The 60,948-nt window shown below is 40.3% G+C and overlaps 2 protein-coding genes and 1 long non-coding RNA gene across 11 annotated transcripts; 1 reads left to right on the forward strand and 2 right to left on the reverse strand.

The window, feature by feature from the left end:
* Nucleotides 1-6,491: 6,491 nt before the first annotated feature.
* On the reverse strand, nucleotides 6,492-16,364 carry LOC116050645. Of its 3 annotated transcripts, none has more exons than XM_031300870.2 (8): nucleotides 16,146-16,364; nucleotides 13,589-13,752; nucleotides 12,835-12,994; nucleotides 10,834-10,912; nucleotides 9,954-10,072; nucleotides 8,403-8,481; nucleotides 7,922-8,305; nucleotides 6,492-6,760 (listed from the first exon to the last, which is right to left on the reverse strand). In XM_031300870.2, exons 2-8 carry the CDS (start codon nucleotides 13,746-13,748, stop codon nucleotides 6,524-6,526), a joined length of 1,218 nt encoding a protein of 405 aa, XP_031156730.1. In that variant the 5' UTR covers nucleotides 13,749-13,752; nucleotides 16,146-16,364; the 3' UTR covers nucleotides 6,492-6,523. The 3 variants fall into 3 exon arrangements, with proteins under 3 accessions (XP_031156730.1, XP_031156729.1, XP_031156732.1); XM_031300869.2 differs by having other exon boundaries at nucleotides 12,835-13,021; XM_031300872.2 differs by lacking the exons at nucleotides 9,954-10,072; nucleotides 10,834-10,912 and having other exon boundaries at nucleotides 12,835-13,021.
* Nucleotides 16,365-16,496: 132 nt separating this feature from the next.
* Nucleotides 16,497-60,662, reverse strand: fkbp15b (FKBP prolyl isomerase 15b). 7 transcript variants are annotated; one of them, XM_031300862.2, is made up of 29 exons: nucleotides 60,469-60,662; nucleotides 55,273-55,376; nucleotides 55,106-55,184; nucleotides 54,650-54,719; nucleotides 54,491-54,565; nucleotides 51,373-51,471; nucleotides 50,492-50,641; nucleotides 49,830-49,898; nucleotides 48,115-48,258; nucleotides 45,423-45,577; nucleotides 45,272-45,320; nucleotides 43,782-43,898; nucleotides 42,425-42,509; nucleotides 42,163-42,263; nucleotides 41,989-42,076; nucleotides 41,460-41,569; nucleotides 41,270-41,368; nucleotides 39,481-39,575; nucleotides 35,598-35,700; nucleotides 33,474-33,645; nucleotides 30,256-30,392; nucleotides 29,155-29,310; nucleotides 28,812-28,964; nucleotides 24,189-24,281; nucleotides 23,764-23,877; nucleotides 22,122-22,229; nucleotides 20,401-21,032; nucleotides 17,239-17,347; nucleotides 16,497-17,049 (listed from the first exon to the last, which is right to left on the reverse strand). In XM_031300862.2, the coding sequence occupies exons 1-29, from the start codon at nucleotides 60,516-60,518 to the stop codon at nucleotides 16,972-16,974; spliced, it is 3,594 nt and encodes a 1,197-aa protein (XP_031156722.1). In that variant the 5' UTR covers nucleotides 60,519-60,662; the 3' UTR covers nucleotides 16,497-16,971. The 7 variants fall into 7 exon arrangements, with proteins under 7 accessions (XP_031156722.1, XP_035854391.1, XP_035854379.1 ...); XM_035998498.1 differs by having other exon boundaries at nucleotides 54,643-54,719; nucleotides 60,469-60,534; XM_035998486.1 differs by lacking the exon at nucleotides 60,469-60,662 and adding an exon at nucleotides 58,814-59,092 and having other exon boundaries at nucleotides 45,272-45,321; nucleotides 45,433-45,577.
* LOC116050649 lies at nucleotides 51,932-60,187 on the forward strand. Its single transcript, XR_004105120.1, has 3 exons — nucleotides 51,932-52,079; nucleotides 54,142-54,146; nucleotides 60,178-60,187. It is a non-coding gene; the product is annotated as an uncharacterized LOC116050649 (long non-coding RNA).
* Nucleotides 60,663-60,948: the final 286 nt, after the last annotated feature.

Genomic DNA, 60,948 nt, shown 5'->3' on the forward strand with positions numbered 1-60,948 from the left:
CTCACGTCTGGTCTGAACTTGTGTACGCAAGTTTTCGAGTCAGTGTGGACAGGAGAAGGAGAAGTCATCAGTTGATCACTTATCAGCAATGACAGATCTGGCGCTTTTAGAGGACCTCTATGCGCTGGTACAACAGTGCACACGTACGCGCAAGGGCCACGGTGGAGCGCTCCATCGGATTGATTAAGGGCAGATGACTCTGTCTTGCATCAGTATATACACGGCTGAAAAGTCTGCAACATTGTTTTAGCCTGTGGGGTTCTGCACAACATCGCGCAGGAAAACAGGGTGCCATAAATGTAGTGATGGAGCCAGATGACCCGATGCCCACAGAGCAGTGTCCAGCACAGCCCAACTGGGGCTATACGTAGGAGACAGGATATTATTCCTCGCTTTTAAAAGGTATAGTGTTATGTTTGAGAATGATACTCAATACAGGAAACATGACGATGCACAACATTTTTATTTATACTTCAAGTTTTCGTTTCTCTTTTAAAGTATCGTTAATGGTCACAAGCGAACGATTTATTTCTGCCATCGACCGACATATTTCGGCTTGTTTTTCCAGCCCCTCTGCTGTCAGGAGACAGGGTCGAGGTGGTAGTCCAGCACGGGGGGTGGAGGACACGCGCTCTCCCTCACAGTTGTTGCCTGGCTGACTCATGAAAAAAACACGAGTAAAATAAAAGACACTGCATAAACTCCGCTACTGTGTGTTTATTTAAATATAGTTAGGTGTAGGCCTAAGAGATTGCAATATAAGCCTGTATATTACTATTAGGACTATAGCTCACATACATCAAGGATGTATACATTAAATAAACTTCAGCCGGAGTCCGATTTACTACGGCAACACTGTTGACTGCATCAGTGATCTCTTTCCATTCCGCATTCTTTCTACAGCCTTTAATACCAGTTTTCAGGCTGACAAATAGTACACACGTTAGTGCAAATGAACCTGAGATATCAGGGTTTCAATCTCCACCTCTGAAAAGTACCGCTTCTTAGCCGGATTACGTCTCGCCATGTCGTAAATTGTAGGGGCGAGGCCTCAAAACCGAGAATATAATGGGGCGTGATATTTAAATTATGATCGTTCAATGTACGACCATTCTTACGATTGGTGTGATACGAACTTTTCATGAATCACACGTGAAGCCTGTCGTAAGATGATTTCTGAACTCATATCTGCGCTGGTTTCTACGTTAGGTTGATAAATGAGGGCCACCGTGTGTTTTCACTTCATCAAAGTTAATTGGAACATTTGGTCGCCTAAAAATGTCTTTTTCAGCGTTATGCCAATCAAGCTAGCTATCTAGCGTTAGCTGATTTTCTGTACTGCCGTACATGCAGATGAAAGGCGGCAGTAGCCGGAGGTCCACGATTAACCAGTAAATTTTCCACTGGATGACTTGCTTCAGAAGGGTTGAAAATCTGCAACTTTCCCCTTTTAGCGATTAGTTTAGCGCAGCGCCATTGCAACCATTAACAACACTGGCTTGGCTGCGTCATCCTTCCCAGCTCCTCCCTCTAGTCCAAAAATCGTCACATTCAGTTGGAGAAAAAAACAACAATATGGCAACGCCCGTATCGCTGAACTCGAGGCTTCAAAACGGCAGACCATAAAACAATGGTTGACGTAACACTCTCCGCCCACCTAGAGGCAGGTTCTGTTTGAGGTTTCGGCTTGTTAAAAGGAAGTTTTTCCTTGCCGCCGTCGCACCAAATGCTCTTGGGGGAATTGTTGGGTGTCTCTAAATTATAGAGTGGGGTCTAGACCTACTCTATCTGGAAAGTGTCCTGCAATAACGCCTGTTATGATTTGACAATATAAATAAAATTGAAATTGAAATAGAGCAACTTTAAGAAAAAATGACCATATTGTTTGTAATGTCCCTTATAGAATGCTGAAAGGATGTCATGAAACCTGGAGGTTGGATTTACCGGCCTTTACCATCTAGGCTGTAGCTGGAGCCATAAAATTGAAAACTGTGGGACATAAAGTGGAATCTGTAAGTGTTTAGATATTCACACTCATAGCTTTTACCAACAATAAATGCCAACATTATACTTTTGTACAACAATAAATAAACGTTTCATCACTATATTTTACAGACAATCGAGGATTGTGTGGTCCAGTAGACCCATGTTTGTCTGACAACATGTATTATGTATTAGCACTTCTAGTTGAGTAGGAGTTGAGTAGCTTGGTAGTGTGTGCATTTTAGAAAACAGAGCAGAGAACAATGTATACAGTAAGTTAATTCAGTTATAACTGACTGCAAAAGGCCTAACAACAAAGTAATCTGAGTTTTGCAAATAAAAAGATGGGCATTGGGTGGAGTCACCCTCAATGACCTCCCAGATTAAAAATGAAGATACAATAAGCCAAAAAGTAAAACAGTGTTAGGAGATACTGTACCAATTAAGTACAATTGAAGAAACAGCATGAATTAGCTCAAACTTTCAGAGGCCAGAGCAATCAACACAGACTCTGCCTTTCCCTCCAGTCAATCTGAGGTTTCTTAAACTGCACACTGCATTTAGTACACAAAAATAAACAAACTGGTATTGCAAAGGGACTTTAGTGTGGGAGCCGGTGGTGTAGCCAACTGACAGAGAGTGTCCTGTTAGTGGGCAGGGGAAAGGTGGCACCACTACACAGCGCTGCCTGTGATTCAGAGGGGAAAATGTTATCACAGTAAACCGGTAAACAGAAAATGTTCCAGGGCTCCCCTACGGGAACTGGGACACAAACACATAAAGCTCACTGAGTCTGAGGCTGCTGGAAAACCAATATCCAGTAAATGGAAATGAAGTCACTTTGGATCAAGAAATGACAGCACAGAACGTATTGTATGTGTGAGTAAGAAACAGGCCTGGCTACACTCAACCTTAATGTAGCTCATTGCAAAAATGTGCTTCCTTCAGCAAACTAGCGAGATCATTTGTTTGCTCAGCAGCTAGCAGCATGCACTAATACCCAATGACAAATATTCAGTGTTACTGGCGTCTAAAATTAGGCAGGAGTGTTTGCGCTAATATTCAACTGGATTGAGGTCATATATTCAAAGGGCTCTTTGAAATTCTTACAGGTTTGGGGTGTGAAAATTCTTGGAGGGCCTTGAGGGCCCTCAAAGTGAAAGAAAGTAACCAACCTGGACAGACAATATGCTTTAAAGCTGCTGCTGAACTTTAGACTTTACCAGCATCTAAATAGCACATACTGTATACTTAAAGTCCAGTCATGTTCCTGAGGAAACACATTTCTAAAGAAAGAGAAGCTGAAACCTCTCTGGCTACTTGAAGCAAATTACTGAAGTCGTGGGATATTTATAGCACTGAATAGGAGGCGACTGGACTGTTTTTAGTCTAAGGGCCCTGACACACCAACCCGATTATCGGCCGTCAGACAGTCTGACGAGGTCAGTGACTCGAGTCTGTTCGGAGTGTTCTGTGCCGTCGTCCGTCCGAGGAGCTATCGGCCTTTATTTTGGCCGACCCAACATGCTCAGTCGAAGACAGGGCAGTCGGGACTCACCCGGAAATGGCAAGCGGATGAGCCTCTCAAAATCTGACGAAAATCTTTTAAACTGATCTGAAATGAAGACAGATTCAGCAACTGCATGGCCTATTTCTCGCTTAAAAGTTTTTCAGAAACACGTTTTGGTGAACTATTTTAGTACAATATGAGATCGTATTCTGAACAAGCCGCCATGACAGTCTGGCTGTGAATTTCCGAAGAAAAAAGACCCACGTGACGCGTTCGTCCAATCAGCTGCCGGTTTTCATTTTCTGGGAAACAATACAGAGAAGCGCCGCCTGCTGCTATGGAGACATATTAAGTTTCGCGCACCCACAGAGCGTACGCTCAAGTCGGTGTCGCCTCAGTGTGTTTTGAGGCATTTTTTTGGACCTCGGGGACCCGACTGATCAGTCCGACTGCCTTTTCTGCCGACGGTCGGTCGTCTGGTTGGTGTGTAACAGCTCTAAGGGTGCTTTCACACCTATAGGTCGGTGGACTCGGTGCGATTCAGGGGTGAAGTTGCAAGATTGTTGCATTTTTCATTTGGTTTGGGTTAGCTTTCACACTGCACTTTGTGAAATCTGAACAGCTGATAGACGGCGAGTGATGATGATGTGTTGTCACACAGACAACCAGCGATGTGTGCTCAGAATAGCTTATGGATTTGAATGTTATCATCTCTTAAATCATACTATTAGTGCATGAATTGTGTGCAAGATTGAAATTGCAGGCTAGTAAATGCAGTGTTTTTGGTTCACTTCCTGTATTTGGGTCAGATTGCGTTCTCACCTAAAGTCAACCAAACTCTAGTTCACCTGTAAGCGAACTGAGACCCACCGTTTTTAAGCGGACCAGAGTTCTTTTTTTTTTTGTCGCCCCTAGGTCACATCTGCAGCTTGTTCAAGTTACAGTGAGTCAGGCCAATGCCGATAAAGCGGTCGCAAGTGTGGTTACACTTTTCAGAATTCTTCGCAGACAACGTTCACTGTAATATAATACAAACCCCAATTCCAATGAAGTTGGGACGTTGTGTAAAACGTAAGTAAAAATAGAATACAATGATTTGCAAATCCTTTTCGACCTATATTCAATTAGATACACTAGAAAGACAAGATATTTAATGTTCAAACTGATAAACTTAATTGTTTCTTTACTAAATATTCACTCATTTTAAATCTTGATGCCTGCAACACGTTCCAAAAAAGCTGGGACAGGGGCATGTTTACCACTGTGTTACATCACCTTTTCTCTTAACAGCACTCAATAAGCATTTGGGAACTGAGGACACTAATTGTTGAAGCTTTGTAAGTGGAATTCTTTCCCATTCTTGTCTGATGTACGACTTCAACAGTCTGGGGTCCATCCATCCATCCATCCTCTTCCGCTTATCCGGTAACGGGTCGCGGGGGTAGCAGCTCCAGCAGGGGACCCCAAACTTCCCTTTCCCGAGCCACATTAACCAGCTCCGACTGGGGGATCCCGAGGCGTTCCCAGGCCAGGTTGGAGATATAATCCCTCCACCTAGTCCTGGGTCTTCTCCGAGGCCTCCTCCCAGCTGGACGTGCCTGGAAAACCTCCCTAGGGAGGCGCCCAGGGGGCATCCTTACCAGATGCCCGAACCACCTCAAATGGCTCCTTTCGACGCGAAGGAGCAGCAGCTCTACTCCGAGCTCCTCACGGATGACTGGGCTTCTCACCCTATCTCTAAGGGAGACGCCAGCCACCCTCCTGAGGAAACCCATTTCGGCCGCTTGTACCCTGGATCTCGTTCTTTCGGTCATGACCCAGCCTTCATGACCATAGGTGAGGGTAGGAACGAAAACTGACCGGTAGATTGAGAGCTTTGCCTTCTGGCTCAGCTCTCTTTTCGTCACAACGGTGCGATAAATTGAGTGTAATACCGCACCCGCTGCGCCTATTCTCCGACCAATCTCCCGCTCCATTGTTCCCTCACTCGCGAACAAGACTCCAAGGTACTTGAACTCCTTCACTTGGGGTAAAGACTGTCTGGGGTCTCCATTGTCAAATATTGCGCTTCATAATGCGCCCAACATTTTCAATGGGAGACAGGTCTGGACTGCAGGCAGGCCAGTCTAGTACCTGCACTATTTTACTACGAAGCCACGCTGTTGTATGATGATGAGACACTTATACAGTCCTTTATTTACGGTGCTATCTTGCGCTACATCGTTGATAAAGACAGTAAAACATTTCTTCGGCCGGTAGCCTACAACGACTGTGTGCTTCCTGAATGATAGCTGTCAATCAAGGTAAACTAAGGAGGTCCATGGATGGGATCACCTTCAAAGTGACCAATCATAGGTGCCTCCCTTGGTTTCCGCCCCAAAATGTCAAAAGTCAGTTTCATCCGTGCGAGCAGAAATCAGGTTCGCGAGGAGAGTTTACCTGCGAGAGCGTGTATGCCCTCCACCGCTCGCACAGCAGACACTCGCGGGGCGCGTGGTGGCTGCTCTGTGCGCGTGCTGCTTAGTTTTATATGCGCAGGTGCAATTCTTTCCTTCTGCCTATGTTGTGTTTCACGCTCGCAGCTGCCTTTACAACTCTCGATTGATGAATTGGTCCGCGGAGTAATATCTGCGTGTGTGAAATGATATAATTAGCTATATTAGCTAATTAAACTATATCCTGACAGTATTACATGAAACAGATAATCAAATAATCAAAAAATAATAATAATTATGTTCCTCTGCCTCCTCCTAGTGCGCCTAATGGCATTTACAAGATTCCACCGCAACCGAAGGAAAACAGCCAATCAGAGCAGAGGAGTCTTTAACACAGTCAATCACTGCTCGTGAGTGGCGATCGAACTGTTAAACTAGGCAGCGATGATCAAATGAGTCTACCGCATTTCCTATTTCACGCCTCAAATTATTTCAGAAACATATTTTACTGTGGGTGGTGCTTGGTTTTGGCTCAACTGTTCAACATGACAGCCAGGTCACAAAAAAAAACATTTTATTTCTATGATATGGACTTTCAGTTAGCCCCCCATACAACACTCAATGATCTGCAGTTACCGGTTTTTGAAGAGCTTTTTGACTGGTAGTGTGAGCTTGGTATGGGGATTGGGTGGAGTCTGTACGGTACATAATCTGCCTTGTCCTCTGAAGATGAAGGCCTCCCACACTCAGACATAACAAGCTGAGCGTGCCTCCTCCACAGGCATGTTTGTCTCTTTAGGGTCTCCCAACAATCAATCCCATCGATTCCAGTCTGGGTTCACAATATAGAGAAAAAAGATTTAGTGTCTGTACAGTAGCTATGAATCAAATACTATCTCATCCCACTCAATGTGGGTTGGAATACTTAGAAAACAATATACTAGCTACATTTGAATCAACTGCAGTTTTGTCAGCAAAAATGATCAAGTTTAAAGAATTTTAGCTTTGTAACGTTTAAAGAACGGCAGTATCTGTATGAGTTTTCAAAAGTAAGGGAGGTTGACATACAATAATTGTATTCACTGACAGCAAAATAGATTTATGACAACAGTTTGCCACTTTACAAGCTGTGCACACCCATGGCACACCTACATTTAGCTTTAGTTCATACAAGTTAAAATTATCTAATTAATTTGTTTATGAGCAGCTGAGAAGGAATTCATTTCAGCCTTCCTGTACTGAGGCCTGGGTAATCAGGGAAGTACGTGACCAGCAGCCAGTCTCTACATGGGATGTTGAAAACACAAAATAAACCCAGTAGAAAAGTGTTGCGTTTCTGATGGCTATCAGAGTTGGCATCTTTGGAAGCCTGAACCCACTCTCATTTTGCACTTTCTTTTACGCAATCTCAGGGAGTGTTATTGATGTAGAAACACACACATGTACTGTAGACTTGTGTTATCATGACCAACTGAGTGAGTGACAATCCTCAGATGTCAGCACTTTCAATTACAAGAGTTTCAAATCACTATAAGAGAACTGAGGTTGACTGGACTTTGGCCAGAGAGATACTAAGGCCAGAGAGTGATACTGAAGTGATGCTAATGAAGACTAGCACTGAACATGACACTACAGATACACCACAATGAGCAAACCTGCAACAACTCTCATTTCTCTATTTTCTCATTTATAGCTATCGTTAATGTGTACAAATAAAATGCCAAAAATCCAAAGTCCAATAGGATTCAAATCAAATCCCTGCCATAAAACATACCGTTTTTTCTCCCTCTGAACTAGCCACCCTGGAGTCTGTAAGAGTCTCCAAAACCTCAGTGCATGAAAGAGTATTTGGTACACTGGGATGTTAGAGTAAGAAATAATCTTGTCTTTCTTCATTTTTGATACTATGTTATTTAAAGAGTTGAAGAACCTGCAGTCTCTGATGTACAGACCAAACCAACAACCACAACCAAAAGGGAGAAAAATGTCTAACCTTCTGGTCCAGTTTATATTTGGAGGTATGGTGTTCCTCTTGGGTGTGCTTCCTCTGTATCCTCTCCCAGAGAGGCTCAAAGACCATCGGTTTGTTCCTGAGCAGGAGGGTCTGGGCTGACCTGGGTGGCTGCTGGTCATCTTTGGCCTCAGGGGCAGCAGCCAGAGTTTGACCCACAGGAACAAGACGGGGGACCTGAGAAGGGGCAGAGGCCTTCTTCACCTGGTGGTCACTGTCTGAGCCCGTCCTGGGGAAACCAGGATCTGATAGGTCAGTATCTCCCTCCGACTTCAGGGAGCCCTTCCCTTCCTGGTTCAACGGAGACTTCACAAAAGTTTGCTTCAGCAGAGCCCTCTTCCTTGACTTGTCCTGTTTGAGTTTTTTCTAAACCACAGAACACATTATATGGTTTAACTCATCTGCACAAATTCACTTCACAAGTTACACACTGTCTCATTGTAGGGTAACTCATTTATTTTACCTTGCTAACAACAGATTTGTCCATCTCAGCAGGGGGGAGGAAAATCACTTCCTTGACAGCCAGTTGAGGAGACTTAGTGCTGTGGTCAAAAAGACAAATGGGTACAATGTAGTAGATGAAAATGGCTTAAATGATTAAAAAAACACACTAAATCACAACAAGAGATGACATAAACTAACAGTTTAAAGAAAGATGAAGTGCTAAAACAAAGCTTTGTACAAACAAAAAATACACTATAGGCGTTTTCGGACCGGAGGAACTTTTTCATAGTTCTTAGAACCCAGTCTAAGAACCCCCATTTTATTGTGTCGTGACCGCAAGAACTACGAATGATAGTAGTTCTCAAAAAGCTGTTTTATAGGGACGTTTTTAGCTCCTATTCCAGAGTAGATACTCTTCCAGCACAAAAGGAACTTTGTACAGTGTAATGTTAAGTAATTTTATTTCGACAGGGGCAGTGCACAATTAAACATTAACCTTGTATAAAAACGAGGAGAGATGCATTGTACCAGGTTTTAGCACAATTGCTATGTTATGCCCATAGTCCCTGGGCAGGTAGGTAAGTGTCCAAACATAAGTGTACGTCGATAATTGATCGATCCCATGAACCAATTCAGCACCGGCAACCGGCATTTTTAACTGCAAGCTAACTAGCCAGCCAGCTGCTAAAAGAGTAGAATTTACCAACTTAATGCTTCATTTACACACTCTTTTCACAGCGTAGAAAGCACATTGCTATCGCCAGATGTGACAACTTTGTTCGGCTTATTTTCTGTAACCAGTGTAGCATGAAAGCCGTTAGCAATTAGGCATTAGCTAGCCAGCCGTCTGCTATTTAGCCTGCTAATTCCGCCATAGTTTCATTCTACCCCGGTTACAGAAAACTGTTTTTATGGATTCCACTGCAGTTCTAGGCAAGACCCGCCCTACGAAGCAGCCCAGTCAGGATAGCTGATTGGTCAGGAGATGGGACCTGAACAAATCGGGTTCCGTTACCTTGCCCAAGCATGGGCGCCTGGCCAATGGTAGCGCATAAATGCTAATGAAGGGTGGGTCTTGCCTAGAACTGCAGTGGGTTCCATAATAACACGTCCCTCCACTGTACTCCCTGCCATTAGGAGACTATTTTGCTGAGAGGACAGTTAGCTAGCCAGCTGTAGTACTTTGCTAGCAGCGGGGAGTGAGGCGGAAGGACTGGCCTGCTTACGTCACTTCAGCATTCCTTTTACCGGTGCAAATGCAAACAGAAGAAAGCCTTTGAAAGTATGTAGTTCTCGGGGGAGCTCCCCAGTTTGTAGTTCCTCTCAGGGAATCCCTAGGACTCTTTGGTCCGAAAACGCCTTGTGAATCTCTGATTGTTGTTACATTGTGTGAGTATGACATGTTAAGTCACATAACATCATGTGTTAATTAATGCTGTAGAGTGTTTCTTCCATTAGGGTGCGTTACATTATGTTGTTGCTATATGTCATGGCATGTAAAGTGTGTTTTCTACCATATTGTCAAGTCATATTACTCCAGTCTCAGCATTGCAGAAGGACTGTCCATCACCTGTGTTGGGAGTCATGAGGTGGAAGGGAACAAGAACTGGGAACCCATATCACTACAGGCTCTGAGTACTGGGACGTACTGGTGTAACTGGTCAATGGGCTGATGCGAGCGGTCTTTAGCTGCAATAACAGTCAAAGCATCAATAACAGCGATTTTACAGATTACATGATTTTGATATATGTTGTGACACAATTTCTAGGAATTCAAATGAGAAACTATTTATTAATAATAAAATCGCATAGGAATGTCTATTTTTGGCTAAGCTAGTGAATTAAACATCTGACAAATCAAGACACTTGTAAATCCAATATTGCCGAAAAGTAGGCCTGCTTTTAACTTTAACAACAAATCATCTTGGCTCTCTATTTCTACTTTTCTCTCTCTCGGTAAAGCATTTTCTCATTTTTTGAAAACTGCTACAGGTGGGTGACAAATGAAAGGAAAACAACATCAAGTGTCTTAATAAGGCGTTGTTCCATCATGCGCAGCGTCAGCACATCTTGTCATAGATTCTCCAAGTGTGTAGAACTCTACTGGAGGGCTGAACAGCATTCTTCCAAAAGATTAGGTGTTTATTGATGGTGGTGGAGAGCACTGTCTGACATGTTGCTCCAAAGTCTTGGGTTGACATCTTTCATACTCATCAAACCATTCAGGGAACACTTACGTTTTGATTGGAGGCATTTCTTAATTTTCTAAAGTCAATTATTGACATCTTTCCTTCAATTTGTCTCCAGTCTGTATATTTAGAATAGTTACCTACTTACTTGGATGTTACTTTGTACATCTTCACACATCAGTGACTATAGATATGTGGGGGAGTCTCTCCATTTTTGCTCCCCATATTACTGTGCAACCCTCAGTGACACGCAGAACCAACCTTAACTGTCTTGTTTTCTTTGTGTGTTTCTAGATGAGTAGTCGCGGCTGAGCTGGAAGTGGGAATTTGGACATTTTCCCTGCAGCAAAAGATAATTTGCGTCATCAATTTACACCTGTACTTCACACATAATCAACTTTATGTAACTGGGTTGTAGGTCAAGAGATAGCTCTACCAGATCTTAGTACAAGCTTCATCCAAATAATTCACACAGTAGGGCTGCACAATATATCGTTTTGCGCACATTGCGGAAGATACTCTACTATATATTAAGTGGTGCCTTTTTTATTCAATTCAATGTCAATTTGTTCAATAAAAGAGTGTTAGAAATTATTTCCTTTTTTTTTTTTTTTTTTAATTCAACAAGCAATTTGTTATATTTTAGCAGAATACTGAAAGCAGCAGAAATGAGTACACTTTAATATGTTTGTTTTTATCATTGTCGCGATATTCAACAGCGTTATTGCATATTTTCCCCATATCGTGCAGCCCTAACACACAGTGAGTATCAGTTCACTATAAAACACAGGTTATCCCACAAATAAATACAGACATATGCAGGTACAAATACAAAAGAAGATTGTGTTTATTTTCTCAATAAAGTTTTAAAAACACAATTCTCTTTAATATTATTCAATCTCTTAAAATACAGAAGTCATAAACACATTTTACAACATCCTTGATGAAGGTTCCCAAAGGACAATGCTACTGTCCACTACTGCGTCTTACCTTGAGAACAATAAATTATAATATTTATTATTATTAAATAACTACTCAAAAGAAATTGCATTTCAAATACAAGTAACATACAGCCCATCACTGATTGTTACCCTTTTAAATATTGCAAAGAAAAACTCCTGCACACTGTCTAACTTGCAAAACGTTTCAGTACTGGGCCTGAAGATGGCGTTTTTCTTTGCAACTCTTGACCTACTTGTCCCTCCTACGCACCTGTCTCACGTTGTAGATGTGCGAAGTATTTTTCTGAACCCTTTTAAATATGAAATAATAGTTGTCACGCCATTTTGAATTTCAGGATTTTCTCTCTCTTTTGTATGTCAAAGAGGATACCTTTAGGGGTACGATAAAAGTGAAATAGCTTTTGTTGAAATTTGTTTGAGGTCAAGTTACATTATTACTGGACTAGTAAGCTACTAAAGAGGAGCCGAAGCAGCTAAAGGCAGAGGCAAGACAAGACAGCAGTGGCAATGTTGAGTCGCGGCTGTCTGTTACCTCCGACAACCGGTGAAGCAGCAGGGGATATCTCTGAACTGGCATTGCCAGACCCTCCTCCGCACCGCTGTGGAGGAAGGTCTGGCAATGCCAGTTCAGAGATATCCCAGACCTTCCTCCACAGCGGTGCGGAGGAGGGCCTGGCTAGTCCACACAGCATTCTGGGATGGGAGAAAAATGTGCTTATTGGCATTTCTTTAAACCAATCACAATCATCTCAGGTGCCGAATAGCCTCGGGAAGGAACTTGTTTTGGTGGAACATTGTACGTTCAAAGGTTGTTTTAGATGTGCGAGAGAAAACTCAGATTGGACAGATAGTCTGGCTAGCTGTCTGGATTTACCCTGCAGAGATATGAGGAGCAGTTAACCATAGTCCTCATAAATCCACGAGTTTAGAACGCCAACACAAAGTAAGCGAAGGGTGACAGACATCTGGTCGAAATGAGGGACATCCGGTGGAATTTCCGGCGGCACCGGAGCAATCCCAGAAATGAAATGTTAGTGTATTATAAATGATATAGACTTTCTCTGAACCAAACGGCGAAATCCGAAACCTGGTACCTCTGCATGTCTTACTGAAGGTAGGCTACACGCGCAAAGACGGAACAGCGCGAAGAACTGGAACATCGGCTTGGACCTAGAAACACCAAGGAAGAGTGGAGCTTCTGTGCGCCATTTATACTTAGCAAATGATTGCTTAAATCACAAACATTAAATGTTAAGGGGTGTACCTCTAACCAACACTTTACATTCAAATAGCAACATACCGTTCTTTTGCTCCGCTTGGTAAAGCCACACAGCTGATGAGAGTGTGGGGAGCAGCTTCCGAGAAATCATCTTCACGTCCAAGAAGAGAGGCCTCAATAGGTGACCCAGCATCAAGCCACTCGGATGCATTAACCGCAGTAAAGGCTGGAAACCTATCCTCTGATAACAAAGAAAGAAAACTATGGCCTACAGTTAGTAGATCAGATTACATACTTACATAATGATGGTATAACAATAACACATGCCATATAATAATTAATAGTAGGGTTACAAGTAGAGATGGTCCGATACCATTTTTTTGCTTCCCGATACCGATTCCGATACCTGAACTTGTGTATCGGCCGATACCGAGTACCGATCCGATACCAGTGTGTCATATATTTTTTGTTTTAAAAAAATATGTTTTAACAGCTGTATACTACTATCCCTGTATGGATGTGATATGATTTTCATTTTTGTTGTACGGCCTTAGATTAAACTCTTTGTAAAACATGAAGAAACACAAACATTGAACGCCACAGAACTTTCTTTTATTATCCAGTTTGACAGTGAGTTATAATGGAAAAAGAACATCAATAAACTACTTTAAAGTAGATTTTCTACTTTAAAGGGGCTTAATAACGTGGTATGGGATCAATGCATAAACTCTTGCCGATACTAATACCAGCATTTTAGGCAGTATCGGAGGCTTTTCCGAAACTGGTATTGGTATCGGAACATCTCTAACTGCAAGAGGGTTAAATGCGTGCCCACCTTCAGAGGCTGTTGCTGAGGCCCTGCTGGATGTAAGGGCCTTCACCTTTCCAGGTTTGCATTTACGAAGACGCTGCTCAGCCTCCCAAGAGCAGGTGTGGGAGCACAGAGGCCGGAGACAATGCACTTCATCCTGAGTGGGACTGGAGGGGCTGCCCATGCCTCTGTTTACACAGCAATGCTTGTCATTCAACCATAAAGGCTAAACCATGCTAACAATTAATTGCTATAACTGTACCAGGGTTCAAAATTAACCTTTTCGTCCACCAGATAATGGCTGGTGAATGTTTAAATTTTACCAGCCACATTTTATGTTGCCGCCTTATGCTAAAAAAGTTGAACTCATTTCCACCTCATTAATCTACACTTAACAACCCATAATGACAAAGCAAAAACAGGATTTAAAATGAATTTTCGTGCAAATATATTAGCAAGAGAAAACTGACTTGAATGTAGACTGATGAGGGGAAAATGAATTTACACAATTTTACATAATTTTTCATTTTTTTAAATGTTTGAATCATTTTGGAATGCACTGTAAGTGCTTTAAAGTGAATTTCCGTGTATATGTATAGAAATAAATAACCAAATTTGCTTTAAAAAGGAGGTCATTCTGGAATGTGCTTCCTCTTTCTGATAAGTAGGGACAGAGACATTTTTCAGGCTGTCGCATGAAGAGAACAGGTGTAATTAATAACATAAATGGAAGCTGCAGTGTATTTAGGTGCTGTGGTTCCAAGTCCTTTTGGTTATATACATGGATCTATCATTAATATTAGGCTACAGTAGGCTATTTTAAAGAGGGCGCGAGGGCCCAGAATGCATTCAGCTTGACCTGTTCCCTACCAAGGCCAGTGGCAAAAGAAGAAATATACTGTTAGAAATTAAAGACACTGTTTTAAACTGTTGATAGTGTTTTAATGAACTTTGTCTACTGATCCAGCAAAAGATCACATGGACAGTTGTGCAAAGAGTCTGTGCGCCAAGCTGTAAGAGGCCCCAGGATGGCTTTAACTATTAACAAATAAGTGTCTCAACTTCCCCTTTTTATGTACTGTCTGGTGCCAAAGTCAGGTGATCTTTGTATTACAATGTATGTATCCGCATATGGATTTGTGGTTATGTATGTGTAATGCTTAAACTTCTAACCTGACAACTAGCTAGTTTAAACTTTAGTTTATTATATTACAAAATATGTTGCGTGTGTTGTTGTTGACCATATAAGGTAATATTTAGGTGTGCTGTGCTTTTGTGACCATATAGATATTTAGCGTGCTGTTTTAGAGACAACCCTTTCTGGTATAGTATATAAAGACAGGAGAGTGTGCTTCGTTAAATTTTGGAGCCTTTTTAGAATTGTGCATTTTTCCTGTTTTGAAGACTTAGAATTGTGAAGCAGTTTCTCCTATTTGGAGTTATATTTTTCTTTCACTTATTTAAGACTTAGCATAGTGGCAGTTTAGCTTAGCTTTTGCATTTAATCATTTTATTCTCTTTTAATCTTTTAGTTACCATGTATCGAATAAAAACAAGTAGAGCGTTGTGGTGTACTGAAGGCCTGCAGTTTTGTTTTTGGACATCATCCACGTTTACATTTGAGGTTTCTCCACCATCTCTCTGGTAAAGCCCCTTGTGAATTCTAACCATTCTCTAGTCTAATCTAATGTGTTAGCATGTGCTAATCAAGAGAGATTAGCGCTAGAGGAGTTGGGACAGGAGCTAAAAGAAACAGGATATGTTTTGAGAAGGAAACATGACATCTTCTGTCTGTGCTCGCTGTCAGGTCGCAACATTACTTGGAGGAATGAGACCATTGCTTGGTTGTTGTTTTGTTTAATACATACACACTAATGATACTACTGATTTGCACGATTGTTTGTTATGAGAATGCTGCCAATTGCAATGTGGTTGTTTTCCTACCGAGTGCTTAGACACTGGAATAAAGCATATATAATCTCACTCATCCCAGGTGCACTACAGCCTTGTGTAATTCCTTAAAAAACCTGACAACCCAGTTGATGGACATAACGTTAGTAGTCTGAGTCACTCAATCCGAAAGGAAGGATTTGTGAAAAGTGAGAGCACCACACAACAAGCGGTACTTGATTGGGCCGTGGCCTAGAGACTCTTCAACAGCCCAGATTCATACTTGTATTCCAGATTCTGAAGTCCATCAGAACCAGCTAATACTATTATAGCAACTTCAAAGTCGTAGTATGGTATGTCGAAAAAGTGTGAAGTAACGCCAAAGAATGAGCAAATTACATTTGGTCAACTGTGATAGATTTATAGCCCCCCCTGATCGTTATACCGTTAATTTACGTACTGTTATAGAGCATCTTTGCTAACGTTATTCACCAACAAGCTAACGTTAGCTAGCTAGGTATAACTTTTTTTTTTTTTTTAGCTAACGTTGTCTACTCTAAAATAGATAACGTTTTGAAAGCAGTTTGTCTGGCGTATCGTCTGCTTAGTTATTCAGTCATTTTGAATCTTTAGTTTTTATGTAAGCTAAATCCACTAGCTAACTAGCTAATATAAAATACTTTCAGCTTACCTTTCACGTGACTGTAATCAAACGTTGCGCTTCTGTTGCATAGCAACACCAACTTTACTAGGGTCTCGAGCACCACCTGCTGGTCTCTGGCCGTCATCCCAACATAAAAAATATACTGTATATTTTCAAACTAATTAATAACAATAATTGAGAAACTAATACACAGTTTGATACTCAGACTGACATCAAATTTTATATAAACAGTATTTAAGGACAGTTCTATGCAGGAGCGCCAAGCATATTTTTTTCATATTGGTTCTTAAATATCAAATTAGACTAAATGTGAACCTTAAAAATAAAAACTAATGCAGACAAAACTGACTGACACGCACAACACGCCAAGACAAGTGATAAAGGACATTTTCCACTTCATTTATTTTCTGGAATTAATTTCAGTTTAACAAAATTGTGTAAAAATTATATTCTCCAAGCAGCAAGCTAATGATTAAAACAACAGGATTACTGCTGATTCAACAAACTAATTTGCTACATTGCCATGTAAAAATTTGGGATTAATTAACATCACCAACAGATATCACATCATTAATGAAACGTATTTGTTTTGATTCTTCTATGAATTACAGGCTGGTTATTTCAAACAAAAATCAGAGCCTGAAATTGTAGCTGTGGCAGCAGCTGTCAGTCACTAGGTCAGCACAGAGGTGAGGAGCAGGCTGTCGGACTTCTCCATCCAATCAAGTTCATCAGCGGAGGCCTCTCTCATCATCTTGGCTACTCCACCGGGCAGAGACAGCTGGTAAAGCACCTCGCGCCTGTCTTTAATGTTGAAAATGAAGACGCAGACTTGTATTATTCTGGTTCCATCTCAGTTTAGCCAGTCCAGATCATTATCCTCCTCATCGTCACCAAAGAGAGGGGCAGGTGGGGGACGCCCCTTCAAGCTCTGGACACAAACAAGAGAGATAACAAGATAAATGCTGTCCATATTGATGGTAATACAGAGCAGAATTCCTTTCTTTTCTTTAAAGTAGTGATTAAACATGACTGAATGACTTTACATTTAGACAAAACACAAGGTAAGGGCTGGGGTCGGGGAGAGGGGGGGGGGGGGAATCTACAGATCCTTCCTCACCATCTCATCCTCCTCTTCTTCCTCGCTGGGTACTGCAGGGGTTTTTGCAGGAGCTGTGGTCTGGAAAAATGGCTCTTCTCCATTTTCCTCACCCATTCCCTCAGTCAGACTGAGAGAATAGTAGAAAAAGAGGGGCGGGGAGTGGGGGATGCACAAAAAGACAGTGAAGAAAATGGGGATGAAGCAAGCAAGAAACAACACTTCAGACAGGCAGTTAGTTTGCAGGAATCATGCATACATGAGTAGAGATGGGTGGCACAAATATGTTACAATTGTAGTGTACAGTCCCTGACAAAAGTCTTGTCGCTTATCTATTTTGTAGAAACACCTGCTATTAACCTGACTTTTAATTAATCAATTGGTGTTAGAAATAGCTCATATGAAAAGCTAAAACCCTCCCAAATGATGTTTAATGCACTGAAATAAATTAGTTTCACTGAAAAAAGATTTATCATTTAATCAAGACAGAAAGGTCAAATTTTGGCAAGACAAAAGTTTTGTCGCCTATACAGAAATTGAACAAATTTACTGCAAATACAAAAATATGTCAGCAAATTAAGTAGTGGTGCTGTGAGATCCAAATTTAATATCTTGTATGACTTCCATGAGCTTGAAGGACTGCATCCATGCGGTTTGGCAAGGATTCATACAATGTATTGATGAAGTCATCAGGAATAGCAAAGAAAGCAGTCTTGCATGCCTCCCAGAGTTCATCAATATTCTTTGGTTTCGTCTTCCATGCTTCCTCTTTCATCCTACCCCACATATGCTCAATGATGTTCATGTCTGGTGACTGGGCTGGCCAATCCTGGAGCATCTTGATCTTCTTCGCCTTGAGGAACTTTGATGTCGAGATGGAAGTATGCAATGGAGCACCATCCTGCTGCAGAATTTGGCCTCTTTTATGGTTGGGAATTTAAGAGGTAGCTAAGATTTCTTGGTATTTTAGACTATTGATGTTGCCTTCCATCCTGCAGATCTCTCGCACACCCCCATACTGGATGTAACCCCAGACCATGATTTTTCCGCCACCAAACTTCACTGTTTTCTGGGTGAATCTCGGATCCATGCGGGCTCCAGTAGGTCTCCTGCAATATTTGCGGCGACTGTGGTGTAATTCAACAGAAGATTCATCTGAAAAATCCACCTTCTTCCACTTTTCCAGCGTCCATCCTTTTAGCAGGCTGTGGGCCTTGGCAAATGCAAACACGGTTTTTCAATTGTCTTTTGTTTAGTGCTGCCTTCTGGGCACTGATTCGACCATGGAGGCCATTTCAAGACAGAATCCGACAAACTGTTCTGGTTGACACAGGGACTTCAGGTGACCAGGTCTCGTGGAGCTCTGCTGCAGTGGAAAATGGGCTGGCCTTGGATTTTCGAGCCAACAAACGGTCCTCTCGAGCAGTTGTCTTGCGGGGTCTGCCTGACCTGGGCTTGTCAAAAACGTCTCCAGTGTCTTCAAATGTTTTTTTTATCCTCTGTACTTGACGCTGAGACACATTGAAGGTGTCTGCCACATCAGCAGTGGATCTGGTCTTCAGCCTCTTGATAATCAAAACTTTAGTCTCAGGGTGAATCTTAGGCATGTTTGCAGGGGTCTAGTTGCAGTTGATGTGAAGGTCTAGTGTACTGGGGTTGTTTTTATACACACCTGAGACCTAATTGATCCATTATTAGTCACAGGTGAAGCTCATATGACAAGGCGACAACACTTATGTCTTTGCAAAAATTGACTCAATGGGCTTTACCAAGCTGTGAATATTAGAATACTTTTTGACAGTTTCGTTTTGCACTGAAACATTATTACAAAAGCTGTTGGGATTAAAATGAGCCATTTCTTGTAAAAACATCTTGATTAGAAATATATTTCAGCGGCACAGGTCAATTTGTACACAAGCGACAAGACTTTTGTCAGGGACTGTAGTTAATGAAATCTGTTATATTGGCCTTCAAGACTGCATCTGACAATATGTGACCAAGTCCCCAGGTCCAAATGACTTCTTATTGATGGCTCACGATACATCTCAAATGAAACAAATAGGTACAAACAGTATGTAAGTTACGTTGTTTATTGGGTTCCAAAGCACACTGAAAGTTTTTAAGATGTATTATCTTCATTCCACACACACAGAACCATCTGAGAAACTTTTTGTCTGAGAACAAAGGAAGGGACTCTGAGCTTGCCTAAAGCAGTATCTCCGGCTGTACGATGTTTATGACGTCATTGACATTTTAAAAGGCTTTTTAGAACAAAAATGCGACTTTCAAAAAATCTAACACCCAGCAGTGTGTATTTTCTTTGCCTCCCCTTTCGAATGCAACATTCAAACTACTAGACAAAAAAAATTATATCCTGAGAAAAGTGGATTTTGAGGGGTATAGCTCCATGGAGTTCCATTCATTCTACACTCGCCCGTGAGCGCCCTATAGTGGATCCAGAGTGGAACTGCAACCAGTTCAGAAGCCGGAAGTATCGAGAGTGGAACTTCTTCCCATATTAGAAATTCTTTGATTGTAGCTTGTTTCGCCACTGCCGACTGAAGCAATCTCGCTTAATACTGGACCAATTTCAAAGATTGTTGTTCCCATCAGTCACTTAGACACAAAGACATAGGAAAATAGGTTGAATAAAATAGTAGTTACTCTTTAAGCTTAATAATTCCCTGTGTTGCATGTGTGTTTAATTAAATAATTACAACATAATGTATAAATATATGATTGTCAATATTTTTTTTAATAGCTTAGTATTGTATGCACCACAAAAAGGTATATATAAAGGCTTTAGACCACCCCACACATTATTGTAGGCCCAATTTAACCTGCAACTCAATTTAATTCAATATGTAGTGGGGGTTCCTGCTCTGTCTCTCTTTCTGCTAAGGGGTCCTTGGCCTAAAAAACATTGAAGACCCCTGATCTAGACACCTCACCAATAAACAATGACAGGCCCATATCAAGACTCCCATTTTTAAGTAAAACCATTGAAAATGTTGTCTTTCAACAGCTTAACACTGTTAGGATGTTTTCTAGTCACAGCACTAAGATCTGCTCTTGCAAATCGCTGAAGGCCAGACTTTGCTCAGACTGAACATTTATGAGATGACCGCTACCGTGGCTGGCCAAGAACAATCTATTTGAGTAACGGTTAATGCCAGGACTCACCTTGTGTCCTCTCCTGAGCTGTTCGGTAGCGCACTCGGTGGCGGAGGAGGGTTGGCTGGGGGTCCAAAGGCTTTCAGAGAAGCAGCATGCATTTCTTCTACGTGCTCGCCATCGTCCACACTCTCCTTGTCCTCCTCACTGCTCACTGCAGCGTGTCTTTCTGAAACCGTTTCCTGTCCATCCCCAGGTGGTGAGCTCTGATCAGGTTCATCACCTGGATCTGCAGATTTGTTGGTGTCCTTTTCGTTTTGTTGGCGTCCTGCCTGCTCCTGCTGTACTTCAGACTCCGCTGTCTCTTGCAGTTTGGGCTCAGCGTGAGAATCGGGATTGAGATCAGTAGCCTCTGGCGGGCTTTGTGCGTTTGACTCAGTTACGGTCTCCGTCTCCTCCTCTGCTGCTACTTCCCGATCCATCTGGGTCTCGCTGACTTGGTGGGATTCTGATTCAGCCTCATGTTCTACTTCCTCCTTTTCTTCCTCTTTGACTCCTCGGTCGCCGTTCACATGTACATTCTCCTGTCTTTGCGTCACATCCTCGCTTTCTTCTTCCTCCTCTTCCTCTGCTTCCTCTTCCTTCTCTACCGGTCTCGGCGGAGATCTGTCTGTGCCACTGAGCAGCTGCAGGGTTACATTCTGGAAATAAATGATTGAAGAGCTGAACATATGCTTGATAAAGTAGCTGAGTATGACGGCCATCAAAATGCTGCTGCCGGGCTTTTAACACCTTCTAAAATAAGTGACTACATCAGCCCTTCACTGGTTACCTGTGAGTTTTGAGATTGATTTTAAGATTATAGTGCTGTTTTTTGAAGCCATGAATAGTCAGGCTCCTGCCTATATCTGATCTGCTAACCTAGCCTGATCGCTGCATGAGATCCTCTGGCAGGGCCCTAGTAATAGTTCTTCTCAGACAGGCAAAATCAGTAACCTCTTTTGAATCTCTTCTTAAAAGTAACTTTTATCATATGGCTTTTTCTTAAATGATGGTATTTGTTGTAATTTTTTTATCTTGTGTTATATCTTGTGTTTGGACTGTATTTACTATTGTTATTTGTTATATTCATACCTGCAAACTCAGAAGAGCTGATAAAGGTGACACATCATGACATTTAACCGTGTTTACTCCGGCTGCTAGCTAACGGTAGGCTAACGTTAGCTGCTGTCAGGTGTAGTGTTGACTAGCGTCCCGTGCAGCGATGTTTCAGTTCCCTCTAACGTCCGTTTTCGGAGCATCAGAGAGAAGTGTAGGCATTTAAGTGGCACCTAAAAAAGGCACCGAAATCCGCGTTGGTATTCGGTCCGGTAGCCAACGGTTGTTAAGGCACCGGTGCCGTATTAGCACCGGGTCTCGGACCCCCCCCAAATAAAAACTCTTCGGATCTACACAATTCACGTGGATGACATTTTCCCACCAAAAAGCGACTAGTTTGCAGGTATGTATATTGTAAATCACTTTGTAACTTTGTTTTGAAAGGTGCGTTATAAACAAAATTATTATTATTTATCGAGGCAAAAAACATTTATAGCGGACTAAAACTGGGTTTGCAATCTATGAGAAGTGGATACGAGACACCTTTTTTCCCCATCTATACATTTACGTTATTTTGTCCATATGCAGAATGGACAAAATCATTCTGTCATTAATCAGATGTATTTTCTTTCCTGACATTCCAGACTGCCACAGAAAGGCTGCTTTGGCATTTCGGTGTAAAATTCTCTTACCTTAATGGTAGTGACAATCACCCCCAGCACAGCCTGGCCACTGTACGATTCACCGAGGTCAAACTCCCCTCGCAGGGAATGAAACACTCCGTTCATCACACGCTTCACCTGCAAGTACACACATCTGGCCTCACCTTTCATTGCTCAAAAATGATGAGTGATGTCACATGCTGTAGCCCTACTTCTACATAAATAAGCCATTAAACCTAAGCAAAGGTTGTACCTCAACTGGGAATTATGATATGCAGCATTAGTCAATAATCCTGTAATAACATGAATATTCTATGCTTATGTGTATATATAATAAATGAATACCCTGCCTATAGGAAGTAACGCTCATGACATAAATAATCATAAAACTATCTAACTGAAGAAATGACTTATAATTAAAATATTTGAATTTAAAAATTAAAAGGTCTGTTTACAAGGTTGTCAACAATTAATATTACAAAGAATACTTTTCATAGTTTTTTTAAATCTTTTTATTACCTTACAGTGCTCAAAATGTAAGAACACCTGCACTCAGGGTTTTTCCTGCATAGAGGAATTTTTGGCGCCCCGCAAAAGATATTTTAGCCAGCCCCGAAGGCAAATCGGTGCCAAAATTATATGAATTGAGATAAAAAAAAAAATAGCAGTTCAAATCCTCTTTGACTGTGTTTAATAGCAATTTACCAAACAACAGTATAAAAAGCAGAGGATTAATTTAAATAGGAGCGCTTATTTCAGTTTTACCGTCCAGAGTCTGGCTGTGTCGGACTCTCCCGGTGACTTTAACGGTGGTATTTAAATATTAATATTACTTTTTAAAGCAGTTTTGTTGATTGGAGTTTCACTTACTCAAGCGTAATCAACATTTTTGTTTATTGTGCGTAGTCTCCCCAAAAGGCCCATTCTGAGCCAGGAAAAACACTAGCATTCTTCTCATGCAGTGCAGTACAAAAGAACATGTCCTACATTTATGAAGATTCATTATATTTAGTACATTACCAAATTAGTAATATTATATTCAGGGTATTCAAGTTCTGTCGTAAAGGTGTTGATTCAGCTTGTATTGGTTTCCATTATACTGAAATGTTTCTAATGAAAAGCGCTGAAAAGGCCAAAATGATCTGTTGCAAATACATGAAGACATTTGGCTGGACGACTTTAATAACCACAGCCTAAAACGAGAAGCAGTTAGTTTATAAAATGCTTTGTTACCTTGGGTTGTTAAGACAACTTTTACAGCCTCAAATAACCAATGAGTTGAATCAAAATTCTTTTGAAACAGTCTCAACAAATACTGAATATAATAAGCTCCACCGCAGAGTATACTGCAGGGCAGTTAGAATTAGAATGTGCGAGAATGCATCATATTTTATGCCCTGTTGCTTGTACTTCCTGTTTGTGGGTGGGGAAATGCAAGCTGGGAACTAAGAGTGAAGGCTCAGCCATCCTTTACTGACATCTGGAGGTGGAAATGAGCTATTGCTGATCATTTTCATTCTGTGACTTGCACAGTGAGAAAGTTATAGTCTTCTCATGAATGATGGAAACAGGAGGGAATAATTGTGCTGCACTGTCATTTTATTGTGTGTGTGTGTGTGTGTGTGTGTGTGTGTGTGTGTGTGTGTGTGTGGTTTTGTGGATGACTCCTCACCTCTGCTGAAGTATCTCCTGAACTTTCCTGCTCTGCCAGTTTCTTCTCCAGGTCAGCCACTTTTCTTTGCAGTTTTTCCCTTACAGCTATTCCTTGCTGCTCCAAGGCTGTGTACTTAAAGAGAATAACAAACAGTGACTGCGTGTCGGGGTGTGTGTGTGTGTGTGTGTGTGTGTGTGTGTGTGTGTGTGTGTGTGTGTGCGTGTGTGCGAGCATGCGTGCATGAAGGAAGGTGGTAAAAATGTAAACAGGAACATAAAAAGCAGCAAACTATTATTTTCATGAGGAATGAATATCACTTGCGTATGTACATGTGATGTCCTACAAAATTCCTGGAAAGGCACATTCCTGACAAATGCATTCCCTGCCGACGATGACCACTTAGTCAAATAAGAAGCTGACTGACAACCACTCATCCGTCTTACTTTTTCCTGAAGGCCTTGCAGCTCCTCAGTCTGCCCGCTGTGTTGTAGCAAAGTCTGCTCTTCTAAATCTCTTGACTGCTTCAGAACCGTAAACTGTTGAAAAGTGAGGGAGGCAAGAAATATGTCAATCACAAATCATATATCCACACTTACATCACACTAAAAGCTTTGTTAACAATAACAGTAGTTACAAGAAATAATATAATACGCAAAAAAAATGCATATTTGTTTTCTTTGGCATCAGCTATTTGAGCCTTTGAGTTTTTGGTGTATTGTATTGTGTTTTAGAGTTTTTCTGAATTGCTAAACCACTAAACCCCATTCTCTGAACCAAATGCTCAGTGGCCTAGACCCATTTGTCGAATCAATCACTCTTTTGGCAAAACCCTAAACACATTCTCACTCGCTAAAACACATTTCACTCTGTGATGCACTTGTGTTGCCAAATGGTTAACACGGGCAGCAAAAATTTAACACAACTACAACACAGTTGTCATTGTTTTCACCCAACGACTCAAAATTGTACACACGTTTCTACCATAGACTGTTACAGTAATATGAAAACCAACTGTAAAGAATATAAGCCAGTCCAGAGTGCACAGAGGTGATGCTGAGGCAGAATACATCTTTCATTGACTTTGATATTGCAGTTTCACAATATTTTGAGAGTACTGTCATGTGCTTTTCATTTCGTTTGTTCCACAAGTGCCTCATATATAGACATTCAATATTGGAGTGTACAAGGCATTCACTTACAAGTTATGATTTACTTTTTGTTTTCATTGCAAAATGCGTTTACTATATGAAATAGACATTTTTCTTTCGTAACTACATGCCCTGGACACTGTGTTCTCGAATTTTTGAGGTAATGTCTAAAGCCCAGTTCAGACCAAGGATTTGCGACGAGACGAGTTGAAACTTGCAAATTCTTGCAACAAGGTGGTCTGCAGCATTCTGAAACCCGCCAGTTCACACCAATCAGACGAGACGAGACGTTGCATCATCTCCATAGCAACCACTCTTTGCACTTCCGTCCTAACTTCCGACTTTTAGGCTTTTTTGTAGCTGGATATATCATTTATTTCGTCTAAACATGAATGTGGATAATGTTAGTGATATTGAGATGCTTGCTATAGTTGCTTTTCTAGCTAATTAGCTAATCGCAAATGCTTTGCTGCATTCGGTTGTAAGGCGTGGTTATTTAATTTAAAGTTGATCTTCTATCAGCTTGAATTACTCGGCCCATTCTCTAGCATACTCCTCTAGCATCAACAAGGCATTTTCACCCACAGGACTGCCGCATACTGGATGTTTTTCCTTTTTCAGACCATTCTTTGTAAACCCTAGAAATGGTTGTGCGTGAAAATCCCAGTAACTGAGCAGATCGTGAAATACTCAGACCAGCCCGTCTGGCACCAACAACCATGCCACCCTCAAGGTTGCTTAGATCACCTTTCTTTCCCATTCTGACATTCAGTTTGGAGTTCAGGAGATTATCTTGACCAGGACCACACCCCTAAATGCACTGAAGCAGCTGCCATGTGATTGGTTGATTAGATAATTGCATTAACGAGAAATTTAACAGGTGTTCCTGATAATCCTTTAGGTGAGTGTAGTTTGAGAATTTGGTTTTGTGTTTACGGTTTTGAGAAAATGGGTTTCAAGAAATGTGTCTTAGCAAACGAGAAAAACTGTAACAGAAGCTCAACAGAAATGTCAATTAACAATAGTCGTTAAAGCCCATGTTGCAGGTTAACCACCACTGTTGATTAATGGGTACATAAAGCACTCAACATATGTATATCATTGTTAAAAATGTCACCAAATAGTGTTAAAGGCCAGTTTTTACCGTTTTAGTCGTTTAGTGGGTTTTTTAACGCAATTCGGTGATGACGTCACGTTGGGGAGACGTGCCTCAGCCTAGTACTAGAACTATGGTGACTGACTGGGATGATGAAGAGGTGGAAGAGGTGTTTTTACTGTCAGTGTTTTCTTTATATTTAGTGACAGTGATCATGTCGTTAGTTCAGATAAGTACTGGTAATCTAGCTAGATCTAGAAATAGAAGGCATCATGTTAGCTATGGGCTAACTTGTCAGTCAGTCCCACCTGTGAAATCCCCCGACGTTGTAAACACATTTTCGATTAGATATCTCACGTTTTGATGGACCCTACTAGCTCCAGTAACAACATATTTGCCTAGTGTTTATTTATTACTTGGATGGGGATGCTGTTCGGCTTTTCACAAGTTTAGACAGCTAGCTAAAGCTACGCCGACGTTTTGCTAACGTTAGCGCAACAGCGTTAGCCTAGACGGCTAGGTAAATATTACGACTGCCTTCGTTGTTTCCTCTATCTGCGTCCACATTGTCAACATAAGACATATGGCGTTAGTGCTCCTTTTGTACCATAATTGTATTGAATGAAATGTTAAGCTTCGCTCCTACGAGATGGGTTGGTTTTTGTTAGCTACGTTACACACAAAGTTAACTGGCTATAGTTAGCCTGTGCTAGCGGAATTAGCTAATAGCCAGCGTAGCCAGCCAGCAGCTTCGGCAGTAGTTCCGGCGAGCTAACCACGACAGCTAACACATCCACAAGCGTCTCTATTTCAAACATCACTGCAGATTGACTGCTTTTAGCAGGAGAGGTTGATTGTGGGCGACAATACTGTCGTGGTTAGCTTACTGAAACTACTGCTGATTGCCGAAGTTGCTGGCTGGTTATGCAACGTTAGCTAATTCCGCTAGCATACAGGCTAACTATAGCCAGTTAGCTTTGTATGTAGCTAACAAAAACCCACCCATCTCGTAGGAGCGAAGCTTAACATTTCATTCAATAAAATTATGGTACAAAAGGAGCACTAACGCAACATGTCTTATGTTGACAACGTGGACGCAGATATAGGAAACTCCGAAGGCAGTCGTAAACACTGATGGGCAGTAACGCGTTACAAGTAACGCGTTACTGTAATCCGATTACTTTTTTCATGTAACGAGTAAAGTAAGGGATTACAATTGCAAAAACAGTAATTAGGTTACTGTTACTTCCCTGTAAGCAGGCTGCGTTACTGCGTTACTTAACCATGATTTTGTTTCGTGAGACTGTGCCGCGACGTCAGTGGTAAACACCGACATGTGTAGTGTTGAACAGAGACAACATGGAGCGCGGGAGAGAGCAGGACCATGCAGCGTTTAATGCTTGGAGGTACTGACATTACTTTGAGTTTGACTCGGTTAAAGGTGACAAAAACATCAGCGTCCGCTGTACACTCTGCGTGGGAAGAAAACTTATCTACAACGAAAAATTCCACCTCAAATCTGAGCCAGCACCTAGCAAGCCGGCACAGGAATGAGAAACTCACTGAAAAAAACCCTGAACCCCCGACTGACATGACCGCTGCGGCTGCATCCACCGGGCGAACCTCCGAGGGCCCCTCTCCTGCTAAACAGGTGAAAATAGACTTAAAAGCGACAGGACTTAGTGCCGCTGAACTGAAGAAGCTCGTCGCTGGCTATATTGTCGAGGACATGCTGCCAATTTCCACTGTTTTATTCAGGTCGTGCATCATAGTTTTGAAAAGTAACTTAACTAGTAAAGTAACTAATTACTTTTGAAAATAAGTAATCAGTAAAGTAACTGGATTACTTTCTTGGAGAAGTAATCAGTAACTAATTACTATTTCCAAGTAACCTGACCAACACTGATCGTAATATTTACCTAGCTAGCAGTCTAGGCTAACGCTGTTGCGCTAACGTTAGCAAACGTCGGCGTAGCTAGCTTTCTAAACTTCTGAAAAGCCGAACAGCATCCCCGTCTAAGCTGTGTTTCACTTTCCCTCCAATATTATTATACACATAATAAAGACACATGGACTCGGTCGAGACCAAAAGCCATATTTTGCAACACCAGTGGCACAGACGAGCCCATAGACAGTGAACAGAGACGGGGCTTTCGTCTGTCGTCTCCCCAACGTGACGTAATGCAATGCATTGTGGGGGAAAAGAGAATCATTGCAAACCGCTGTAAAATAGTACTACTTTTTCGTATTTTATTCCGTTTTGTGATATCCATTGTATTTGATGTTGTTGGGTAACAGTTTAAATGTTTATTACCAACAAGCAAATTGCACAAATTCATTAGTAAATAAACCCTGCAACATGGGCTTTAAATAGGTTAAATGTTTAGGGACCTATTATTCATTCATTCATTCATAGCATTTATTACAGCTGATGTAATTAAGATAAAACATTAATGGCATATTGTACTCAGCCTGCACTGTAGGAGAGACAAAAAACAAAAACATAATATTAATATAATAGAGATATTATATTCTTGTTAAAAGGGTTACATAAAGTTGCTTGACTTTAAAAAAAAAAAAAGAATGGTCAAACTCGATGCAGCAGAGGCCAAGATATAACAACGTTTAGTCCCAGTATGGCTCCAGATCTAAAAACACTGGAGGCTACACCCGTAATGTAACCCTAATGACATCATAACTTTCATTGTAACTACTTCAATTGGAGTTCCTCATTAAGTCCACAGCCTATGAGACAAACTTTCTGATTGAACTTGCACTTATGTGTGTGTGTGTTTGTGTTTAATGATGGCTAGCTTGTCTACCTTTTCCAGTAGCTGGGTATGGTTGTCCTGCAGAGCATCTCTCTGCTCGATTAGTTCAGCCAGCGCTCTACTGTGCTGCTCTTTAGCAGAGGCCAACATCTGCTCACACTTCCCCTTCCACTCCTCCTCCAGCTCCGCCTGCAGCTGAGACAACTGAAACACATGCATGATATATGCCATTAGTACGCCGACGTATATATATAAATCTCCGCTTGAGATAAACACTTCCATAAAACATGTTTTATCAACTCATCCAGAATATATTTAAGTGAATTCAATAATTTATTAAACCATCACGTTATCATTCATATTCCTACAGTAGAGCCCTTTGATTGGATGCAACCTGTTCCGATGCTGCGTTGTCAGTGCTGGTCCTGGCCTTGCGGAGTTGAGCTCGGAGGTTGTCCAGCTCCTGCTGGCTGCTCTTACGGAGCTCCTCCACCTCCTCATCCCGATGCTGACGCTCCGCCTGCCACTTCTTCCTCCTTTCCAAAAGTGCCTTAAACGAGAGGGGAAACCACCGTTTGTCAAAATTTACACAACTACTTCACATTTCAAAAACTCCTGAATTCTTTCTAAATCTAAACAGCTCCTTAGTATGTTATCCTTGTTTCCATGGTGACTTCTGTGTACTAATGCTGATATTAGCTATTAGACATATATTGCCGAACATGCACCAAAAGCGTTATGTCTACTCTGACCTTGTTTCGATTTTGGAGCGTTAAAATGAGGACCCAGCGTGACCAGACCTGTTTTTTTCTGCAGCCACACTACATGTTTGGAGAAGGTTACTGAAATACGCTATGTAATGATGTGATCCGAATCAAAATTTATATTAATGTATATTCAGGCGCCTTGCAGCCCAAAACTGCTGTGCGCTCTCGCTGCACGTCTGTCTCTCCGCTGTCTCACTGACTGACTGAGGTCGGTGTTCGTTGTTAATCAGTGAAACCTGCCACACCAGGCTTGAGAGCAGCGGTTAGCGAACTGTCTTCTATTCATATATTTTTTTATGGTGAAACACGAGACCAGTGGATGTTAATGATCGTGTGAATCAAGCTCATAATTCCTGGCGTTCATAAATGAGTTGAAATAATGAGCGATTAATGCGGGTGGAGGATAAAGAACAAGCACTATAACTACGTATTTATAATGTTTTTAGTGACCTGCGCGGTCACTGCAAAAAACATCTGGGAGAAAGTCTAATGCCTCCACTGATAGGGGTCTATGTAACATACAAAACCTAAATAATGACCTTTTCTCAAATACGGCTGGTTCTGTTGGCGCTTCAAATCTGATGCCTGCAGCGCGCCATAGAAGGATCAAATGAGGCCCGTCAATTATCGCTTTCAGTGCGTTTGGGCCTTAAGTGCATACCCTCTGTAGAGAATCAAAGTTTGTCAACTTTCACTGACACAAGGGCAAAAACATGAAGTATACTTACTCGTTCTAGGCTCTCTTTATCAGTTTTTAGGTCCTGCAGTTCCTCCTCCATGTTGTTGACTCTCAGCTCCATTTCTTTGCGTCTTTGCTTCTCTGAGCGGTACTGAGCCTGGGCCATCTCTGCTGCTTGCTTCAGCTCTGGAACACACAAACAGCATTGTTAGACCAGCGTCTCTAAGTTAGTCAAAAATGTTTAAAAACCTTTATTCTCAGCATTTATTTTGTCTTTTACGCTGCAGGGCCATGTTTCTTTGTACATGGTGTTACCTTGACTTGCCTGTTAATCATTTTACACAAAGTTTATCTAAAGCTGTTAACGATACGACATTCTGATAGCCAAAACTGTTAGAATGCAGTTATTCACACATCTGAACCATACTCTTAGGATTATGATTAAGACATTTCAAGCTGAACCCCATACTCATTTTCAGATTCACATGACTTTACATTCCTTAGAGCAGGGGTTTCTAACATACGGCCCGTGGGCCAGAACTGGTCGCCAAAGGGTCCAACCAGGCCCACTGGATGACTTTGCAAAGTGTGAAAATTGCAGAGAATTAATTCATTCCAATTCCAAATTTACCACTTCAAGCTCAGGGAATATCCAAGTTTTTTTTCCTACAATGACCTTAGAACGCTGTCGTAGCAGAAGCAACTTGCATTTGCCAACATCACGCTGACAAAAAAAAACTCTGTGGCAGATAAAGTTTCTGATCTTTGTGGAGTGGTTTACTGGTCTGGCCCACTTGAGATCAAATTAGGGGCATGTGGCCCATGACCTCAAATGAATTTGACATCCCCATCCTAGAGGCACCAATATAACATTTTTGAATTGATCAACCAGTTATATCAGTGCTAATCATGGTTTTGACTTTCAGAAAAAGAACACACTTAGGTTTAGGATGACATCATCCAAAATTGAAGGATAAGTCTGGTGATATTTTAGATTTTCTCTTATTATCAACAAATCAAAGCCTGACTATATGTGTCTTTTTAGCAAGTACTGTGTGTGCGTGTGTGTTAAAGCCTAATATATCTTCTTCCTCTGTGCCATAGAGATGCATTCTTGTCCAGAAACTGTTAAAAACACATAAGTGAGCCACACTGTTGCACTAAGGGGGACATTTCCCTTCATTACTATGAACACACACACTGTAGTTTATTTTGACCCAATTACATATACCAAATGTGAATTAATCCGCTGCTGAAAATAATCCCCAACAAATGACCTATTTCCACTATTTTGAGTACCATTTGATTAAAACTACAGTGGTCAGCTGTTACTGGAAATTACTGAGCCTTTGGTAAAAATGAAGCTATAAATTTCTGACCCGTTTTTAAAGATGTTAGAAGGAAGTTTTTCCTCGCTGCTACTAATTGCAATTGCTCTTGGGGGAATTGTTGAGAGAAAATGTAATTGATAGCTCTTTCACAAAGATACTCGGAATATACTTATTACATTAGGTTTTGGTTGGAAAAATGGGGTGAAAGAATATCGACAGGCTTCTTTGTGTGGCTGGATAATTACAGTCCTCAAGAGCCTTCAGGCCATGCCTCAGTCTATTTAAATCAATTTAATTTTATTTATAGTATCAAATCATAACAATAGTTATCTCGAGACACTTTACAGATAGAGTAGGTCTAGACCACACTATAATTTACAAAAACCCAACAATTCCGGTAATGCCCCCAAGAGAAAGCATTTAGTAACAGTGGCGAGGAAAAACTCCCTTTTAGGGAGAAACCTCGAACAGACCAAGGCTCTTGGTGGGCGGTTGTCTGATGGTGCCGGTTGGGGGTATGATGAACAGTAGCAATTATAGTCACAATAAAGATAATGCTGCCTAGTGCTTTATGATGTATTAATAATGAAATGTTCCATGAAAAGAAGGGAAAGTCTCCGCTCATTCTCCGCTCTCTAATATGCTTTATTGAATTAAGTGTGGCAAAGAAAACGTTTGAGCCTAAATATGACGTTCACCAATCCATCCTTGAATTGCTGACTTTTGTTTGGCTCCTGTGAAGACATTCTTGATGTGTGTTGAACCTTAACTTCACTGTTCAGCAATAGCGCCATAAACATGTCTATTTGCATGGATGGATATTAAATGATGTAACACTTGTGGTAAACCATCTCTCCTTGAGATTTAGGTGTTTGTTGAAAGAACCATGCGTGTACCCTTTACTTTGATTGAAGTTATACCTATAAAAATAATTTAAAGCCTTAGTGCATAACTTTTTGATATTAATGAACCACTGTTACATTCAAGCCGTTGCCAAATGATTTGCTACAAAGCTAATTGAGACTTATCAGCTCCACACAACTCTCTCTGTATTTCTCAGTATGGCGATGTTCAGAAGATTGTGGCGTCCGGTGACTTTCCCGCGCAGAAACTCGAGTGAAGATAATGACTTCTCCTGAAGAGTCCATCATGTTTTTTTTAATCCTCCTGTCCTCCTTTGCTACTAGCAACTGCTTGAGGGAGGGGTGGGGGCGCGATCATGGAAGGCTTGTATCATGTGTACGCGCCGACAGTAGTGTTGTCATTACTTAGAATTCCTCATGGGGGCGACAGAAACTATAGCTTTAATTGAAATTTTTTATTGAATTAGTTAAACCACGTATACAGAACAGGGCGAAGGACTGGCTAAGGGAGTGTAACCACATACACTCCAGTTGCCAGTTCATTATGTTTGTTGAAGCCCCTTAAGAGAGGTTTAAATTCAACTTCATGGTCATTTTGGAGGCTGTAATTTGCGCTGCTGTTGATTTTTCAGGTTAAATGCATCACAATCTGCCTCCAAAATGATAGCAAAGTTGAACATCTCTTGACTCTAAATCCCCCCACACCTAGTCACTACACTTTGCATTAACTTTCATCCTGGACTATACACTTGCCAATTGCACACAGACAATATATTTTTTTGCACATTCTGCACTCCAATCCATTCAGCGTCTTTTTCTTATGTTAAGCAGCCGTTTCGTTTAGATTAGTTTCTGTATTTACTGTATTGTGTATTTCATATTAATGTTCAATATGTTTGTTTGTTTATGTACATATGCACCAACCAACAAGGCAAATTCCTTGTTACTAACCTTTTTCTGATTTCACCTCTCTAAAAACCGTTTCAACAACAAAATGAACATTAGAACTTTCATGGAGGTTGGATTCATTGCAAGACTGTGGTATTAAACCAATCAAAAACGGCAACACAAACCTTCCATCTGTGTTTCCAGGGCAGCGATGCGTTGACAGTGCCTCTCACTGTCCTGCAGTGATGAGCCCAGTTTACCCTGCAGCTCCATGGCCTTCTGCTGGTGAGCCGTAGCTTCTAGCTGCAGCTGAGACAGCTGGGCCGTGGCCGTGGTCAGATCCTCCGTCAGACGAACCTGATGGAGACGCAGACGGACAGGGGGAGGGGGTGAGAGGAGGGGGTGGTGTACCAGTGGCTGTCTGCAGTACAGGAAAACCCGGGACACACAGATACAGTGTAACAACATAGTGACAGCCTAGATGAGTGGCTACTGGTGCTAGTGGCGTGAGCAGGCGGACCCTGTGGGAGAAAAAAAATTGTGAATGATGGCTGATGGAAAAGGAGACAGAAGGGATAAAAGAAGAAAGAAAAGTTAGTTCAAATGTCAATGAAGTATGATATAAAAAGGATGATTCCAGTGGCAGCGGTCAGATCTGGATCAAATAGTAGTTCCACATGACACCTGGCATTTTGTGGAGCAGGTTTGGAAGTGCGGCTTGATCAGGACAAACCAGTTAGATCAGCTGTTAAATCCCAGTGTAATCCCTTACTACCGTCCTGCGCCCTGTTTGGTGGAAGTGACCATTTACTGTCTCAGGGGACTTCTCGGTTATCTGTATCTGTTTCTCTCTTTAAATTGACATCATTGCAAAAATCATTTCAGGCAGAAAGTGAAGGGAGTTTAAACTGTCAATGATAAACTCACTGCGGAGCTATCTTTGCTTTGTTTGCTCAAAAAAAGCTGCTGATAGGAAAACAAACTTTTGGAGCGCTTACACAATTTGACTTAGTCATTTTTTTTTTCTTCTTTTGCAGATACTATTTGACTCCAGTCTGGTAACAGTACACAGAGAAAACAGGCTCACCTGGCCAGAGCCCAGGTCCTGAGGCAGTGCATGCTGAGAAGAGAGAGCAGTAAATGCTAGATTTTTCTCAGAGCAGCACTGCAGCGTAAATAACCAGACAGAAAGCAGTTGGTAAAGAGTGAAGCAACTTATAATTAGCATCAGATTTGTAGTTTCCAGTGTCAGGAACAGAAAGTAAATGATGAAATCAAAACCAGCCCAATCTCCACTGACAGTGGTAAATAGAAAGTATATTACTGAAGTGAAAACCTTGTGTGTGAAATTTAGACTGCGTATAAACAGATGATAATGATGCATGTGTTCTTACGGTATTATTCTAAACATATCACTTATTTGTAGAACAGAACAATGTATATCAGTGTTAAATTAGCTTTGTCACTGTCCTGAAAACCTTTTAACTCAAGACTCGTCAACTTTTTATGAGCTACTGAAACCAGCTCTGTGTTTAAAACCTGTTATGGACATGTGAAATAAAAAGTGGAAGACTTTTTGTCTGATTTGCTTCTTTTTAGACATTTCAGACTTTTACATGTTGAATGCAAAAATGCTGAAGTAGTGAACAAATGCAGTTGAAAATGGAAGTTATTTTAAAAGACTGGAGCAAGAGACAGCTGCATACTCACAGTTTTAATTTTGTTCACTCTGGTGTCTGATTATTGATGCATTATTGATCATTGATTCTTTACGTGTTAAGACTCTCACCTACACTCTGGCTTTAGCCCGACCGATTCTGGGTTTTTGAGGTTGATACCAATACTGATATTCCAATATATTGACTAATTTTTTTTTTTCTTCATAAATGCATAACAAACATTTACGATAAAAATCCCTTAAATTTGGTTTTTAAAGACCAAGATATGTACTGAGAAGGACATTTTACAGTTATGAATAAACATGTCAGCATCTCTGATGGACTCTCTGAACTACCTCAAATATATCTTTGGCATTTCTGTACTGACATTTCTTGTCTCTCATCATCTCACATATTCGCCTGGTCCCACCAAGGTATCAGTCGGGCTCTACTCTTGACCAATCACTGAAATGCTGGATAACAGTGGAGAAATGCATATTCCCTCATGTTTTGTAAAAAAAAAAAAAAAAGATAGAAAGAAAATTATATATATATATATATATATTAATATTAGAGTAGAGCAATGCTTGTTACAGTGTGAGGGCACAATTCTCAATGGTTCCCTCTTCTCCAGTAAAGAAACGTCCTCACCTTGTCCTGCTCAGCCTGCAGTAATCTGGCCTGGATCTGTTCACTGGAAGACTTGAGGGAGTCGTTCCTCTGTTCCAGCAGCAGGTTACTCTGCTCCATGTAACTAGAGAAGCACATCACGACCAAATTACATCCACCTCAAATACATTCAAGCTTGCTTTATGGTTGTGCGGAGACTCCACGCAGCTGTCGTCATAGCCAACGTAAGTGGTCTGAAGTTTACACTTGTGCGTTGGTGTCTGCGTCGATCTCTTTAGGAGAATAGCCGGGCCGGCATGTGTGTATGTGTGTGGGGAGTGTGTGGTAGAGAAAGTGAGAGAGTGACAATGATTAGTTTCGGAGCGAGTGGCGACTCTAGAGTCATAGTGAGAGAAACAAAGTGTCTCCCCTGTGCTTTCTGACCACGGTGGAAAATCTGTAGGAGGAAAAGTTAACCCTCTCCTTGATTTCATGTTGTTTATGGAGAAGGAGAACCTGGAAATGAGTCGGGAGAAATGCAACACCACCAAGCCACGGCCGAGCAACGTGCGTCACTGCAACGTGTAGCTACATTTTTCGGGAGGTGCACGCCAGGGCTAAGGCATAGGGTCCGTGTCTCCATGTACCTACGTACATAGCCACGACGTAGATTTTAGGCAGAAGCATAAATCGCGCTTTAGATTGAAAACATTCCAGAAAATTTCTTTACACAACTGGTTCTCCAACTGTGGTACAAGTACCACCGGTGGTACGCGAGCTCCCTCTTGTGGTACACGGATGTGATCTCTAATATATATATATATATATATATATATATATATATATATATATATATATATATATATATTTTTTTTTAAATAAAATTAATTAATTTAAAAACATAACACTATAGAAATAGAGCACAACTGCTAGTCGCCACTTAAAGGGTAACTAGCGTTTATTTTCAACCTGGACCCTATGTCTAAGTGACTGATGGGAACAACAATCTTTGACATTGGTCCAGTATTAATTAAGCAAGACTGCTGCAGTCGGCAGCAGCGAAACAAGCTACAATGTAAGTTAATAGGGCAGTTGTACCTTCACAAAAGTGTTCGTTTTGCCACTGACAGGCTGAGATTAATATTCTAAGTGTCTGACAACATTATGGAAAGGATTTCTGAGGAGGGCGACCTTTCTGTTAAAGAGTAAGATCCTTTTTTTAAACATAAAAACATCCGCGAAATTGCGTTCGCTAAAGCCACCAGAATCCATGTAAATAAACAGTAATTTTAGCATCGTAAATTACACTTCATTCAAAGACGAAAAATGAAAAGCCGTTTTGGGTCGTCTTTCCACTTTTCCAACTATCACAACTCTAGTTTGGATTGAAATAAACACATAGTTTACCGATTTACATGTTCAAATATGTTGGCTCTGTCACACTAAAAGTATTGCTTTTTTAAATGGAGTCTGGTGGGTTTAGCGATAGCGACTTCAGAGCTGTTTCTGGTTAAACAGAAAGGTCCCAAAGAGGTTTTAAAGGTCTATCTCTGTAGGGATCCTTTCCATAATTTTGTCAGACACTTAGAATATTAATCTGAGCCTGTCATTGGCAAAACAGCACTTTTGTGAAGGTAAATACAAGGTGGACAACTCCCTATTAACTTACATTGTAGCTTGTTTCGCCGCTGCCGACTGAAGCGATCTTGCTTAATACTGGACCAATGTCAAAGATTGTTGTTCCCATCAGTCATTTAGACACAAAAACAGGTTGAAGAAAACGGTAGTTACCCTTTAAGTAGCGATGGTGAAGTCTCCACAGCGCCTGCTAACAGCAAACAATGCAAAACAGTCAGGAGATATGACCCAAGTTACCTCAAATTTAGATTCAGTAGGAGCGGGACAGCGTGGCTGCCAACAATAAATATTGATAGTCTGTTAATTATTATGATCAATTGGAAAATTCATAAACCAAATTGCTTTAGCACAGACGATTGGTTAAAGGACTTTATGGATTTGCTTTCAATGGAACGGGCTGCATCTGCCCTCTATAAATTTGACCGAGTAGATGAACTATCCTGTATCTTTATAAGACTATACTTACTATACTAATATTAGACTATACTAATATAGTTCTGCCACTGCCCCCCCCCCCCCATGTTGTACTCTGTATTGTAATGTCTGATAAGTTTGTGGTGTTGTGTTTTATGTGGCTTGTGATTGTTTTGTCAGAAAAAAAATCGAAATAAAAAATACAAAAATAAATACAAAAAACAATCAATATTGTTTTTAGGAATAAACCTGCCTCCTGCATGAACTGTCCATAGCTAAATAGGGTAGGCCTATGCTACTCTATTTTAACGTGGGCCATAATGGTGGTGCTTAGCGAGCCTAATATTTTCTTAAGTAGTACACGGTGTAACAAGTCTGAGAGCCACTGCTTTACGCTACACGAGTCAGTCTGGGCTGTGACTGTGTGATCTAGTCAAACCAGCTGAAATCACAGTGTGACAGCGAGGAGGATACATTGACAACTGAAATATGTTGAGTTTTTTCAAACAATTTGCAATACATCCCCCACACCTATCATTTTTTAAACACTGATGTGTAAGATCAGATAGTGGTCCAAACAAGTCCATAAAAATGCCATTTTTATCATTCTTACTAGTTACATTGCTGTAGTTTTTTAAATCCACTAATTTCTGTTTAACACTGCAGCAATATTGGAACACATTTTGTTTTAAAAGGAAATTGTATGAGACTGTGAGAATGCCTGTTCAAAAGAAAAACACATCTCCCAGATAAAATACAAAAGGTATTTTGGAATTTGATCCTTATTTTATCCTTACAACAATTTTAAACAAAATAAAATAATAGGGCTGCAACCAGTGGTGGAATGTAACTAAGTACATTCACTCAAGTACTGTACTTAAGTACAAATGTCGAGGTACTTGTACTTTACTTGAGTCTTTTCTTTTCATGCTACTTTCTACTTCTACTCCGCTACATTTCATAGAGAAATATTGTACTTTTTACTCCACTACAGTCATCTGACAGCTTTAGTTAGTTACTTTACACATTAAGATTTTTGCACACAAAACACATGTAGTTTATAAAATACAATGTGTTATTATATGTTAAACTAGCCAACAATACACAGTCCAGCTGAAATGATTAGACCATTAAACTCACAACTGTTTGGATCCTTTTCAGTTTCTAAAATGGGAGGATTTTTCTGCATTGAGTACTTTTACTTTTAATACTTTAAGTACATTTTTCTGCCGATGCTTACATACTTTTACTTAAGTAACATTTTCAATGCAGGGCTTTTACTTGTAACAGAGTATTTTCACAATGTGGTATTAGTACTTTTACTTAAGTAAAGGATCTGGATACTTCTTCCACCACTGGCTACAACTAACAATTATTTACACTGTCGCTTAATCTGTTGATTATATTCTCGATTAATCGATTAGTTGCTTGGTCTACAAAATATCAGAAAATGGTGAAAAATGTGGATCAGTGTTTTCCAAAGCCCAAGATGACGTCCACAAATGTCTTGTTTTGTCCACAACTCAAAGATGTTCAGTTTACTGTCACAGAGGAGAGAAGAAACTAGAAAATAGTAACATTTAAGAAACTGGAATCAGATAATTGTCTACTTTTTTCATTTAAAAAAAAAATGACAACCCAATTAATGGATTATCAAAATAGGTGGCGATCAGTTTATTAGTTGACAACTAATCGATCATTCCATTCATCTTTGCAGCTCTACAAAATAACATAAGTGACATAATGGTGGCTTTAAACACACAAGCTCCACATTATCATAAACATTTCTATTGAAGTGACACAAGTGGAAATATTAGGAGGTCATGATGCTCTGGCCTTCTGTCAGCAATTATTGTGACATTTTCTGACTCACCTCTGGTTCTGGTTGATGAGCTCCCCGATCTTGCGGTTTTGCTCCTCAATGCGAGAGCTTTTCTCAAAGACTTCCTTTTTTAAACATTCATTTTCCTAAAAACAGAAGGAGTTTTCAGAATACAGTTTGATTTTTTAAAGTTCCAGGGTCAATCCAAAGCGGGATGGATAAACACATAAGAAGCTGGGTCCAGAGTAATTTGATGATAGCCAGACAGATTATTTTAAGGGGATGGAAAAATGAAGGGGTGCCGTTAATCCAGGAGTGGGCTTGTGAGATGGCTAGGGTGGCGGCGTTTGAAAAAAAATGTCATATAAACAGTTTGCCAGATTGGATGTCTATACTAGAAATATGGGGAAAGTACCTGAGCTTTCTGGAGGGCTCCTAAGAAGCGTTGTGTTTGGGAGAGACGTGTATGATGGGCTTATGGTGTTTCCATTTATACATATGTTTATTTGGTTTATGGTTTATTAGTCTCGCATTGCCAGGTCTTCGTCCACAGCGTTGTGGAGGAGGGTCTGGCTAGTCCACACAGCATTTAGGGATGGGAGAGAAACGTGCTCTGGTTTATTGGCATTTCTTTAAACCAATCACAATCATCATGGACGGCACTAAGCTCTGTACGGCGCCCCGGTGCCGCTGCAAAATAGCCTCGGGAAGGAACTTGTCTTGGTGGAACGTGTACATTCAACAGAAAACTCTTATGGGACAGATAGTCTAGCTAGCTGTCTGGATTTACTCTGCCGAGATCTGAGGAGCAGTTAACTATAGTCCTCATAAATCCGCCAGGGTTTAGAATGCCAACACAAACAAAGAGGAAGGTAACGGACAACCCAGGGCTTAATTTGAGCCAGAACACGCTGGAACACGTTCCGGCACCTCCGACGTTGGATGCGGAACCTTTTTTATTGGATCCGGCACCTCCTGTGTCACTATGAAAAATGAATCGCCTAAATGAAAAAAATAAACTACTGTTTGTGTAGTGTTCAATGTTGTTATCTGTCTTGTTAGTCTTTATTCCCCATTGGAGTTCCACAAAAGTCTTGTGTTTGCATTTTCAATGCGTTTTGAGGTGAATTTTCTGGGTAAGACAGAGGGGAGAGAGGGACGGAGGGTGGCGATCGGCACTTCAACAGCGCGGCGCTGCACTTCAAGTGACACAAGCACTTGTGCTGGTTGAGATTGCTGTTATAGCCTCATTTCACTCAGGGGAAAAATGTCAAAAAGACAACAAAGTTTGCTTAACTTTTTCCAAATATGCTGGCCAGTGGGATCCCAAACAAGCAAAAATCGTTTCTGCCGATCAAGAATGTGGAGACCACGGTGGGTTTTTGGTTTTAATTGTCCGATGGATAATTGCTGCTTGTGAAAACGATCGTTGCAGTGTATTTTTAATTTTTTTTTTTACATTTCGCACCGATGCAATGCATGTTCTGAAATAAAAATAAACATTGCCCCATGGTTTATTGACTATTTTGTTACCATTTTGTTGAATGGTCTTGAATATTGTAGTTACAGTCATCTTTTCTTGATTTTTGTCGGGGTGGGTGGTGATGGCGGAAGGGGGGGGGGATTAGTTCATGTTGCGTATGTTGCGTTCTGTTGTGTATTTTGTTAAAAATGAAAAGTAAAAAAAAATTGAATTAATCACACACACAAAAAAGTTCCAGTACACCGAAAAATGTCGTGATAAGAGAATCAATATTTGTGATGTAAAAAGAGTTGAGGGAAAAACCACCAGTAACAGAGCCTCCAAAACCACAAGGCACTGTACTATTCTGGTGTGTACCTGGATAATTCTCTGGATGTTGTGCATGATCATGGAGGTTTCCATTGACATACTAGGAACAGCCGTAGAAAGATTTCCCTGCCTCTGGAGGTCATCTATCTGTTAAAGTTCAAAAAGACAACAACCAGATGTATCTGCTTTCTATTAAAGCCTCTTAATGAACATTTTCGTGTGTACAAACAGTGTATACCTTCGAGGCTAGTTGATCCACTTTATCTGCCACTTTTCCGACAGATAACCGGATCTCTGTGTTGTGTTGTCGGGCCTCAGTCATCAAGAAGGAAGTCACATCACTTGAGCCTGGCGAGAACAACACAATCCAGGGTTTGTCATTTTGTAACAGTTGCACCATTTAAATCAAACGCAAAACTGTCTTACACCCGTGTAGTTATATTAATTAATGAGACTGCTGGTGCAGAGGAACTGCATCATAAAAATGGTAAAATTAACTTAAAAATTCAAGGCACAATTCAATTCAATTTTATTTACAGTATCAAAATCATAACAAGAATTATCTCAAGACACTTTACGGATAAAGTAGGTCTAGACCACACTCTATAATTTACAAAGACCCAACAATTCCAGTAAGTAAGTGTAAGGAGCTTAGGGTACAGGTTTACTAACAAACTGCCCTACGTTTTACATTTCATTTTGTACAATCCTTGACATAAACAGTTGATCATAATGGCTTTCCTTGTAATTGAATGGAAAACTCTTACCCATGTATGGGATAGTTTGTGAAGGGTAGACCTGGCCAACAGGCTGCAGCTGAGACGGAGCCACAGAGGTCTGTGTGTAGGAGTAAGGCTATGAAACAACATAATGCATTGATATTACCAGATGTCCATGATGTAATTACTGATAAGTCAGTGCAAAATATGGTGAAATCTCACCTGAAAGGCATGGCTGCTGCCCGACAGCCCAGGCTGTGGGGGAACAGTGGGCATAATAGGAAGTAAGGCAGAGGAAGCAGCAGTGTGAGGATGAGGATGTACTGCGGGAAAAACAATCTATTTAATTTCAGAGCAAATGCAGGGAATCTACCAAGAAACTGTTAAACATACTGTACACCATCATAGGAAACCGTGTTCTTTGTAATGTAATGTAATTTGAGCTGTGGGAGGAATGCATATTAAAAATATAAGAGAAGCTTACCGTGTGCTGAAGCTGGAGCAGCAGTGGAGATCTGCACTGGAGATGGAGCCGCAGGCTGATCCTTCGCTCTGCTGCCACTAGTGTCCTAGAGGCCAACGCAATAGTGGCAGAAAGTCATTATGCACAGTCCTTTTTTTGCAATATTTAGACATTATGTTGGTTGAGGTTCAATTCTGATTAGACAGTTTAAGAACATTGATTTCTCCTTTTCTGAACAATTCCTGAAGTGATGCAGATGGCGGCCTCAGGTATTCTTTTTCCACGCTGAATCAATGACTAAACATTGTAATATACTTTTATCTATGAGCTTTTGCGAACACGGAAGCCTTCATGTTTCCCCTCATGTTTTTTTTAGACACATAGGTATGGGTTTCTATTTCAGGTGTTATTCTATATTTTTCTTATCGTCAACAAATACCATTAAAAAACCGAAATCAAAAAATGTGCTAGTATTTTCTGACTTCCCAACCCTGTCTTCTCTTACTGAAGGCCTACATTTTCACACCAATTTATAGTTTATTTTTCAAAAATGGTGTCGTTTTCAGCCGATTTGATAAATGTATGTACATAGTACGGCTGTGCATAATTCCAATACAGTGAGGCACTGGCTGGCTAAGCATTCATTTGCACACACTGTGTCGGGCATCACTCGTCAGACAGGCAAAAACGCATGTCTTTCCGCTTGATTTGAATGCCTGCGGCAAAAAGTTGAGTCCAATCCAACTTTTGGAGAAAAGCAACCCGACATCAACCTGCTGTGGACAATAATGTAACGTTAACCGGCTATCAGACTCGTCAGTCGCGGCGCGCGAGTTACGTAACACTACTGTTTAAAAAATTTTTAAACACTATGAAGGTAAAAAAAAAAGTTTGTTTGTTTGACTTGTGTTTGTACATTCCATTTGTTAAATCCAACTTAATATGTTTGTATGTTAACAATTTGTCATGTAATGAAACCCAAGCACTGAACCGCCCAGGATTTTGTGTAACAAAAGGTGACTGTGTCCTGCAACAACAAAGCAGTCGCTTCGTCGCCTTTTATTTTCTCTCTTTTTCGTGAAATAAAGCTGCCTTCAAATGCGGTGGGAAATGTGGGTTTCCCCGCCGCCGCCACCAAAGCTTTGAATATTCTCTGTTAAAAAGCACAGAAGCTTCAAAGTTCAAAAAATGGTATTCGTGGTTCAATGGTACAGCCCTGGCTTTGATACACATACACAATACTTGTTATAGGTTACATTCAATGATGGTCTTGGCCTTTTTATGGAATTTGTTGACAATAGGAAATATATAGAATATTGCCATACTTATTCTTTAACTTCCAAAGAAAAACCTCCCTTTTGAAATTCTGCAGACCCACCTCGAGCTCAGAATCACTGGATTCAGGCTGGCTGGCGCCTCCTGTCAGGAAGGGCAACATGGGCTGGCCCATCTTCGCCATGCGAGAGATCAACTTGGCTTTAGTGGCGTCTGGATTCTGAAGTTTGAAAAAGAAAGCTTCCATCAACACAGCAGCAAAATAACTGAATACAATTAATTTCAGGATTGGCTTACACTATTTGTCCCTCCAGTTAACAGTCATCTCGGTAAGACAGCCTTTAGATATTTTGCCCCATTTCTCTGGAATAATGTACAGAGTAATCTAAAATTGGATATACTAATACCAATGGGTTGATTCAAAATTTTGAATAGAGCTCTCATTCATTTTAACTGTGACTGTTTTACATAGTACAGTCATACGTCTTTGTATTTGCATCACTGTTATTTTAAAATGCACTTTTTATAAATGGGTGTTCTTTAATGCGTTTTAAATTTGTATTAATTCTTAAAAGGTGCTCTAAGCCAGTGGTTCCCAACCTTTTTTCCTTGGCGCCCCCCCTACTTATATCTAAGAAACGCTGAGCCCCCCCCTCCGAAACCGAAGTTGAGGTAACTTTCCCTTACTTTCTTTTTTGATACAGAGGAGTTATCGGCACTTATACGTTTCTCCGCCATGTTTCATTCATAAAATAGTGATGCCGTAGCGGCAAGAAAAACGAGGATGATAGCAGCTAGCAGCTGACCTGATGACAAAAGGGTCCCAGGTTAAGAGGTCCCGGAGGATTGGCCTACTAAGTAGCCTGCCTACAAGTTTAAGCGAGAACAAAAATACATAGTTTTTATACAGACTTTTGTATACATTATATATTCTAGTGTATTATCATAATTTGTTTAACGTGGAAATATTTTTTTTTTTTTTTACCTCAACCTCAAACCAGATAAAGACTTGCGCCCCCCCTGTGATCTTTGCTGCCCCCCTTAGGGGTCCCCGGTTGGGAACCACTGCTCTAAGCGATGTTGGGTGACGTTACTTCTTGTTGACGTTCAAAGTATTTTCAAACAAGAGTAGCTCGCCCCTCCCTCCTCCTCATCCCGTCCCCTCTCCCTCCCTTCCGTGCTTCCACACACTAACCCCCCCAACCCCCACCCCCAACTCCTTCTTGTCAGTTATTGGCTGGAACACTGTTTGTGTAGGTTTCGCGGTGGTTTGTTTTTGTTGCCGTTTGTGGAGCCTGGGCTGTCTACTCTCGCGAAGAGTGAGGAGATGTTTGCGGTATGTGACAAAAAATGTTGTAGCCTAAAAAACGCGTGACATCGCTTAGAGCACCTTTAACTTATTTGAATGAAATCATTTTATAATTTTTTTTCCTCAATTACGCCTGCATACTGCTGTCTTGATATTTAAATATTTCTTATTTGTACTTGTAAATGAGATCTTGATCTCAATGTGATTTCCTGATTAAATAAAGTGTATATAATATCAAAGTACGTAGTTAATAAGAAGAAAAAAAGAGCAGTGAGCATGCTTACTGCCAACTGTTCACTGAGTGAGTTTGACTTTGCACGAAGTGGTGGCTCCCTGCAAAAAAACAAACAAAAAGAAGGTCACAGACAAACCATCTTACGAGACACACGAGTTAAGGATAACGCTGTTGACTTTTTCCTGAGGCCTAAATCTCACCCTGGTCTGCCTGGACTGGAGGCGGCCAGCTGTACTGGAGGATCTGAGGCCAGATTCTCCACACTGGGGGCTGGGGAGGGAATAGGGGAGGGAGCAGCAGAGCCTCTGGAGCTGGTACTGGCACTAACAGACCCATTGTCCTTGGAAAACTTCACCTTTAGCAAAAGAAAGCAAAAGAAAAATTAGTTCACACTTCATCAACACTACTGTTAAGGAAAAACTCAGGAGCAGCACAACTCATTTCACATACGTGAAGAAGATTTAGGAGAACTTGATGAATTACACAGTAGCATTTCATGAATTGAGGAGAGAATTTAGGCAGGCGGTACAGTTTAACGGCGATACTCTCTGAAGTTCCTATCTGAAGTTAGTATTTAAACTCATGCTGGAGGCGTTACGTTTAGCTGAACCTTTAAGGTCAACAAAGATATTTCGGGGACCCAAATATCTCAAGACAGACTAAATGTGTTATGTGTTTACTTGCTCTATGGCAGGGGTCTTCAATGTTTTTTAAGGCAATGACCCCTTAACTGAAAGAGAGATGGATCAGGGACCCCCCACTACATATCGTATAAAATTGAGTTGCATATTAAACTGGGCCTACAATAGCATGTGGGCAGCCTAAAGCCTTTATACATACCTTTAAGAGCATAGAATACTAAGCTATTAAATAATTGTTGGCATGATTTTATAAATCATGTATTAATGTTAAACATAAATGTGGCAGAGTGAATCCTACGTATCTGTGGATGACTACCTTAGTGACTACCTTACCTGGCCAGTTAACCTATCATTAGTCTTGCTTTGCCAGACCATCCATATGCTGCGGAGCGGAGGAGGGTCTGGCTAGTCCACACAAAAACGTGCTCTGGTTTATTGGCATTTCTTTTAACCAATCACAATCGTCATGGGCGGCGCTAAGCTCCGCACGGAGCCGCTGTAAAATAGTCGTGCGAGAGAAAACTCAGATTGGACAGCTGGTCTAGCTAGCAGTCTCGAATTTACCCTGCAGAGATCTGAGGAGCAGTTAACCATAGTCCTCATAAATCAACCGGAGTTTAAAATTACAACACAAAAAAAGTGGAAGGTAACTGACATCGGCGAAAAGACATGCATCCGGCGGAATTTCCCGTGGCACCGGAACAATCCCGGAAGTGGAACGTCAAGGATATAGACTAGCCTATCATTAATGTTTTACAAATAGGTGTATTTATATTTGCTAATAATATGCTGGATTCATGTTAAGACATTTTCATTTTTTTAAAAACTTTCAAAAGATTAACAATACTTTGGTGGGCCCCCTGCAGTGACTCTGAGAACCCCCCCTAGGGGTCCCGGACCCCCTGTTGAAGATCTCTGCTCTACGGCCTTGGCAGGATGAGGCAGCACTGTCTTAACATACAGCTGCTACGTCTCCCGTCCTCCATGGAGACACAGAGGCGAAGTACTGCTCTGCCTGGAAAGTTTATGGAGGTTATGTTTGCCCCTGACCTGAATGAGACCTGAGGTACCACTGTCTCAACTTAACCCTTGTGTTGTCTTTGGGTCAAATTTGACCCGTTGTTGTCTATACATACAGAAATATGGGTTTCTTTTTAACTACCTAATTTTGATTACCCAAAAATAACATGGATGATTCCATACAACGTGCTTCACAAGTACAACAAAACTCTATACTTTCATTGAATTTTGTGTGTTTTGTTCAATTTTTTAGCATTTGACAAAAAAACATAATACATAATTTCGGCTTTTTAACTCAATGTATAATTTCCTATAAATTAGGTTTATTGACCATGAATTCCAAAAATAAGTGTAAAGCTAGTAATGAGTTGGTGTTAGTGGTGTTTATACATGGTAGTGAAAAGAAGCATTAAATGTCAAAGTGCCAAAAACATTGAAAAAAACAAAAACATTAGAAAAAGGGATTTTCAGTTTTGACCCGAAAGGACAATGCACGGTCGAATGGAAGACAACACAAGGGTTGAATAGCATGAGTTCGTAAGCTGGAAACTCCACCACAATTACAAGCAACTAGGAGTAAAGGGGTGATATCAGAAGTTGGAGTTACTTAACCACAGACATAACTTAAAGTGCTCATATTATGCTCATTTTCAGGTTCATAATTGTATTTAGAGGTTGTACCAGAATAGGTTTAATTTTCAAAAAACACCATATTTTTGTTGAACTGCACATTGCTGCAGCTCCTCTTTTCACCCTGTGTGTTGAGCTCTCTGTTTTAGCTACAGAGTGAGGCATCTCACTTCTGTTCATCCATCTTTGTTGGGAGTCGCACATGCGCAGAAGCTAGGTAAACACTGCTAGCTAGTCAGTTGCAGAGTATGAGGGAGTGCCATGCTAGCAGCTAGGCGAGCATTATAACGTGTGTTACAAAATGAAGCACATTTGTCACGGAAGTAAAGGCTGGACTACAATAGAGCTGTTTGGAGCAGTTTGTGAACAGTGTTTTCTGTTGGAGATGGTAAGTCCCTCTGGGGTGGACTTTGGGCTTTTTCACTTTTTAAACCTACAACGTGCACAAAAAGATATATAACACAATAAAGGAAAGGGGAAAATCCAAAAAGCATAATATGAGCACTTTAAGTGTTCAATGTGACGTTGGAATGTTTAGTTATTTTAGAAAAGGTCAAATACAAAAGCAGATGGATGCAGAAAATTGTTCAGTGGTTGTTACCCGTCGAAGCTCTGCTTCGAAAATAAGAGTGCTGTTAGCCGGGACACGGTTGGGGACTCCCTTGGATCCGTAAGCCTGGTTGGGTGGGATGACAATGAGACGACGGCCTGCCTTCTTCATCCCAATCATCCCTTCCTCCCAGCCCTGCTCATACAGAGAAGGCAATAATACAGAGTAATAATAATGTAATAAATGTATGTAGTAATATATACCTCATCCTCAAATGCCTTTTTGTCTTTTATGCTGTTTTTTTTTACATTACCATACTTTATTTATTATTTTTGCAGTATCCTCATTCCCACTAAACCAACGTCTCACTAAGTATATATGTATGCAGGCTTTCTATAGGTTTCACCAAGTCAAATTTAAGACAAATTTAAGACTTACAATTCCCCCAATTTCCTCATCGGCATTATAAGACTGGTGTCGATGGCTGCGATATAAGTTGCATGTTGGTCTCATTTGTGGTCGTAATACAGCAAATTATATTTGGACTAGCGACAGAAAGAACGACAACACCACAGAATACTTTTTCTTTTTTTTTTTTTAAACATTCTGAAGCGCTGCAGGAGCATTTCAACAAGCATTAGAGGTAGCATTACATGGATGTAGAAAAATTAAGACCTGTTTAAAATTATTTAAGACATAGAACACAATACTTCAGCGAATTTAAGACTTTTTAAAGATCCTGCGGAAAGTCTGGTATAGGATTTTTATATATATAAAATATATATATATATATAAAATATATATATATATATATATATAAAATATATATATATATATATATATATATATATAAAATATATATATATATATATATATATATATATATATATATAGATATATATATATATATATATATATATATATATATATATATATATATATATATATATATATATATATATATATATAGATAGATATATATATAGTTTTAATTTAATTTATGCAATTCTAATTTAAATATATGTTCTATGTGTGTGTAACATGAAGGGAATACAACTTTATATTACATTGTGCAGTCAGTCCCGTGTTGTAAAATGACAAAAACCTTGTAAAATATCATAATAATAATAAATAATAATATGCTAGTTTATTCCAAAACCATGTTTCCCCATTAGATCAATCATTAGTAGAAGAGCAAATGCAGTAGAGAGTCAATAAGAAAGCAGACATATAGTTCATAGTTTTCTGAACAATTTAAAATGTTGCTGAGCAGAATGATCACCATATTTACATCATCAATTATTTCTCAAAATGTCTTTCTTGCTTGTCCTCTGATAGACCAACATATGATTTCCACACATCAACAATTAAGACATGTTGCAATGTTCAGTATTTCAGCATCACCGAGTCCTAACGAGACACGTGAGATACTGTAGTACCTGACAGATTATGTTTAAATCGGAACATCCAAACATAATCTGGTGGTAAAGTATAAACTTAAAAAATATTTTTATATAGAAACTTCATGCATTATTCGTAAAAAATAACTAATCCAATAAAAAAACAAGGGATCACCAACACACCTGAATAAAGAAGATACAGATAGATTAAAATTAAATATAGCAATTAAAAGGTAGAAGTAGAAAAAGAAATAGTCAATAAGAATATGTTCAAAAAGTACAGTGATTGTAATAAAAGGTGTTTTTTTTTCATGGGGACTGAATTCAAGCTGCTATTCTTTTTTAGTAGAGTATGTTTTGACTCACTTTGATCACTTTTCCAGCTCCAATTTTCAGTCGCAGCAACTTGTCCTTGTTCTGGTTGGAGTCAAACATCTGAAAGGATATTTAAGATTCAGTGAGTTGTGTGCCATCAACGCAGGGTCCAACATAATCCTTTTCCCCCACAGGCCCCCCCGGGCCAGTAGATCAGAGTTTCACTGGCCCCTTGTATAATTTTCCTGGCCCGGAAAAAAAATAGTTATAATGATTTAGCCAAACAACAAACAAAAAGCCTATTCTGCATCTACAAATATGAGTTCAGTCAGTTTAGTTTAGGATTTGCACTATAGTTACAGTGTCAAGGCCATGATACTGCTGCCTTCACCCACTCTTTGTAAACTCCCAATGTCGATGATTGTCATTAATCAATGTTGTGTTGCGGCGGACGCTACTGAAGATCCACAGCATGTGCGGACTGTTTGTGGTGGGTGCCGACCTTCGTTTGTTGATGTTAGCGGCCATTTCTTACGTTACCTGCTAGTGTGCACCAAACTGACTCGTGACTGTAATTAGGCACACGCAATGACTGTCCAATCAACTTGCCCAACATGCTTTTTTACTGGCCTACCGCTTATGTCGAACCCTGCATCAAAGGAGTCAAATGACAAAATGATTAAATTGAATGAATAATGATGGAAGTGTGTGACCTGTCCGATGGCGTGGTTCTGCAGGAGCCAGCCTGTGTACACCACCTCCAAAGAGTCTCCATTCTCCACCGCCTGGCCTTCACCAAGACTCAGATCCTGAACCACCACAGCATCTAGGGAGACTGCGCTGTTCGCTTTTGCCAAACACACCTGATGTACATAAAAGGAAAGAGGTCATCATCTAGTAGACAGCATAACTCATGTGATTTGGCAAAAGCTTGCATCTATTGTAGGTCAGAATGATACAGGAGTTTTGAAGATCAATCCTGATTACTTATGGAACCTGTGCTGTCAACACCCTGACACCCTGAGTATTGTGTTCTAGGTCTTAAATAATTTTAAACAGGTCTTAATGAACAGACAGCCTGTTTGCTTAATTACTCACTAGGGGTGGGGAAATAAAATCGAATGTATCGTGATTTATTTTGCGATTATTCTCTTCTTTTTTTTTTAACCAATGATTCACCTAAACATTCTTCGTTTATACGGTACCGACGGCAACTACATCATAATCATAACCGACCGAAAGCAGAAAATGCATGTTATGTACTTCTTTATAAACTAAATAAATGTCAGATTGAGTGACTGACATGTGATGTGCATTCTTCTTAGAAAAAAAATATTTTTTGTCTCATGATATATTGTCTCTAGAAGTCTTCAACTTTTGTTTTTGTTAAAGAAGGAAAAGAAAATCGCAATTCTCAATACTATCAAATCGCAATACTTCTAGAATCGCAATAAATGAAAATCACGATACAAATCGAATGTATATATTGTAAAAGAAGCGAATCCGGACAAAAGCATATCGCCCCAGCCCTATTACTCACGCTGTTGGTCAAGCATTAAATCACACGTTGCAGGTCTCCTCCTGCGTCACTCACCTCTTTACAAAAGTCTGATGCCGCTTTCTCCGATTCAAACATCAGGGACCAGTTCTGCCGCTGCTCATCATAAAAAGTGAAGTAATTGTTCGGCTGTACCTGCAGGAGAGAAAGAACATGTGGTCAGGGACAAGACAAGGAACACTTCAGAACAGCTCAGGGCCAGGAATTTTCTAAACTGTAAGTTGACTAATGTGATTTACATGTTACCAGCATACGTTGGACAAAACAATCGACTCCTTAAACAACGAATGTCTGAGCATAAAACTGCTATCCGTACAGGCAATATGGACTATGTAATTGCAAAACATTATGCTGAAGCAAATCAAAGAATAAATAAACGGTATTGTTCATTCCATTATATGGAATAGAAATTTGCCTTTGGCATTCTGGCAACATTAAAGCAGAGCTAAAATACATAGGATACAATCTTAATAGGACTGTAAAGGACTGTAAGGGGGGGGGCAGCTTAAACAGAGACATATTTTACTACTGCTACTTTTGTGAACCCAAGACTTTTATAAACTCATTTCAAGTACCAAAACAATTGTGTTGAGTGTAGGTATGTTTTCACAATAGATTTGAGAAATATGTTCGCTTTAGGTCCAAATTATCTCTTTATGCATTGCTCAGGAACAATTTTGGACGTCACTACACAGAAAGCGGAGTTTGATCTGAACATTTTGATATGAAACACATTGGGATCAGTCCTTCCAGAAAAATGCGCAGTTTTTTTTGTGATTGTTGCGGGCAAAAATCCTTGATTATGTGGCACGTTTTCTTAAAAAATGCGATGGAATATATTTATGCAATTTTATGTGATGAAAGTGCGGGAACTTGCAAAAACTGCGGTTTCATCATGGTTTCATCACGGGGTTTGCAGCTTTTCGATGATGTTCACGTCGCGTAATTACGTCACTTCATAACATTCCCATGGCAACAGGGGAAAATGGCTGCTCTTGTGTGAAGTAAACGCACCATTTTTCAACTTTCTGCTAAGATAGTATATGTGACTTTTTTGCAACGAAAATGCGGGGATTATGAAATCATGCAAGCCCCGCATATTTTGCGCGGAAATCTGCAATTTATGCGGCGAAAATGCGGCGTATTTGAAAAAATGCGGCCCCCGCATAAATATGCGGACTTTGGCTGATTATGCATTGAATTATGCGATCGCATAATCACGGTTTTCTGGAGGGACTGGGTTATATGCAAATACCAAAGGAGAATTCAAGAAGATATCTAAAAATGCTCTTAAACCTCAGAGGGTTAAAGTGGGTGACCTGCTCTACTTCCTGCCCCTTCATAATAACAGGCTTGGAGATGTGCTCTACGCTGCCTGCTCCCATCATGGTTCACCCTCTTCACTTTTGATTGAGAAAATCATGATGCCTAGTAAAGGAAGCGATGTCTTAAAGAAACTAGCCCAGAGAGAATTGTTTTGGATACATACACTCAACACTATGACACCAAATGGAACTGATAATGACTTCAACTTAAAATGCTTTTTAGGTTAGGACTGTTTGGAATTACTTTGAAACCCACAAACTATGAATGTAACCACTGACCACTAAATAATGTAGAATAACCCTTAAGATCATTTTACAATGAAACATGAATGGGGTTTATCCAAATGTCCTTTTAGTGCCATCTAGTATATGGTCTTAATAATGAATCAATGATGGCCCGAAACTGAGTTTTGTGAAGCTTCATGCTGTATGTAATAGGGTTTAACCAGATTTAATTAACTACTCGTGATTGGTCCCTGTATCTACAACAATGGGATAAGAGAAGAGATTGGTTCCCAAATAGTCTCGCATCGCCAGACCTTCCTGCACAGCGTCTGGCTAGTCCACACAGCATTCCGAGATGGGAGAAAAACAAGCTCTGGTTTATTGGCATTTTTTTAAACCAATCACAATCGTCATGGGCGGGCGCTAAGCGCCAGACGGAGCCACGGTGCCTCTGCAAAATAGCCTCGGGAAGGAACATGTTCAAATGTTGTTTTAGTCGTGCAACAGAAAACTCAGATTGGACACTCTTTACCATTGTTCATAAATCCACCACACCAAGTTTAAAATTCCAACACAAAGAAAGGGGAAGGTAACGGACATCCAGCCGAAAAGAAGGTGTAATTTCCGGTGGCACCGGAGCAATCCCAGAAGTGGAACGTCATGGATATAGACTAGTTCCTAAATAATTGGGTCCAACTCCCAGCTGTGTAGTAACATTGCACTTGTGTATGTATAATTGAACTGAATCTGTGTATGTCAAACGCTCTGATGATGGCTCAAACCTAAACATGCAAGTGTTTTTCTAATGTAATGTGACTCAACTAAAAGAGTAAAATGCGAGTATTTCGTCGTCCTCGACTTTAAATCTGAGATGTGCTACCTTTTACCTTTTTTTGGAACATGCTCATTGGATTATTTATTACTGCATCAGAAACGTAACATCACATCCTTTTTTCAGGGCAGACGGCTGGAAATTTCTTTGAACGGACATGTAATGTGGCCAATGCCTTCAGAGGTCCTGTTGCTGTATTTAAATTTAATCCATTAATGCTTTTTAAAATTCATCATTTTATAAAATGGATTTGAATTAAATAAACATGTCCATACATATTCTAGTGACACGCTCAAAACTCCATAGACTGATGCAGTCTTGAAAATATAATGTCTTACATTATTCTGATTCTGAAGGATTCTAAAATTCTTACATATTAACTGAAAGATGTATCACAGTACAGAGTATTGTACATAAGAGTAGGGTTAGTCCAAATCAATGTCGAGACAAAAGCATTGGAGTAACCCTATTAAATGTGTTAATTATCAGTGGCTCTTCTAGTGTACTGTACTGTATATTGACAGTATATGTCAATACAACAAACAGATAAGTAACATTACTTTAAAGATTATTTATTACAATTTCCTGTTGGTAGTATGTGATAAAGCTTTGGACTTTCTTCAGTTAGGAAACATTGCAAGACCTAAAAATGATTCAAATGTGTTTCCATACATTGTTAGACTTCCCCGCCATGTGCTAAGTGTGATATTACTCTAATGCATCACATTATCTTTCCAGAGATGTATTCAACATTCTTTACTTCTCCACTCACCGTGAAAACAAAGCCCACATGAATCTTGGCAGCGGTCACTTGCTTCTGTTGGCTCAAGTACAGAAGCAGCTTGTACTGCAGAAAAGAGGTGCATTATTCATAAGAATCAAAAGTCACACCAATAATCTCAAACAAGTGACCAATTAGCAAACCTCAGACCTCTTTTGTTGCGTGGTTGCCCAGAACGGCTGCTCCCAGCTTTCCCTGCTTTGCATACTGTCCGTTAATACTGCACATGAGACAAAAGTGGCAGGAAGGCTTTTCACTCGACTTGGTATGAGATGATTTGGGGAGTCGTGACTTCATTTATGCAGTTTATTACGGGAATCATTATAAAGCCACAGTTTTTAAGTTTAGCAAAAAATGTATTGTTTTTATCCTCTGTGGTTTTTAATGTCGGCCTATGTAAATACAGTACTGTTGTGTAGTGTTATGTGTGTTCTTTTTTTAAAATCATCAAATAAATAAAGAAAGAAATTATTGAGGGAAGTCAGGAGTTGTAGCCCACAGACTTTTTTTTTTACATAATACATGAAATAAGCTGAAATATTCCAAGAAGCACTTCAAGCTACAATCAAATTATTTTAAAATATATTTAAAAAACTGGGTTCTCACTATCTGAAGGCTTGGACTGCTGTGGCGAATAACACTGCAGGAGCTCCAGGTGGTGGAGCTGGTTTCTGGCCGGCTGTCGCTGTAACAGGACAAAAGACAAATTCAGTTCGGCCTCCGGGTCATGTCTGTATCTGAAGTCACTGACGTCTCTATTCTGACTGTCTTACCTGAATTGGGGCTCTTTCTAGGCTGTTTCGGTGCCGTGTACTGGAAGGAGTCGTTGCCCTGACTGCCTTCCTGGTCTAGTCCAAACAGGGAGGCTAACTTGGCCCTGCAAGGAGAACAAGTGCAATCATCATGTAGATTTAGTGATGTTACGTTCTGTACCGAGGCTTCAAAAGCGTGCGTCGAGAAACCCCGGAAGCTATCCGTGAAGCGCGTACTGAGGCTTGTATCATATTAGACAAATGACGCCATTGATGACATTTACCGCCCTCTGCCCAGTTAAACCACTGTCACTTTCCAGTTTTAGGATAACCTACTAATATTGCCCCTCCTGCTATTATATTATGACAAAAAGGATTGATTTACACACTTTTGATGGCCGCATTCCTCTCGAGGAAATCCTTTTATTATGAGGTTTAGGTGCAGCACCAGAGCCGTTTTGGGCAGCACCTTAGCCGAATGAATGTGACTAAAAGACTTGTAGATTGTCTTTGAGCTTTTTCAGTGTTAGTTTTTTTATTATCTGCCCTAGTTTTTTTATTATCTGCCCTAGCTTTTCCAACGTTTGACACACAGATATGGTGATAATAATGCTACAAAATGATGTGAAAAAGAAACGTAAAACTAGCACAAACGGACTACAAAGAAAACAAAAATGACCACAAAGAGACAGAATCCCACAAAAGAAATGTATGGGGAAATTGCTTTTTTTTTTTTTTTTTTTTCCCTTGAGGAAGGACCCTTAAATCCCCGCGCACCTAGGTCGTCCACAATTTGAGGGAAAACACTGTACACAGTGATATGGAGAAAATCAAATATCATGATATTTTTGACCAAATACCTCGATATCGATACCGCAACGATATTGTAGTGTTGACTATTGGTGCTTTCACAAAATATTTACACAATGAGATTTTTGATAAATAATCATCAGTAATGTGGATATAATGACTAAAGGCAAATAACAGAACAGTTATAACAGTCTGGTAAGTTCAGAAAATTACATCACTTGACTGTAAAGCAGCCTTTAAAACCAGGAAAAGACAACACTTATGCCATATTACGATATCCAAAATCTAAGACGATATCTAGTCTCATATCACGATATCGATATAATATCTATATATTGCCCAGCGCTAAGTCAGGCTAGTTCCTATTCAAGGGTAAAGCTGCTCATACTGTACAAGCCTTTCATCTGCAGTCCAGGGGTTATTTTAGCTGCCTGCCACATTTCGAAAGCTCTAACCAACATTTTAATCCAGATGAAGGTTGAAGTCAAGTACACAAGGGGCTACATAATGCGCATTCTGCACAAAAAAACGGCAGGGCTGCATCTAACTTATTTTCTCCAGTTATTTCCATAATAGATTATTCGGTCAAATGTTTTTTTTTTTGTATTGATAAACAATGGATGAGGGCTGGGCAATATATCGATATTACATCAACATCAATATATGAGGCTAGATAAGATAAGATAAGATAAGATAGACTTTATTAATCCCACACTGGGGAAATTCATGTGCTACAGCAGCTCAAAAGAAAAATGTACACACATTAGAATAACACAAATATACATTAATTAGACATAGGAGAAAAAAACAAAGTATAGGAAATGGAAAAATAGAATATAATTAGTTATAATAATAATAGTAATAAAACAACCGAATTTACACAATAAAACAACCTTATATAAACAGACAGTATAGAGACACAGATATAAAGATGAGTAAGGTGCGAATGAATAGAGATGACATATTGCACAGTTGGAGGTGACACAGAGTAATAAATAGATAAATGTGCATTGTGCAGAATATTGTCCAGTGATGGCTCATATTGCAGAAACAGCTAGCATTGCTACATTATGATGTTGCACAAAAGAGTCTGACTGCTGCTGGAATGAAAGACCTGCGGTAGCGCTCCTTCTTGCACTGAGGGTGCAGCAGTCTGCCACCGAAGGAGCTGCTCAGGGAACTCACAGTCTCATGTAGGGGGTGAGAGGTGTTGCCCATGATTGATGCCAGCCTAGCTAACATCCCCCTCTCCCCCACCTCCTCTATGGTGTCCAGAGAGCAAGCCAGAACAGAGCAAGCCCTCTTCACCAGTTTGTTGAGTCTTTTCCTGTCCCTCTCTGTGCTCCCAGCGCCCCAGCAGGCTACTGCATAAAAGATTGCAGACGTAACCACAGAGTCATAAAGTGTTTTTAACAGAGTCCTGCACACACCAAAGGACCTCAGCCTCCTCAGCGGGTGGAGACGGCTTTGGCCCTTTTTGTACAGGACGTCTGTGTTTTTGGACCAGTCCAGTTTATTGTTGAGGTGAACACCCAGATATGTCTCCACCATCTCGATGTCAACACCCTGGATGTTCACTGGTGTAGTACCAGGCGGCCGCCGGCGAAAGTCAACCACCATCTCCTTTGTCTTGCTGGCGTTGATGTGACAATATCGTCTTAAATTTTGGATATTGTAATGTGGATGTGACACAAGTGCTGTCTTTTCCTGGTTTTAAAGTGTGCACAACAATAAAGTGACTTACTAGCCGTTTTATTATTTGCCTTTACCCACTTAGTCATTGTACCAACATTATTGGTGATTATTTATCAAAACTCTCGTTGTGTTAATATTTTGTGAAAGCACCAATTAAGTCAACCCTACAATATCGCCATCGATGTATTTGGTCAAAAATATTGTGATATTTGATTTTCTCCATATCGCCCAGCTCTACAATGGATTATTCAATATACAGTGTCAGAAAGGGATTCAAAAGTCCATCACAATTTCCCAGAGCCCAAGGTGATGTGCTGAAATTGCTTTATGTGTCTGACCAAAAGTCCAAAACCCAAAGATTATTAAAATCTCATTTGGCAAAAATAAAGAAAATTAAAACTTAACTTACAGTCCACTAACCAGCTTTATCTGGAGCTTTCTACCTCATATCATGGTTTTCCTCAGCAGATTAAGGTTGCTCATGGCACTACATGACAACCTCAATGACAACTAAGCAAACAAAAAAATAGCTTGAAAGTTCATTCTAGTTGTTTACCAAAAATCTAACTTAGTCATTTTACAGGAGCTTTCAAAAGCAGCTCATGATCTTCCTCGGTGAATGAAGGCTGCTCAGTTGTCTTTGAGGCTGCCATGGCGCCATGACAACTGAGCAAATTCCATTCGCTGAGGAAGGCGGACATAAACAATTGTTGTTTGCCAAAATAAATCTTAACTCAATGTCCACATACTAGCTTTTTTATCCCTCATCGAATGGTGTTTGCTTAGCATCATGGAAGCTACATTTTTGTCAAACAACTGATTCCCAGGTCATCCTCATTTTTTATGTCATTTTGAACTAACCTTAAAATTGAGAAGCAGCGGTGCAGAAACAACTAGACCATTACTACATCATTACATACTGCAACATCATTACAACAGCTACCCCAATCATAGGCACCAATGTCATTATTTGCAACAGTAAGGATCAACAATAGACAATTTCCGCAAAAGTTTCTTTGGTTTTAAAACAAGACAAGCCAAGCTAACTCGTACTGACCCCTGGAACTCCTTCCACTGGTATTCATTGGTATCTCCCAGAACAGACATGTTGAAAGCCTTAAGGCCCTCATCTCCGATGGCAAGGAACTGGGATGAGAAGGGGCAGTCTGTTTGCATGTGTGAGTCAAACTCCTACTAGTGCACGTTCCAACGCTTCTTTCCCAGGCTACCCCTGATCTTTCATTCTTCGGTGCAGTCACACCACCATGGTAGATTCAACAGCATAGTAGAGGAAGAAACTGAGGAGCTTCGAATTAGTGCTGAGCCGAGATGGGCTGTGGCAAAAGGCTTCACCTTCCTCCTCTAGGCAGCATGTGATGGGAATTAGCCGCCATAAAAACATGCACTACACTTGGCTGCTTATTCCACCAGCTCATAAACACTGTGCTGCTATCACAAAATGGTCATGCAGTGCCAAAGAAAATGTGGCAAAGCTGTAACTAAAAGTCTCACAATTGAGAGGCAAGGTATATTAATAGTAAGTTAGTCTGACTTATGAGTCAGTCTCATAACCAAAGGGTCACAGTTTGGATTCCTGAAACATCTCAATTAGTGGTCAACATCACAACCTCCATTGTAAGTAAATTTCAGTAACAAAATGGACATAAACATTGAAATAACATAACCTATGCATGTAAAACTGTATTCTTCATTCTATATGACAATCTGTGAGTACTTTGAGCTAGCTCTAAAACACTGTGTTTGATAATAGAGGTTTGGTTTATCAGACGGTAGTCTCAAAAGTCACAAAAAGTCATTGTCTGCCCAACAGGAACCAGTTAGCTAAGTAGCTTAAACGTGTAATCAAATTTCGTCTAAGACCTGAACATACCAGACACTCAGTATAAGAAGCTTCATTCATACTTTTAAAAATAGTCTTTGGCTGCATAAACAGACCAAGGTCAGTGGGGATATGGAGGCATGTGATAACTCATCAGACAAGCAGTGGGGCCACCAGAGATAACGTTACAGTCGACATGAAATCAGTGGAATTGTATCTAATAGAACTTTCTACAATGCTCTATGAACTCGGCACTGGTTAGTTCTCTTAAAGATGTCATCTTTATAAAACTCTGCTGCTAACTTTTACATGGTCAAAATAGTCATGAAATGAGCTAACTGTCAGCTTGGAGATAAACAAATAAATAAATAAAAAAAAAAAAAAAAAAGTCTCATTAAATATCTATCAGTGGAATAAGGTTAATAGTTAACTCAAGTTACATAAGTTACCAGACAGGAACTTCATAATTATCGGAGGTAATTTTCTAATTCGGTACACATATGTTCTTCTGAAATAACTCAATTTATATTCTTTTAGAAGTGGTTCACCGTGCCCCCTTGGTGTTTTGGTGGAAGAAAAAGTATGCACACAAATTTTTAAACATTCAGTTATTAAAATACGTGCTTCATGATGAAACATGTAACATTAAGCCGAATAAGAGAACAACTTTTAAATGCCTATGCTTCAAGTTATTCTCTAAAAGTAATGTATTACTTACAAACAAGGTCGCAATACAATGCCACATTTCAAATTAAATTTGGCTCGTATACGACAACAGCTAACGTTAACCGTGGCTAAATGGTGGTAACGTTAAGCTAGTTAGCTCACAGGCTAAGAGCATTAGCTTGGTGGAAACAAACTAACACACTCACCCTCCTGTGGGAGACAAGAAGTCCCCCTCTTCATCGTCTCCGCCGAACATCTTTTGAATGTGAAGCCTTTTTCTTATTAAATAAAACAAGTGCACAAGTGAGTATCTTATGAGTTAGCTAGTTTGTTGTAATGACTTCCCCTTCCTGTTTGTGGTACAATCAGCTGACTTTCCACCTGATCTGAATTCAATTAGCTCCAGCTACCACTGGAGAGCGCCAAATGCTAATACAGAATTTCAAAATGTGCCTCAAACGCAGTTGCTTTTTTTTTAACAGGATTTAAGTAAGACGGCAGCACAGCACAGGCACAGGGTCATCATTAGTTTCAGTTGAAAGAGCTACTCAGTCATTAAGTATGCACACTGACTGTCAGGGGATGTTGCCCTGTAGTCAACCCTGACCTTTGACCCCACAGAAGGGTTTACAATCTATTGTTTAGAGGAGGAGAGGACTTTGTATAGAATAATTGCATAAATGTGG

This window comes from Sander lucioperca, chromosome 2, assembly GCF_008315115.2.
Source record: "Sander lucioperca isolate FBNREF2018 chromosome 2, SLUC_FBN_1.2, whole genome shotgun sequence".
NCBI classification, from domain to species: Eukaryota; Metazoa; Chordata; class Actinopteri; order Perciformes; family Percidae; genus Sander; species Sander lucioperca.

Bases quoted from the DNA above. Each gene is read 5' to 3' on its own strand.
- LOC116050645 (XM_031300869.2), bottom strand. From the start codon at position 13,748: ATGGGCAGCCCCTCCAGTCCCACTCAGGATGAAGTGCATTGTCTCCGG. The intron at 10,073-10,833 runs GTTGGTTCTGCG...CTGTTATTGCAG, and splicing joins AAGAAAACAAGACAGTTAAG to CTAAAGACCGCTCGCATCAG. The intron at 8,482-9,953 runs GTGATGGACAGT...TTTTGACCACAG, and splicing joins CCTCATGACTCCCAACACAG to CACTAAGTCTCCTCAACTGG.
- fkbp15b (XM_035998481.1), bottom strand. From the start codon at position 58,932: ATGCAAACAGACTGCCCCTTCTCATCCCAGTTCCTTGCCATCGGAGAT. The intron at 28,965-29,154 runs GTTGCATCCAAT...CATGTGTTTCAG, and splicing joins ACAACGCAGCATCGGAACAG to TTGTCTCAGCTGCAGGCGGA. The intron at 21,033-22,121 runs GTAAGAGAATTT...ATTTATTTCCAG, and splicing joins TGATTGTCACTACCATTAAG to AATGTAACCCTGCAGCTGCT.